Below are 60,948 nucleotides of genomic sequence, written 5' to 3' on the forward strand. Positions count from 1 at the left end.
ATTTTATTTTTACCTACAAAATCTAATTGTGCTGAGGGGGCTGCAGCACACCCTGATTTAAGCTACGTCCGCTGCTAAAAACAATAATACAGAGATGTAAACTTTTTAGAAATTCCAGTATAGCGAAGACTCGTGTGCTTGTTTTAGAGAAGAATCTGCTTTTTCTATTTTTATTTATATATTTTTAAACTCTACAGTAACCATGTAGTGTTTAAGCTAACAATGTATTTTCATTACAGCAAGTCGAATCGCTTCCCTCAGCCGCTCTGGGGGCACTTCGCTTAAACACACACAGGTTGAGGCTCAAAAAGAGAAGTGTGTGTGCAGAGGCGCATTCTGAACCCCAAAACAGCTTAACACTGTTTAAAACTTAAAAAACCCATCTAACATAATGATAACATTTCATCATCCATTATATCTCCCGCTCAATGTGCTTTCCAATGTTAAATCTCACCTTGTGACTCACTCGCCACATAGCAGCGATCTGATTGGTCGCTACTCAGTTAATTTGCATAAAGTTTGTCCAGAATAAGAGAGCAGAGAGAGAATGTGCATCAGCAATCTGATGTGTCAGTTATATGCATATCGCTGTTGTCGGAACAAAACTTCATATCTCCAAAATGTTAACTTTACAGGAGAAGGAAAAAACATAGTACACTTTCCATGTAAGTCAATGGAACCAGACTTTTTTCCACGTAATTTTGGGCCGTTTCTTTAAGTCCATTCATCATGAAATTTTGATGCAATATAAAGGGCAACAGGCATTTTCAAATTATGTCAAAAACTGAAAAACGACAAAAATGGAGATACGAGGTTTTGTTCCGACAGCACCAATATGTTGCTGTCTCTCGCCTCGTTATAAGACTGCACTATAATGAGGCGAGAGACAACAACATATTGCTGCTGTCGGAACAAAACCTCGTATCTCCATTTTTGTTTGATGTACAGTGCCAAAAACAATGAAATGACAAATAACTTGTACCAGAGTTTACGTCACATACATGCTGCTTAAAATGTCAGCACCCCCAACTTAAACAACTTCCCGCCTCCCTGCCTTCTGCTTTTTCCTGGTAGATGAGATTAAATTCTCCTCTAATATGTCCTGGTACCTGCCCTGTGATGGACAGGCGACCTGTTCAGTGTGTTTCCTGCCTTCTGCCCAATGACCGCTGGGGTGCCTGCGACGCAGAAGGATAAGCAACTTGGAAAATGCGTGTGTGTGTTCCTGGTACATCGCTCCATTCATGTTTCTTCCAATGACGTGTAATGCTTCAGTACTGTTTGAAGAAAAGCAGCCCCATGTCATGATACTCCCACCTTCATGCTTCACTGTGGTGTTCTTGAGATCGTGCAACCCTTCTTTCTCCACAGCATTGTTACCACAGACTTCTAGGTTTGTTTTGATGATTAGTTGTGGTTCTATGAACTTGAACCTGTTGTACTGACTGGGATATTTAAGGTCTGTGACTCTGTAATAATGTTGTTGCAGAGAAGTTTAGGAAGCTCATTCACCTTCACAATGACTGACACTTGTTGCATGCAATCTTCCCAACCAGTGGCGGCATTAATGTGTAGAACCTTTAAATATATCACTGCTGTTGGAACAAAACCTCTAAAATGGTAACTTTACAGGAGAAGGAAAAAGCATACTTTTACTTTTAATGTAAGTCAATGGAACCAGAATTTTTTCCAAGTAATTTCGGGCCATTTCCTTTGGTCCATTCATCATGAAATTTAAACACAATGTAAAGGACAACAGGCATTTTCAGATTATATCAAAAACTGAAAAACATAATCAATTCCATTTTTAAACATATCTCTGTTTATGCCAGTGAATGCAGCCTTTTTTGTTCATATGTGTAAGTACACAGCCAAAATATATTATGCATGTAAATTTAAGTGGACTGGAAATATATTAAATAACAAAATAAAAGGGTCTGAATACTTGTTTTCCTTCACTCTGTGTGCGACTGCTGGTTCTTATCACCACCAATGTGGAAGAGATCTAAGTCGGTAAAAACTGGTAAATAATGTAAAACATTAGCTCGTTTCCTGATTTCACATTGTCGGCACATAAACCACAAGCAATTCATGAAATGGGCCGTTGCTGGAAACACTAATTATCGTTCCAAGTCCAGGCTTAACAGATCTCCTTGGTATTCAGAGGAGAGACATAAGTTTGTTTCACTTATTGCACTCGGGAGAATTTATGCCAGTTGTGGCAGTTTCGGGGCAAAGGATGCAGCAATATTTCCAGCTGTCTTCTTAGCTGTAGGCTATTCCGTGAATCCCACACGGACTGACTATCCACATAAACAAGGTTTCCAATGTAAAAGCACAGTGACTTACTTTTCTGGGTAAAGTGGATCAGAATAATTGAGTTTCAACAGCTGGTTTGGTTTTTTATAGCAAAAACTCTAATATGCTAATATTTATATGTGACAAAACCTTAATTCTAGTATTTAGTGTGTTCACTCTGTCTTTATTACAGCTTCCATTCTTTTCAGGAGACTCACTTTCAGGTTTTCAAAGAAATTTCCAGGGATTTGCAATTGTGTTTGGGCATTAAAGGAACATCTAGGCAAGGCAGCAAGGATGGCTGCTGTGATGGGCATCACCACATGTACACAGGTACATTTTGACAAGTAGCTCCTTCTACAAAAGCAACTTCAGACTGTACACTGCAAAAAATGGTATCTTGTCAAGTAAAATGATCTTAAATCTAGTCGATATATCCAGTATTTACATAAGGCATTATCTCTGAGGTTGTTTTATGATTTATTTGTAGAAATTTAATTGTGTGAATAAAGCATAGGGCTGGTTGTAGCTGTTGGAGTTTGGGCAGTCAGCCCAGTTCTGAGATTTAAAGCTGTGGAGAAAATCAGAGTAAAAGTCGAAGAAATCACAGATTTGTGAAAGCTGAGTCCACAATTCTCAGAGAGGGGAGACTTTAAGAGGGACTAAACTGCAAAATGTGAACCTTTCATCAGCGCCAAGAGCAGAACTACGCTGGCAGCTACACATCCTTTCAGACCCATAAGCGCTGAGTTGTCTTCTCACAGTGGAAGGATGACTGTAGATGTTTTCAGATCTGAAGCGGCTTGATTTTCTCCTCTTTCTCAGAGATGGAAGTTTTGGTGGTCCAGGTCTTCCAGGTGGTTGTTAGGAACGCCGTTTTCTCTGAATCTTTTAAGAAATGTTTGAACTCCAGTTTTGGAAACTCTACTCATTTTCCTTTGACTTTCCTCTTCTTTACACAAGTGAATTTTCTTGATATCCAGTCTCCTCAGAAAAATAAATACCTCGTTTTGACTGGAAATAGTAAACGAAGGGTGGTCTCAGACTTCTCCGCAGCACCATACACGAAAAGCAGCAGATATCAGCACAGGCCCACAATTCCCATTCATTTTAACACTAATAAGCAAAGTGAGGAAGCTATCGTAGATCATTTCTGCTGACACTGCCACTGGTGATTAAGAATCACTCTCGCTCTCATCCACGTTTACGTTAAAGCAAAGTGGCCGTCAGCGGCCTCAGCCTCTATTCTCCTGACCCTGTCCACTACTCATTGGGACTATCACTGCTGCTTGCATCAGAGTGCTGTCCCAAGACTCTCTTGGGTATAAAATTTGTCCCAAATATTGCAATGTCTTTTCAGGATATGACCACACACTGCTCTTCGATGACAGTTGGAGGGAAGGCCTCACTGCCGCTGAGGAAGTCCATCTCTTCCTGCGCTGTGTTTTCACTGCTACTGGCAGTGGAACGTGAAAAGAAAAAATGTCTTCCGCCATGCATCAATGCTTTTTCCAGGCAGCATTATTCACCAGCAGTACTAAGATGGCCGGCAGCTGGGGAGGAAGGGCCACTGGTGATGATCCGTTGGGATAATGGGCTGAATCTAAGCACAATAGGAGCTCAGCCTTAGACTGGAGAACTGTGGATCTGAGGGAGCTGTAGTGTTAGTAGATCTTGGGCTGAATGGCAGGGAATCAGTTATGAAGGCCGAGGTTGATTTGCTCAATCTGAGATCAAACATCTGAGGAAGAAAGTCTATGGGGGTCGAATTTAGACAGGTAAAACTGCACAAATAGAAATGGTAAACTAATCAGTGGTGCCAGTTTTTCTAAATTTCTGCTTAATTTGATGGTTGATTTGTAAACAGAGCCATTCAGATTGGTTGAAGTGGTTCTAGAGAAATTTACCAAGCCAGAACTGGTGATTGGTGATGACAGGAACCAGGGGCCATATTATAGAAACTTCCTATCGTTAGTCCTAAGTCTGGGGTGTCCAAACTTCTTTCAAAGCAGGCCATACTGTGTCAAAATACCTGAGGGCCGAAATATTATTTACAAATGATCCAGTTTCCAAAATATCAGTGCATAGAATCGCAGCTTTCCATAAGCTACTGTGTTCCTATCACTGTGTAAAAGATGCACGAGGCTTCTTTTATTGTTGGATTGCTCAGAGCAATTTGGATCAGTAAGCACTTATAACAACTGATAAATTAAAAATAAATAATATATTTACAGTAACAATAAAACGTATTAATTACATTCCTGTTCAATTGTTTACTATAATTTGTAACAAAAATCTATAATTTTCAGTTGTGTTAGATTATGTTCTTTACATATCACATAAAAACAGCAACTGCATTCATAAACCACTTTATTAAACAAGGAGATTAAAACCAAGTTTTTGTTTTGTTTTCTATGTACTGAACCACTGAATTTGCTCTAATAAGAAGCTGGTACTGTGAGACTCTGGTAGCTGCAGTAGTTTCTCTGTCCTCTCCTGCACATTTATTGTAATATCCATGCTTTGTTTCATGTCTATTGGTATTAAATTCATTGTAGTCTTTTGACATTTGAGACTCACGCATTTGCTGAGGCTCTCGATGAAAAAGTATTCAAATTTTCATCTGGACAAAATCGCCGGTTAAGGTTATGCTTTATGGCTGTAGTTTTAACTAAATGACAGTCAGTAAATTCAGCTGCAGGTCTAGTCAGAGAAGAAAGGCTCTTAAACTCCAGCTAACTTCATTACCACAGTGCAGTATATTACACTGTAATTTTGCATTATTGCTGCCACCATCAGGTGAAAGGAAAAACAACCAATGTACTGGCTGGTGGGCCACTTAGAGCACAATCTTAAACAAAAGCCACCGGCCAATACCAATCTGTCATCCAGCCGACATTCGGTCCTAAGTGAAGATCTGACAAGCACATTCATATCACAGAAGCAACTTTTAGGACATATTTTTATCATACAGACATGTTTTTATCTTTTTACTTGCTAAAGTTTGATGAAAAGGGCAGAATTTCCCACTTGTGTGAATGGGGGTCCGAGTCTCTGTTGTCTGCTTAAAGGGAAAAATGAGTCCCCCCTCCCACTCGCCAAAAAGACATTACCATGTTCCCGGAAATATTTTGGCATGGCGGCTCTCGCTTTGTTTATCCTCTCTGGTTCTCATCGCCCAAGGCTTTCACCAGCCTGCAAGTCACTTCTCCTCATAATAAACAGCCACACATTCAGCTCGGCCTCCTCATGGTTCACCACCTCGCTGTAACATACAGCATAGAGAAAAACATCACTCTCACATTGTGAAACTGCTGAGAATGATCGTAACACCGTTATGCTAGTTAATTCTAGTGAACTTGTTATACTGCCTAACACAGCTGCCCAAAAAAGGTTCACAGAAAGTCGACTGCATGAAAAGTTATGGAATTACATGGGATACATTGCTTTAGTTTTATGATAGTTTTAAGGTTTGGGCCTAAAACATGTTTTAAAATCCATTTAAGGTGGAGGGGTACATGCAGGGCGTTGTAAGACAAAATAGTCCCCAAAGAAAGCCTATTTTATTATTATCCAAATTACATATATAAGCTCAGAAGGCCCGTGTAGGTTAACTGGTGGGTTTGGATAGTAAATAAAGTGCCTGTATTTGTTTTGTAGACACCACAGCGCCTGGTTCCCATCCCCACCACAGAGTTGGAGAGAAATAAGAGTCTATAAGTTTCTCCATGATGCACTATTTCACACCAAACCACTTTGACTGACTGCCTACATCCCACTGAATTATGCCGAAATCCCAAAAATTGGTGGGATTCCCCTTTAAGTGATAACTACACCTAGTTCCATGCATGCAGCTATTAAAAAGGGCCATTGGGTCCCTTCTGTGATCCCCTTAATCAGTTTAATAGTATAGTTAAATAACTGATTGACATATACGTGTCATTGGACAATTACTGAACCAGCACCGTAAGACGGAGTCAAAAGCGTGACGTTAGCCGCCTTCCACACCAGCAATACCTAAGGGCAAAGCAACGTGGGAAAACAAGTTTAAACCTGACACGGAACAAAAAATTGCATCAGCAAGGCAAGGAGTACGAAACAGAACGCTTCATAATTGCAGGTGAATTAGTCATTCCCGACCACCCCGCCCCCCCTCACTGCGCGCCTAGACCTTTATTCCCCCATAAAGCTTTTCATTTGCTCGCTGACAAAAGTACAGAGTCCTTGAGGAGCTGTGTGGGCAGACCGTTCACATCACCGCTCTGTGTGGGGCTCTCCCGCCCCACCATATAGTAGACATTTTGCACCTTTTCTGCATAGTGCAGGCTCTTACTATTCACTGCTGCACTAGTGTTGCCCTGCCTTGTGTACTGAATAGGAGTGTGACTCCCAAAAGGCTGCAGACGGCTTTACAATTCAGCTGAGCGTTTGTGGGTTATGTACGACGAAGTAGGCCGCCTTGAGAAATGTCAGACGCCTCCTACACTGAAACCTGAAACACTGTCAGTGTACAGTACTGTGCAAAAGTCAGAGACCGCCGTTCAGTCAAATGGCCATTAAGCACAAGTTATTCATTTTTCAGCATCAGGGAAAAAAAACAAGAAACATATTTAACAGAAAATAACACAGAAGTATAAATATAATATAAATATAACATCATTTTTTTTGTAAAACTCTGCAGGGATATGTTTCCAAGACTGCTACTGCATCCTTTAGTTAAGGATGGTCCCTGAATGTGTGTTTAATTAGAGGCATTTCATCAAAACATTACGTCAACACATTACAGTGGAAGGAATGTATGAAATATTAAAATATCTAAGATGAAGATGTGCTTCGAGCACAATAACATTGCCTTAAACCTCAGTAAAGCCATGTCCATTGCGGGTTTAGGATCAGTTGAACCTAAGATACAGCGCCATCTAGTGGCAGATGTATGATTTTTAAATTGCACCGCAGTTGGGTTTAGTTTAAACACAGCCCACAAAAGCTTCCGTGGCCCACAAGATTTTACCAACCAGATCATTTAAAGTGCAAACAGATATAATAAAATAGTCAGCGTAGCCTGTCAATTTTGCTTTTACAATATAATGCTAAACAACAAACACTAATAAATAACTGAACGTGAGTTACAGACATCCGAGCTGTATGGCTACATTCACACAGCAGGTAAAGTGGCCCAAATAGTCTTAGTGAAAGCTTTCATAAGGATTCAGCTCCTGAATGAGGTTGTGAAACTCTCCCGTGCTTCTTTTACTTTTCCTTAGTGTAAGAAGCCCACTTAATGTCAGTATGGCCATTTTGTGAGGAGCAAAGGAGACGTTTTTCACATTCTGGACATTCTGGCCATCTGTTTTTGTCTCGGCCCGATGCAGCTCGGTGCTCACTGCTGTATTTTCTTTGTTTCGGTTTTAACTTGGTTTTCTTGCTTTTCTCAGTCTGAGAGACGGTGACTATTTCACTTGTAGGTCGTCCAGCCTCGAGATCTTTCTTTTTGAAATACCCTGTTTGTTTTATGTTTGATGGATGAATGTCCTATACGAACAAAAACACTTTGACCTGCACTTAAAATGTAAACATAGCAAGCATTTTGCCTGAGGGCGAACTTCTTACAACACTTTTTTATTTAGTCATTATTAAAATAACGTTTGGTTAAACGTCTACATATTGCAAACAAATAAATAAATAAATAAATAAATGTGGTTAAAAAACAGCCCCCTGCAGTACCACTGCAGCCCACTGGGGGGCCGTGGCCTACAGCTTTGAAAACCACTGCACTAGACACAGAGTGCTCTTCAGCCTCTGGACGCCCCAAATGACCGCCATGCGAACGTGACATGCCTGTTGTTTATGTCCAGCCCCTCATACCGATGTGACACTTTGTTCTGTGTTTTTCTAATGCAAAGAATTTGTCCGAATCTGAAGTGCGCTGTCTGTACACCCAGGGCAGCTGTCCTTCATTAGACAAATGTCACCGCTCAGCACAGTCTTACAATGTTCCCAATTAGGATTTTGCATGAAAACATCTCTGGCTGAGGCCATTTTCATTTGCTCGCTGCTACCTTTTTCCGAGTATCGGAGAGAGAGAGAGTTTTTTACTCTGCAGAATGTTGATGAATATTATCTTGCCATTGGATTCAGGCTGGCGCTCGCCGAGGGCCCCCCTGCTGCTCTTCCCTGAAAGCTCATAACACTGTTTAGCATGCAGTCCACGACAAAGAGCCACCAAACCAAGCTAGTCATTCCGAGAATGTTCTCTGGGTGTAAAGCAAATAGGAGCTCGAAGATTTCCAGAATACTGTCCGGGGGGTTCTTGTATGGGTCACTCAGTACTTTTTAGCAGTCACTTGGTTTCAGCAGGTCATGAGTGCAGGAACAAAACCTTCTCCATTTTTGTCGGTTTTTATCTTTTAGACATATTTTGAATATTATAGCTGCCATTTACATTGTGATTTCATAGTGATGGGATCAATACAAATGGCCTAAAATTACTCAGTAAAAATCTTTTTACATTAACTTACATTGAAAGTTATGAATGTTATGAATATGAATATGAAGAATAGACTTTAAAAGATGCATTTCAGGCCAAAATCCGTCTCATAATTGTTGTAAAACAATGTCTTAGTCGTCAGGTGAAGTATTCTGACTTTGTGTGAGGGAGCTTTTTAGGGGCATTATATGTATGTTTCAGATGTCTGGTTCCTATCACCACCACTGTGAACAGTTCTAGCCCAGCAGGTTTCTCTAGAACGTATCATTTCACCCCAAACCACTCTGAACAACTTTGTTTACATCTTAATGACTGAATTATGCAGACTTTTTTAAAAATTTGGTGGAATTCCCCTTTAAACTGGAAGCCATAGAGGCTACTGCTGTACCACTGTACAATGGGATTAAGCATGTTTACAACAGATGTAGAAACACATACATTTTTCTTTTTTGGCCGCAGCGCTAAGCAAGTGTTCTCCACGTGATTTCAGGCTTTCCATCTTGAAGCCCTGCAGAACACAGTGTCCCGTTCTCAGCTCTTGACTTTCTCACCCCTGCTCAATGAAACATCTCAGTATACTGTCGGAAACAACGTCCATTAATCCACTTCAGACTCAAGTATCCCGTGGTAAAAAAAAACCTGTTTATCTTCATGCTAAGGAGAGCAAAGTAGAGCTTTTGCTAGCGCTAGCTTAGCAGGCCAATAGCTCAACACGCCAGAAAACATTCAATTCTGTTTAACCCGTCAGCACCAGACACTCGACTTCACTCGCTCCAGTTTCAGTCTTTATCCTCTGAACGTGCGGATATTGACCCTGAGTTGAAATGTTTTAGTCTGCTCGCTAAGCTAACGCTTGCCGCTGATGCTACTAGACCAAACAATAGCGTAGCAAATGGCTGAATACACACAAAAAAGGTTCACTGCCTCAGATTTAAGTCTTCGTCCTTGACAGTTTTGATAATGAACTGAACCATTATTGAACTGTGTTGTGAAGCTACTTTTTGGCCTGCTTGCTAAGCTAATGTTAGCCTCTGGAGCTAACAAGACAATAGTTTATAAAGCTGTAGCCATAGCTGATTGCTACTAGGACAGTTCTACACCATATTTAAGAGTCTGTCATATAGATGTAGAATATAAATTAGACACTGTCATCATTTTAAATACCACTATTAATTATTTGTTACAGCTAATTGCTAACTAGCCATGTTATAGTAATCTATTAGCAAGTTTTAGTATATTCACAAATGGAAATCTGATATATGGCAATATATGCATTTCAAATATATGAAATGCAGTAGCATATTTGGATTTCCCTTATATCCAGTTCATATTAGTCAAATATGGACATATATGTGACATGCATGCCAACTAATTTAAATTGGCCATTTTCAAAAATGGGACATATATTTCAGCTATATATCAGCTTATAAAACATATAAAAGATATTTAACAATATATGGTAGAAAACATTTATACATTGATGGCATATATTTAATATACTAGCTAGCTTCATGTTGCTATAATGCTATATACACCGATCAGGCATAACATTATGTCCTTGTTTCTGCGCTCATTGTCCATTTTATCAGCTCCACTTACTATATAGGTGCACTTTGTAGTTCTACAGTTACAGACTGTAGTCCGTCTGTCTCTCTCGCATACTTTGTTAGCCCCCTTTTACCCTGTTCTTCAGTGGTCAGGACCCCCATGGACCCTCACAGAGCAGGTACTGTTTGGGTGGTGGATCATTCTCAGCACTGCAGTGACACTGACGTGGTGGTGGTGTGTTAGTGTGTGTTGTGCTGCTGTGAGTGGATCAGACACAGCAGTGCTGCTGGAGTTTTTAAACACCTCAGTGTCACTGCTGGACTGAGAATAGTCCACCAACCAAAAATATCCAGCCAGCAGCGTCCTGTGGGCAGCGTCCTGTGACCACTGATGAAGGACTAGAGGATGACCAACACAAACTGGGCAGCAGCAGATGAGTTATCGTCTCTGACTTTACATCTACAAGGTGGACTGACAAGGTAGGAGTGTCTAATAGAGTGGACAGTGAGTGGACACAGTGTTTAAAAACTCCAGCAGCACTGCTGTGTCTGATCCACTCAGACCAGCACAACACACACTAACACACCACCAACATGTCAGTGTTGCTGCAGTGCTGAGAATGACCCACCACCCAAATAGTACTTGCTCTGTGAGGGTCCATGGGGGTCCTGACCAGTGAAGAACAGGGTAAAAGGGGGCTAACAAAGTATGCAGAGAAACAGATGGACTACAGTCTGTAACTGTAGAACTACAAAGTGCACCTATATAGTAAGTGGAGCTGATAAAATGGACAATGAGCGCAGAAACAAGGAGGTGATCATAATGTTATGCCTGATCGGTGTACGTTATATAAATGTTATATAATTCTGTAGTTATTATATAGGAGTCTTATGCAAAATGAGTATAATAGTTACATAACAAAAGTCAAAAAACATGCACATTTGAAGATATGCAATAAATACATCAACACATGAAATATATGAAAATATTGTTCCCTGACACATTTCAATATTTTAAAAGCAAACAACATTTGTTTATACAGGGACGTATGTGTCAGACATATATGTATGATCCATATATGTTTTGTATATGTGTCCAATATTTGATACTTTCGTATATGTACACAAAATACATGCACATATATTTTTAAATATTTCATATATGATATATTTATGACATTTGCTCATTCATGACATACAAAACCAAACTGCTACAAAGCGCCCCATGAAACTATTATTTTCAGATGTACTGAGAAAGCAACATATATAATCTATATAGTCGTGACACGCCATCCAAGAGAAGTTTACCATTTAAAAAACATGTTTTTGAGTGTAGGTGGTCTTCACCACAATATGATACCAAATATATAAAATATGACCATTACAAAGTGACCACAACAAATGGGAAAATACGGGTCAAGCCATGTCAAGTCATGACTCTGCAAGTGCTTGCTCACTTAAAGAGATAGGAATATTTGGCAATTTGGAAATTTTTAATCATGTCAAACACTGTCAGAGCATATGACTCGATGAGGTATAACTGGTCACATGCAAGTGGACAGGGGGACTGCCCAGTGAAATTCTCCGGACACTAAGGGGCTAGATGCGATGACAGAACTGGGGAAATCTTTTTTTGGGAAGAAAGCCGGAAGGACTGACCTCTGTGGGAATACCATGGGCTGTGAGTTTCCATCCTTCAGAGTTGGAGAGCGTCCAGGAAGCTGTTGGCAAGATCTAATCCAAGACTTTCCAGATGTGCAGACAGGAAAACAATCGAGTCCAAATGATTTCTCTTTTTCTAATTAAAGAAAGGAGTGCTAAAAATAGTGAAGAGATCGATAGACAGATAACACTGTCTGAAAACACTGTTTTCAATTCCCGTCAAACTCGAGAAGCAAGTTAATTATACCGATTCTGTTCCCTCCTCCTGAAGCGGAGTTGTCAATAGGCCTGTCATAATTATATGATCCCAGTCATTGTAGCTGGTTGCAGAGGCCATTTGGCTGTAGGAATGTCAATCGACTCAGATATATTTAATTAATATGATCAAATTTAAGACTCAGTCTAATTTGCCACCTGGTTTGTAAATTATACACATTTCCATCAAAATATATTGCATTGAAGTCACTGAAGGTGAAGAAAAAAATGCATAATTCAACTAAAGGACCTCCTCCAAAACAGGAGAAAAGGGTTAAACTGACCGTGATTATTTTCCACAATCGTCAGCTTCGTTTGTATGTTTATACTGCAACAAACAGAATATAAACTTGCCCGTTTTATCAGTTAGTTTGAGGCAAATACATGAACAGTTCTTTAAACTTCTGTCTGGTGCTGCAATTTGTCTGATTATCTTGGGTTCTAACTGCCAATATTTAATAGCCCCCAAACAAAGTGCGACATTCAGGGGGTCTGGGACCCCCCTAATTGACCTCTTGGAATTCCTGAATGTCTTATAATCAAAATTCTGATGGGAATTCATTCTCATAATTCTCAAGACAGAGCAGCTACATTAGACTTACAGATCAGAGAGACATCCTGCAGGTCTGTTTTTAGCTAACAAAAGCTTGCATCCTTAAGCAATCAAGTAAGCTGTTCTTCTGATTTCACTGCCATTATAAATGGCTTTTTGCAACATTTTGAGACATTAAAGGGGAGTTCCACCAATGTTTCAAAATTTCTGCATAATTATATTAAACTAACTTATTCGGGATGGTTTGGTGTGAAATGCTCTGTTCTAGAGACATTTACTGATTCAGAATTGTTCACAGTGGTGATGATAGGAACCAGGGGTCACAATATCCAGCTATATTTACTCTCCACAACTACCAGTCAGCTGACATGTGTCTTTGGAGTTTTATATGTAATGTTGACGGTAAGTTTTCTTTGGGGACTATTTTGCCTCACAGTGCCCTGCATGCACCCCTCCACCATAGAAATACATGCAAAAATATGTTTTAAATTTGTGCAGTAAATGTCTTCGCATTTGAAAGATGACTGACCAGTTTTAACACTGAACATCAGCCTTATGCTGCGTTCACATTTTGGGGTAGATGAGCGACGACAAACCGGGCATTCCATTGTTTCCAATGGAGCTACGAAGGAAAATTCTGCAATACTGCAAGCGACACAAAGTCTCAGGCATCAGGCAGCGTATCTAACCGTTTTATGTAATAACAATCTATGAGGGGGCATTAAAAGTTTGGGACATCTGGTTCCTGTCACCACCACTGACTCAACACTGAAGCATTTCACATCAATCCACTCTGAATGACCTTCCGTCTTAATGATTTAATTATGGAGACATTTTAAAATTTCCCATTTAATGCCTGATTAATGGTTACATGCACTCCACTAAGCACTCTTACATTTGCAAGCCTGTTAAGGTGCAACGTTGCACCGATTGCTGGCCTACTTTATTTGTTTGAGATTATATTCATACAGCCAACGCAGATGAGACCAAACATGCTTACATAAATGTTTTCATTCTGTTTATATGCTCAATAGCACAAAACTGAGTCATATGTGTTCATTTATAGTTATGAGGCCAAGGCATGTGGACCCACAAAGAAGAAAAAGGAAAAAAGATGGCACAAGGATGATGTCTCCAGCAGAGATATTCAACCGAGTGACCCAGTTATGGGCTGCAAATTGAGCTATCGGCTCAGGTTTGAAGAGACAATATGTGGGGCATTATCTGATGCGGTATGAAAGTGAAAGGCGATCTCATTACATCCAGTGTTGGGCTTGTATTATGCGCTGCGCCCTCTTCAGCTCACATAAGAGTTTCAGGTCAGCCGCTCCTCACAGCTAGCAGCATCTCAAATCCTGAGTACGGTTATACAATTCTGACCCAGATGTTGGGAAATCCATTATCCTCGTGTTGAACCTATAGCTGAGGATCAAATTTGTGCAGTAAATGTCTTCGCATTTGAAAGATGACTGACCAGATTTAACGCTGAACATCAGCCTTATGCTGCGTTCACATTTTGGGGTAGATGAGCGACGACAAACCGGGCATTCCATTGTTTCCAATGGAGCTACGAAGGAAAATTCTGCAATACTGCAAGCGGCAGCATTCCGCAGAGTGCAAAAGTGAGAGGAACGCTCTGTCAAGAGTTCCGTTTTCCCAACTTTTGCCGTCGACCGCAGCAGTGGAATAAACCGGATGTTGAGAGGCACAGACCCCAAACATGTCATTGTTGAATTCCAGATGAACCCAGTATTATACAATGCAGAAGCTCACCACTGATAATCATCCATTTTTGCTGGCACAGCAGTCACCATGCCAATTTTTGCAGTTGGCCATGCTATGAGGTGGTAATTATATATGTATATACCTAACACTACCTTATATATGTATATACCTAACACTACCTTCACCTGCCTGTGTAAAATGAGAGATAGAAAGAGAGACAGAGAGAGAGAGAATGAGAGAACGAGAGAAAGAAAGGCCTGGGTTCGATTCCCCGGCCGGGCAGCCAGGGTCCCATCTCCGTGTGGGTTCCCTCCCTAAAATTGCCCTTAGGTGTGAGTGTGAAAGTATATGTCTGTCTGCCCTGTGATGGACTGGCGACCTGTCCAGGGTGTATCCTGCCTTCCGCCCAATGACCGCTGGGATAGGCTCCAGCACCCCTGCAACCCAGAAGGATAAGCGGCTTTGAAAATGTGTGTGTGTGTGTGTGTGTGAGACGTCTACTGGAAATAATGTCATATTTCATTCTATTGAACACTGCATCACTGTATCACTGAAACTCTTACGTGAGCTGAAGAGGGCGCAGCGCATAATACAAGCCCAACACTGGATGTAATGAGCTACCTGAGCTTTGTCTCTTTATATAAAGCTTGGGGGGTGGTGATTGGTACAGGTGAAATATGATATATTATAGGTTTATATTATTTGTGTCCCGCCCGCTAGAGCACAATGACATCAATCAAAACTCAGAAGTCTTTGTAGAACCTTTTTGGAAATAGTTCTAAAGAGCACCAAAAACGCCTGCCATTGCAACAATAGCAGAACCCTTTTTGTTGCTATGTAGAACCATTTTCAAAAATACATTCTCTGACAACCTGAAGAACCATTTCACCACACAAAGAACCATTTAAGCATGCATGTGGTTCTATACAGAATTTGTGGCTCTAAATACAACCAATACCTTTACTAAAGAACCCTTAAAGAACCATGTTTTTTAAATGTGTACCAGGTCTTCCAGGTGGTTGCTAGGAATCCCATTTTCTCAGTATCTTTTAAACATTTGAAAAACTCCAGTTTTGGAAACTCCTGTTTTACCACTTCCTTTGACGTTTTTTCCGTCTTTATGCAAGTGGATTATCTTATACAGTGGTGTGAAAAAGTGTTTGCCCCCTTCCTGATTTCTTATTCTTTTGCATGTTTGTCACACTTAAATGTTTCAGATCACCAAACAAATTTAAATATTAGACAAAGATAACACAAGTAAACACAAAATGCAGTTTATAAATGAAGGTCTTTATTATTAAGGGAAAAAGAAATCCAAACCTACAGGGCCCTGTGTGAAAAACTGTGGTTTATCACATCTTTGGAAAGTTGAGTTCAATTTTCCTAGTCACACCCAGGCCTGATTACTGCCACACCTGTTCTCAATCAAGAGATAACTTAAATAGGACCTGCCTGACAAAGTGAAGTAGACCAAAAGATCCTCAAAAGCTAGACATCATGCTGCAATCCAAAGAAATTCAGGAACAAATAAGAAACAAAGTGATTGAGATCTATCAGTCTGGAAAGGGTTATAAAGCCATTTCTAAAGCTTTGGGACTCCAGAGAACCACAGTGAGAGACATTATCCACAAATGGTGAAAACATGGAACAGTGGTGAACCTTCCCAGGAGTGCCCGGCCGACCAAAATTACCCCAAGAGTGCAGCGACGACTCATCCAAGAGGTCACAAAAGACCCCACAACAACATCCAAAGAACTGCAGGCCTCACTTGCCTCAGTTAAGGTCAGTGTTCATGACTCCACCATAAGAAAGAGACTGGGCAAAAATGGCCTGCATGGCAGCGTTCCAAGATGAGAACTGCTGAGCAAAAAGAACATGCCAGAAAACATCTTGATGATCCCCAAGACTTTTGGGAGAATACTCTGTGGACTGACGAGACAAAAGTTGAACTTTTCGGAGGGTGTATGTCCCATTACATCTGGCATAGAAATAACCCAGCATTTCAGAAAAGGAACATCATACCAACAGTAAAATATGGTGGTGGTCGTGTGATGGTCTGGGGCTGTTTTGCTGCTTCAGGACCTGGAAGACTTGCTGTGGTAAATGGAACCATGAATTCTGCTGTCTACCAAAATGAGAATGAAGGAGAATGTCCGGCCATCTGTTCGTGACCTCAAGCTGAAGCGCACTTGGGTTCTGCAGCAGGACAACAATCCAAAACACACCAGCAAGTCCACCTCTGAATGGCTTAAGAAAAACAAAATTAAGACTTTGGAGTGGCCTAGTCAAAGTCCTGACCTGGATCCGATTGAGATGCTGTGGCATGACCTTTAAAAGGCGGTTCATGCTCGGAAACCCTCCAATGTGGCTGAATTACAACAATTCTGCAAAGATGAGTGGCCAAAATTCCTCCACAGTGCTGTAAAAGACTCACTGCCAGTTATCGCAAACGATTGATTGCAGTTATTGCTGCTAAGGGTGGCCCAACCAGTTATTAGGTTTAGGGGGTTATCACTTTTTCACACAGGGCCCTGTAGGTTTGGATTTCTTTTTCCCTTAATAATAAAGACCTTCATTTATAAACTGCATTTTGTGTTTACTTGTGTTATCTTTGTCTAATATTTAAATTTGTTTGGTGATCTGAAACATTTACGTGTGACAAACATGCAAAAGAATAAGAAATCAGGAAGGGGGTAAACACTTTTTCACACCACTGTATTTAATCTCCTCTGATATATCTCCTAAAAATGAATAACAAACCACTGCATATAATTAATTAATATGTAAAAATAGCCAGTAGCCTAAACATTTATTAAACTGCCTGTAAATTTTGTAGCCTGACTTCATTTAAAATTCTTCTGACTCTTCTTTCTGTAATTTGGAACAGCAAATAATTGAACATCCACTAATTCAAACAGCGATTTATGCTGTTATGTCAACATTTACCTGAAATCAGTGAAGTTGTGGTGAAGGCCTATTATTGGAACAATGACACAGTATGGAAAAGCAGTCTGCCGTTCTGTCTAACAGCTCGCATTGTTCTCTGGAGGTCCAGGCGTCCAAACAGGAAGGAATTCCCAGTCACAGGAATCTGGAGACCAAAGGAAGAGTCCTGTAGATGAATATGGCAGTCTGTAAATCAACCAATGCGTGGGCACAAGGACCTCCAAGGGTCAGTAAGCTAGAGCTAGGTGGACTGCGTCAAAATTAGTCTTTGCATCAAATGTGTTGATTTTATTTTAGTTCAGTATTAATGGTATTGTCTGATATTTATATCCTCCTTTCTGTAATGACCAGTGCTGTAGGACTAGAGTCTCGTCCCAAGATGTTTTTCTACTGACCCAATAGGACTTGTATTCAGGCTTGTCTCTGACTCTGTCCCTCTCTCATTTGAGCTTGATCTGGACTCAGTCTTGCTCTCATTTGAGCTCGATCTTGACTCGGCCTCGCTCTCATTTGAGCTCGATCTTGACTCTGCCTCGCTCTCATTTAGGCTCAATCTTGACTCTGTCTCGCTCTCATTCAGGCTAAATCTTGACTCTGTCTCTCTCTCATTTGAGCTCAATCTTGACTCTTTATTACTCTCATTTGGACTCGATCTTGACTCAGCCTCACTCTCATTTGTGCCTGATTTTGACTCGGCCTCGCTCTCATTTGTGCCTGATCTTGACTCTGTCTCGCTCTAATTTAGGCTCAGTCTTGACTCTGTCTCACTCATTTGAGCTCGATCTTGACTCTGTCTCGTTCTCATTTAGGCTCGAGTCAGTCTCGGTCTCATTTAGGCTCGATGTTGACTCTGTCTCGCTCTCGTTTGAGCTCAATCTTGACTCAGTCTCGCTCTCATTTAGGCTCGAGTCAGTCTCGGTCTCATTTAGGCTCGATGTTGACTCTGTCTCGCTCTCGTTTGAGCTCAATCTTGACTCTTGACTTGGTTTGGGCCACTTCATGTTCTGTCTTGACTCAATCTGAAGCTTTAATCAGGCCTAACATTTTAGCCTGAACTCAAATACAGCCTGAGAACTTTCTGTCAACCAAACCTGAGCCAGAAAAAAACTTTGGCCTGAATCTGACAAGATCAATATCTTCAAGTTTTGAGTTTAAACCTGACCTGAGCTCAAAACAATTCTGTCTGAAACTGACCCAAACTTCCCTACCATCACCCAAAGTGCCGAATAAAGCCGGAAAGGTAGTGCGAATTAAATCATTGTGTAGCAACAATAATAGTCGTCATTATTCACAAACAAGTGAAATAAAAATGTTAAACATTCAGTTGTCCAAAATGAAATTTAAATTCTGCTTTAACACATTTATTCATCAAGCAGTGCTTTCTAAAAACGACAACAACCTAAACATGTTTAGTCTGGATACACTTTCCATAGCATTATATTCTCACTCTGTGCAGTGCTGATATGGCTAATTTAGCATGTTAGCCTTCATCTGTTTAATGTCTCTACATTGCACAGTTTACATACTGTCACTTTTGTGCAAAAACTTTTCATCTCCACTTTTTTGCCTGTTTTTAAAACTCTAGTAACCCTTTGCATTGTGTTAAATTTTTATGATGAATGGACCAACAGAAATGGTCCAAAATTACTTTGAATAAATCATATTACATTAACTTCCATTATAAGTTAAGAACCTTTTTTCTTCTCCTGCAAAGTTACCATTTTTGGAGATACAAGGTTTTGTTTAATTATATGTTGCACATAAAATATAAAGCAATATTTTCAGCCAAACCAATTAAATATAAACAAACAGCTGAACTCTCCTGAATCGCCCGCTTTTCTGTAAGACTGGGCCTACATTCTGTAAACAAGACCAGTGAGTGACTCCAGATTAAAAACTGGTCAAATTTGGGAGGCGGGCTGTGAGAACTTAAACGCGCAAATTGAACCTGACCCGAGCTTGATATATATCTGGGAAATGACGTCTGAGTAAGTAGTCAGGTCCCGTTGGGTTCGGACACATATTTCAAGCTCTAAGTCATAGTCTAGGACTCGACGGAATGGTCTTGACTACAGCCCTAGTAATGACACAGCAGACCCTCCTGCTGTAAACTGGCCCGCAAATGCTCATCACTAAATTTATATAAGTGATTTGGGATATGGAAAGCTTTTTGGGTGTTTAACTAAAATCAATACTGCTTATATATACAGTAAATCAAGTCTGATGAAAGTGGCTTCTGTAAAATGACTCCATTAGTATCAACAATGACTGATAATCTGTTTTCAAGAATGTAAATCTGTGGCAACAGTGATAAAAACATGTTTACAACCGGACTGCAATGATGGCGGTCAAACAGTGAAGGCTCGACTGCCGCTGGCCTGTCGCTTAGACATGTTCTGTGACAGAGCGTCCCCAAAAACACTGACCTCTGCGACCTGTGTGAACAGAGCACTCTACTGTAGGCCCATCTTCATCTTGTATATGATAGTGTGGACCGAGGCTGCTATAACACCATCGTGAGACAGTACTGGAGTGGTACAAATTAAAACCACTCTGCATTGCTCACCCCCCCACCCCCCACCCCAAAAAGAGGCCCAAAGACAGTTTATGGACTACAGTACAACAACAAAAGTGGAGCAACAGGAAGAATTAAGAAGAGTGAAGAACCCATACAGCTCTCTCAAGGAGACGACAGCGTTCACAAGACTTCCCTCACACCGCCACTGCCTTGGTAGCGACGAAGTGCAATTTCCTCCTGGTAGCGTGGGCGACCTTCCTCCATCACTTCCTGCAACCCCTCACTGCCCTCCTTTACTCACACTGCGGTTCTTATGAACAGGGACCTCCTCAGACGGCGCCTTCCGGCTGTATGAAGCAGATCGATTTTTACGGGAAAGACAATTCTATAGTGATGAAGCCCTGAGAGCGGGGGGGGTTGTAGGTTCAAAAGCATAAAAATGTCAGATCAGTTGCAGCTCAGTCCATGAGTCACTCAGCGACATTTATCGCTGCGGCTCCTGTTTTGCTTCTGCAGTAGGCCCAAACTCAAAAGCCTGCAGCTATGAGAAATGACAGTGACCCCATACCAGATATCGGTACCAGACTGATATCAGCAGAAAATGCTGGATGGGATATTGGAGGGGAAAAAAGAACAAGTCTTTATATTCTGTAACAAATCTGTCATGAAAAAGCACACATACAGTATGTGACGTGGTGTTGTTTGCTGTCCATTTCGTCCCATAGGTGTAGGAGAGCATTTTGGTAGTTCGAGTAAGATAGTGGAAATCCTAGTTCAAAGTATAGTTGCAATACAAAATAAAACTTAGATGTGAGCTAATTGTGTAATTAGTTTACTAATGCAATGCAACCTAATACAAACTAATTGCGTTATGAGTTTACTAATGCAAACTAATGTAAACTAATTGCGTAATAAGTTTACCAGTGCAAACTAATGTAAACTAATTGCCTTATAAGTTTACCAGTGCAAACTAATGTAAACTAATTGCGTAATAAGTTTACTAATGCAAACTAATGTAAACTAATTGCCTAATAACTTTACCAGTGCAAACTAATGTAAACTAATTGCGTAATAAGTTTACTAATGCAAACTAATGTAAACTAATTGCCTAATAAGTTTACCAGTGCAAACTAATGTAAACTAATTGCGTAAAAAGTTTACTAATGCAAACTAATATAAACTAATTGCACAATAGGTTGGCTAATGTAAACTAACATAAACTAATTGTGTAATTAGTTTACTAATGTAAACTGAATTAAACAAATTGTGTGCTAAGTTTACTAATGTAAACTTACAAAAACTAATTGTGTAATTAGTTTACTAATGTAAACAAAAAAATTGTTTACATTAAACTAATTGTGTAATGAATTTACTAAGGCAAACTAATGTAAACTAATTGTCTAATAAGTTTACTAAACTTGCACCTAAAGTATGCTTAAAAGTAATCTTTAAGAAATTTAAAAAGAGATCCAATTTAGTCCCAAGAAGTACTTAAATAGTACAAATATACTAGTATATTAATGTTAGTATATTCACATGAGGTATATTTGGGGAAAAAATTTGAAATTTACATAATTTTACTCAATAAAATGAAGTACATTTTTTGTTAGGGTTTCCTGCTGCCCCCTTGGTACTGCCATTTGTCACAAACCACTGGTTTAAGCACTTGCACCACTCAGGGGTCCAGCTGGCAGTTTTAAGAAATATTTGTTCAGTCTTAGCTGATACTCCAGGTTTCAATATTGGTGTATATACATACAGTGTGAAGGGCAGCAGGCATTTTCAAATAATATAAAACTGAAAAATGACAAAAATGGACATGCAAGGTTTTGTTCCGACTGCAGTACAGCAGTCATTTCCAATACTTAAGAGCCTTAACCTGCGTCTTGAACTATTGAGTCATTCACTGGCAAAAGTGGCTGAGTAAGACAAAGTTATATATGCTTAAATCAGACCAAATCATACAGATAAATGCATTTATCATCACTTCCTGCCACGATTCCTCCCAATCTAACTCGACTACCAAATAACAGCAGCTTGATGGCTTTTGGTAACACTTATTTACCAATTTGAGAAGCCTGTCTCACTGCCAAACACATTTTCTGGCACCATTACCTGCATTTTCTGATTAACAACATTACACATTTTTTTTCTGCTGTATGAGGGAAAACCTGAATCTCCGAGGCAGAGTGGTGTACTGGAAATGAATCACAACCCACTGCTGGAGAAAGGAACGCCTCCCTCTTCCACAGCTGCTGGCTCCTATTGGCTGTGGGGAGCGACGTCCTTGAGTGGGCTCTTGTATAAATAGCACTGGGCTGCTTCGCTTCGGGCAGAATCAAAACTCTTTCACAGCGCTCAGCAGCTACCGATCCTAGTGCAACACAAAGCTGGAGATCTCTTATTGCGTGAACATGTGCAGAGGACTGGAATCACTGCCAATCACGTGTCTGGAGAGGTGAGATACATCTTGCTTGCTTTGTAGCTTCCTTGTTTTCTGGATATGGCTGGATTTTGTAGGAAATAGAGTACAAGTATTGGTTCCTAAGTCTAAATAGTGAGCTTAAACAGCATATTGGAAGCACAGCATGTGCTTGTTTGGCTAAGTTCCCTATGGGGACTTGGTCCTGTGAACAGCTGTATAACCAACGTTTTCCCTCCTCTCCTCCAGGGCCAAGGAGCTCAAGGCTCGATTTGGAAGTTTCCTCCTCAAGCAGGAGCTCAACATCATGGGTGTTTCAAACAAAGCCGACAAACTGAGGGTGGAGGAGGCACTTAAATGGAGAACGTCCTTTCAGAACCTCCTGGCTCATAAAGGTGAGTGTGCGGCGCAATATAAAGAGAAATTCTGAGCATGTTGTTGTTGTTGTTGTTATTGTTGTTGTTGTTGTTGTTGTTATTTGTTATGTATATGAGGAGATCTAACGCCCTCTCGTTCACTCTTGTGCAGACGGCTTATGTGCCTTCCGAGCATTCCTGGTGTCAGAATACAGCGAAGAAAACATTGCCTTCTATCTCGCCTGTGAGGACTACAAGAATACGAAGTCAGCCTCCAAGCTGTGCACCAAGGCCAAGAAGATCTATGAGGAGTTCATTGGCTGCGACGCACCAAGAGAGGTAAATATCCATATTAAATAGAACCTCTTAACCTAAGTGGGATTTCCACCAATTTTTAAGAATTATCAGAATAATTTAACCCTTGAGATGCAAACAGAGCCATTCGGAGCGGTTTGATGTGAAGTGGTTCATTGTAGAGACTCATTTCTTTGCAGTGGTGGTGATAGGAACCAGGGGTCCGCATGTCTAGAACACAAATATAGCCATTTTATTTATTAGCCAAACCTACCAGTGAACCAGTGAATGAAATGGTCATAAATCTGAAAAAAATACCATTTAATTGTATAACTTTTCTGTGAGGCAGTTTTAGAGGTGGACGTCTGGTTCCTATCACCACCACTGTGAACAGTTCTGATTCTAAGTTTCTCTAGAATGGAGCATTTTACACCAAACCACTCTGAATGACTTTGTTTACATCTTAACCATTTAATTATGTGGATTTTTTTTTCCCATTTAATGTCATTTTATGTAAATTTATTAGAATTAAAATGTATCTTCTTTGTCATCTCAGGTGAATCTCGACCACGAGACCAGAACCATCACCAAGAACAACGTGGAACAGCCCACCGTCTCCTGCTTTGAGCTGGCTCAGAGCAAGATCTACGCCCTGATGGAGAAAGACTGCTACCCTCGATTCCTCAAATCCACACTCTACCTGGACATCACCAGACAGCTGACACCATGAAGTCCAGTCCTGGGACTGAGCACAGGACTTTTCAGAGGGGACGCAAACCTCATACGGCTGGTCCGGACTGCACCACACGGCCTGCTTGAGGCCACGAGTTAGGAACTGATCAGGCCTCGGTGAAGGTCAGCTCCCTGCCCTGATAATATGTGAACTGAAGCTCAAGAGAGTCTGCTGGAACGCCGGTCAGGAGCTTGACCGCAGGAAGGGACGATGGGATTATTCTGTAGCACTGGAATAAAACTGTAAGGGCGCTACTCAAATTCGCCTTTTGCACAAACTACTAAACGTCTATTTTTCACATCCGTATTTATTGATAAATTTTATGGAAAGATGATATTTATTGAAAATATAGTTTTATGGAATTAGCATACTTGTTATTTATGACACTGTGATGTTTAAACGTCTGTTGGAATAAATTTTTGAACCATAATTTCTTGCGTCTGCTCACTGTTCACTTTATGATAAACACAGATCTCGCACTACTCACACTCTTAGACAAAAGGGTTTTTATATAGAACCAAAAATGGTTCTATGACCCTTTAAAGAACCATATACGACAGGTTGTCCATCAGTTAACAATGCAAAGATTATACACTGAAACGGTTCTGCACTCGAAGCCTTCATGGTTCTATACGTAACTATTGCCTTTACTAAAACACCACTGAAGAATCACTTTTTGTTTGGTTCTAGGCAAAAAAAGAGGTTCTTCAATGTCTTTAATAAGTGTAATAGTTATTTGTAGCACCAGTAAAAGAGCCTCTTGAAAGAAAGGGCTCTTTACAGTACTAAGAAAGTTCTATGACTTATACAACAGGTTTTCCATGATCGAGAACCATTTAATCATGAAAGAACCATGTATGCATTCAAATATTTCACGATTATGTACCCTTTACCTTTACTAAAGAACATTTGAAGAACCACTTTTTGTAAGGGTTCTAGGCCAAAAAAGGAGGTTCTCCAGTGTTTCTTTAAAAAAGGGCAATAGCTATTTAGAGCACATCACCACTCAAACAACCGTTTGAAAGTATGCTGGATCTTTGCAGAAAAGGTTCTTTATGGAACCTAGAAAGGTTCTACAAGAGGTTGTACAACCTGTATGCTGGTCCTTGTAGTAGCAAGAAAGGTTCTATGGGTTTTCCAACAGGTTTTCCATGATCGAGAGCCATTTAATCATGCAAAGAACCCTGTATGCATTCAAATGTTTCACAGTTTTGTAACCATTGCCCTGAAGAACCTCTTTTGATTTGGTTCTAGGCAAAAAAGGATGTGATAGCAATAGCTATTTATAGCACATCATCACTCAACGAACCATTTGAATGTATGCTGGCTCTTTGCAGAAAGGGTTCTTTATAGTACCAAGAAAGGTTCTACCAAAGGCTGTACATCCTGTATGCTCGTTCTTAGCAGATAGGGTTCTGTATAGCACCATGAAAAAGGTTCAACCATGTACAACAGGTTTTCCATCATCAAGAACCAGTTCATCATGCAACCATGGACCTGAGAAGCTGTTGCACAAGGTCCTCTTAAAAAAATGGTTCTCCCGAAAGGGTTAACACTGTTGTTACAAGTGAAAGAACCTTTTTATGGACACCATGTAGAACCCAGTTTGTACCATTGTGCAAACTGGCATGGACAGTTCGTCAGCCACCTTCTACCTCATTCCATTTCTGACCACAGGACCGCTGTTGAACGGATACTACTGAGTGGAGAACCATTCTCAGCACTGCTGTTCTGTGAAAGCCCTTCTTACGTCCTCATCTGCACAGACATACAAATATCGATGCTCGGCTGCATCACTACAAACAATAAAGCTTCCGTTATTCGCTCAGCCAGTTGACTCACTGACCCATTACTGCCTTTGTAAAGTCACTGAAGGCCATTCCTTTGTCTCACACACATTCTCTCGCTTTTACATCCCACTCAGGAAGAAAAATCGAACGTAGTCATCGTTAAAAACACGCTGCGCTTGCTTCTCCCATGCTGCCCTCCTAACAGCTCTAAGCTACAGCCAGTAAACTGCAGCCAATCCGCCACCGGGGAGATAATTAATCGTTTCTAGAATACCCCGCCAGCCGAGGTGTGCATTGTCTTTTTTTTTCCCGGTAATACAGCATGGAGTGCAGGCCAATCTCCATGGCGACAGCGCTGGCCCACTCATGCCCTCCCACTTCACTCCACGCCTCGGCACAGGTTTATTTGCCTCCCTGCTCAGACGAACCTGACGAGATTCAGAGCTCTGCAGTGAGTCATGCGCTCTGCCGCCTCTTTGGCCCCCACTGCAGTCGTTCCAGTGCTGATCCTGTGTGCTTTTTGGGGGTTTCAGGTGGGTTTCGGTTGGGTTTCTGGACGAAGAAGACTGGCCCTAGATCTGACTGCCCCTGAGGGGACACTGTCCACTGTAGTAGAACATTAAACGTTCTGGAAGGCCTTAGGTGGAGTTGTGATCCATCTCATAAATATGTAAATGGTGCTGTCAATATGCGCTCCGAGCACTGGGCGTGTTTACATGCACTTAATAATCCGATAACTGCAGAAAATCAGATTTGGTCAGTAATCCAATCAACGTGTTGACATGCACTTGAGTAATCAGATAATAGGAAAACTCCAGGTCTACATTAGTCAAGCAGTAATCAGATTTCATCTCTGCAGCTGGCCAGTAAACTCACAGAAGACGACGTGATGTAAACGTAACGTAAAACTCTTTTTCTTCCAAAACGTCGCGCCACTTTACGTGAAAATGTGAACATACATCATATAGAAGACGAAGAATATTTAAATCCTTCATTTCGTCAAGCACGTACTGGTTTCGGTCTTGCGGCGACGCTGCTTGCTTATTTCTGCTACCGCCATCTGTTTTCGCACATGTTCAGACTGAGAAATCTGAAAGAAATCAGAGTAAGAGTTCACATGCACTGAGAAATCTGATTACTGAGCTAAAATCCAGCCTCTTTATCAGATTTCTTGCTCGGATTTCTAGACCTTAGTCTGATCTAAGAAATCAGAGTTTGCTGTTCACATGACCAACTAAATAATCAGATAACTGCAGAAATCTGATTATGATCGGATTATTGAGTGCCTGTAAACGCATTCAACGTTGGCCAACTGAGAAGCGAAATTGCGAAATGTTCTCAAGTATCAGGATGTTAGATTAGTGCTATCTGTGCAACCTTAATCCAGATGTGGAGAACATGTGGAGATGATTACGTTGAGTGGAATCAGACTCTGCAGTTCCTCTCTCCACTTCTGTTCCAGTGAATCTGGGTAGACGATGACCGGAACAGTGCTGTGAACTGTGTGGAAGTGGGTGGATGTTTGGGATTTTTCCTATATTTTTAATCTACTAGGAAACTTCAATCACAATTCCAATGTGGCTGTAAATGATCAACCACATGTTTAAAGCAATGAAAATAAGCTCAAAAATTAGAACAAACCAGAAATAATAGATTTTTTTATGCATCTTTAAGTCTGTTCTCTAAATTAACCACCAAAAAACTATGTAAAATTCTTCTTTTTGGACTTTTACTTTGGCGATTTTAGTCATTTTGTGCATTAAAATGATTATCTATGCTAAAATTGCTTTAAATATAAATAAATATATTTCGATTCAGACAAATAGTTGTGTTATAATGGTTCTTTGTGTGGTGGAACGGTTCTTCGGATTGATAGAGAATGTGTCGTATATGGTTCTACAAAGAACCTTTTTGAAAATGGTTCTGAACAGCATCAAAAAGTGTTCTTCTATTGTTATGATGTCAAGCTTCACTCTTAAAAAAGATGGTTCTTTAAGAGTTCTTTAGAAAAGAGAATGGTTCTTTATAGAACTATGAACAGTTTAAGCAAGTTCAGTCAGTTTGACCTTAAATGCCTTTACAGTCGTCGATTTACTAACTAGATTTAATGTTTGCAGCTGGTTCTTGTAAGAATTTAAAGGGCCCAAATCTTAAAAAAAGATGGTTCTTCAAGGGTTCTTTAGTAAAGGCAATGGTTCTATTTGGAACCATGAGTTATATGCAAACATTTCATACTTAAACGGTTCTTTGCATGGTGGAACTGTTCTTCAGACTGATGGAGAATGTGTTGTATATGGTTTTGAAAAGGGTTCTTCTATTGTTATGATGTCAGGCTTGTAACAAAAACGAACCTTTTGGTGCTACTCAGAACCATTTTCCAAAAGGTTCTGAGTAGAACCTTATACAACACGTTATCCATCAATCTGAAGAACCTTTTTGAAAATGGTTCTGTATAGCACCAAAAGGTTCTTCTTTTGTTATAAGACTCTAGGTTAAAAAAAGATGGTTCTTCAAGGGTTCTTTAGAAAAGAAAATGGTTCTATACAGAACCATGAACACTTTAAAGAACGCTCTGCATGACTAAAGCGTTCTTTGCATCATGAAAGAGTGTACCTGAATGTGCTGTAGACGGTTCTATATAGAAGCTTTTTGAAGATGGTTCTATATAGTGCCCAAAAAGGGTTCTTCTATTGTTACAAGCTTGACATAAGAAAAGAAGAACCCTTTTGTGAGCCATATAGAACCATCTATAGCGCATTCTCCATCAGTAAGAAGAACACTTTAATGATGCAAAGAACCATTTAGTCACGCAGAGGGTTCTTAAAGGATGATGTCATATTAGACTATGTGTCCAAAAGTTTGTAGACAGCAGTTTGCTGCAGTAACAGCCTTTACTCTTCTGGGAAGGCTTTACACTAGATGTTGTAACATTGCTGTGATGATTTGATTGCATTCAGCCACAAGAGCTTTAGTGAGATCAGGTATTGATATTGGATGATCAGTTCTGGACATCACAATGCGTTCAGAAAAGCATGTTGTATTGAATTGGGACATAATTTATCATGATAACAGTACATATTGCCATATTACCCAGCCATAGGTGCAGCTGAACTTAGTAATTAGGAAGTGTCCACATACTTTTGGCCATATATAGAATGTATATGAAAATTGGCCCTCTAGTCCCATATCATTGCAATCCTACATACATACACACATCATCTAAACCGCTTATCCTTCTGGGTCGCGGTGGGGTGCTGGAGCCTATCCCAGCTGTCATTGGGCAGAAGGCAGGATACACCCTGGACAGGTCGCCAGTCCATCGCAGGGCAGACAGACAGACATACACAGTCACTCACACCTAGGGGCAATTCAGCATGTCCAATCGGCCTGACTGCATGTCTTTGGACTGTGGGAGGAAACCCACGCAGACATGGGGAGAACAGGCAAACTCCATACAGAAAGGACCCTGGTCGCCCGGCAATCGAACCCAGGCCATTCTTGCTGTGAGGCGACAGCGCTACCCACTGCGCCACCGTGCCGCCCTCATTGCAATCCTAATTATTTTTTTTTTTTTTTACATTTTTGCATTTTGCAGATGTTCTTATCCGCACTATTTAATCACATTTCAGAGGTTGGGAATCGTAGCATTTGGAGTCTTGCCAAGGACTCTTACTGGTATAGCATGGTATAGCATGATTACTTGAGCAGAAAACAGAACCCCAGCCTACTAAGTTGTGGGCAGCAGTCTGTATGAATCCTGAAAATAAGTCTGGGTCAATGGAATCATGGGAAGTTGCCCTGGGAAGCCCATGGTGTTGGCAAGAGAAGACAAGATGTACTGTCTGTGTGTCAGGGGCACTTCAGCTGCTCTGTAACACTGAGGAAATAAACTGGACGTTTTGGGTCCTCACCTTCAAGAATGGCTTGTCGTTCACTTAGCATTGACCATTCATCCCTCAGTGCTTTTAGTGCTCTAGTTTTCTAATTAGATTGACCCTCTTTCTAACTAAGGGAACAAGATAATTCTTCTCTCTCTCTCTCTCTCTCTCTCTCTCTCTCTCTCTCTCTCTCTCTCTCTCTCTCTCTCAAGAGAGTGGGGGGTTGTGGCTGGCTTAAAATGACTCAAGAGTGCAACGAAGAGCTGTTCTGATTTGAGGTCAGCAGGTAGACGGAAAAAGCAGCAATGAAATAACAGCTCTCTCTCAGCCCCCCGTAAAGTAATAGCACAGAAGAAGGAGCGAAGAGCGCGGTGTGTTCCGAGACAGTCTTTCCTCACTCGTCCCCAGGAGGTGCAAACAGTACAGCACCACGAACACATTAGATGTATTATTGCTTGTGTTTATTTATAGGGGGTCCAGGTCCGGTGGGATGACGCAGATTTGCGCTCTGACATCTCACAAGGTAGAGCCGCATGGGGCGCAGCAGGGTCACGACTGCAGCTCCAAAGCTGACAACATAATCAGAGATAAATACTTCAGGCTTATGATAAATACTTTATTACCTGACCACTTTATTAGAAACACCCACCTTGTACTACCACCTACTGGCTACTTTATTAGAAACACCTACATCGTACTTCCGCTCACTCTCCACTTTATTGGAAACACCTACCTTGTACTTCCACTCAGTGGCTACTTCATTAGAAACACCTCACTTGTACTTCTGCTCACTGGTCACTTTATTACAAACACGGACACTGTACGTCCACCCACTGGCCACTTTATTAGAAACACTGACCTTGTGCTTCCACTCAGTGGCCACTTTAGTAGAAACACCAAGCTTGTACTTCCACCTGCTGGACACTTTATTAAAAACATCTCCCTTGTACTTCCACTCTCTGGTCACTTTATTAGAAACACACTCCCCTTGTACTTCCACTCACTGGCCACTTTATTAGAAACACCTCACTTGTGCTTCCGCTCACTGGCCACTTTATTAGAAACACCTCACTTGTACTTCTACTCACTGATCACTCTATAAGAAACACCGACCTTGTACGTCCACCCACTGGCCACTTTATTAGAAACACCCCCCCCCCTCCCTTGTAATTCCACACACTTGTCACTTTACTGTAAACACCTCACTTGTACTTCTGCCCTACTGGCCACTTTATTAGAAACACCCACCTTATACTTCCCCTCACTGGCCACTTTAGTAGAAACACCAAGCTTGTACTTCCACTCACTGGCCACTTTATTAGAAACACACCCCTTGTACTTCTGCTCGCTGGCCACTTTATTGGAAACACACCCCTTGTACTTCTGCTCACTGCCCACTTTATTGGAAACACCTCCCTTGTACTTTCGCTCACTGGCCACTTTAGTAGAAACACCTACGTTGTACTTCCACTCACTGCCCTATTAAGTGTCCTAACCTGCACTCTGGGAATCTTGTTATTTCTGTTCTGAGCATAATTAGTCCTGTCAGATAAAAATAATACAGCATTTGCAAAAACAAATGGTCTAAAATCCATCTGCCCTCAGTCGAACCTCTACACAAACTCCTGACCTGTTTCATGAAACTGACCGTTTTCTCATTACTGGACCTGCATTTCTGCAAAGCTGCTTAGGGACAACGTTCATAGTAAAAAGGGACAATAAGACTGAAATGAGCTGAACTAATACAGTTCATACAGGCAAACTTAGGAATAGTGAGAGATAACTAGGACCGTTTGTGCTTCTGTATAGCTCCCCCTACTGGCTATGCCTCCACTCCTCTGATTAGCCTACTTATTATGACTAATGCTTGGTTATTCACACCTTGGGAGGCTTTTACTCCACTGCTGCAACAAATGATGGATCCTAGTTTTGGCTGTATTATATCAGAATAACAAATATACGAAATAAACTGCATGAAACAAAGTATAGTTCTGCAACACTGTATTCCTAGTTTACAATGGCAATAGACATATACACGTACATGTAGGCCTACAGTGCAATCACTGTTAATGAATGACTCAGTTAGTTAGTTAGTTAGTGAGTTGTAGTGCTCTGATCTCATCTAGAGACGTACAGGTAGCCAAAAGCACACAACATGTGCCATTTAGTGCTTCTGCAGTCTGAAATGAAGAGGCCTAATGATGCTCAGTGTACATGATCGTAACAATGTACCGATACACTAAAAGAACCAGAGGTTTAGATCAGTGACCTGCTGTCAGTGAGATTTCCATCTGATGTATTTTCATGCACTCCAGAGACAAAATAAGAGCTCTACAGTTTCACTGTGCTGCAACGTACAGTCTAGTAAGCATGACTGACTGGTTTCCAGTGTCAGAGGCCTCCTTGCAAAGAAAGTCAAAAAATGAACGCATGAATGAATGAATAACTAAGCAAATAAAAACCTGCCACATGGGTCTAAATCAGGACCTTCAGCCAAAGTGCTACGGAGATTAGCGTTTACCCTCATCTAATGCTCTGAATTCAGTTCATGAAGGCCTTGCTAATTAGATAATTAGCTGAATTGGGTGTGTTTAATAAGGCAGTGTGCTGAAGCCTGCAGTGTTTTGGCCTGTGAGGACTGGAGCTTGAATAATCCCATATAGACCATGACACTCTGTGTTTTTGCAGACATTATGTCCCATGCAGAACAGCCTTTGTTCTGTAATGTACCACCCACAACGGCAGCAACAACTACAGGTTAGAAATAGCCATTACAGTATGGCTAGGACCAAGTCATCTAAGCCACTTATCCTCCTGGGCCGCAGGAGCCCATCACAGCGGCCATTGGGCAGAAGGCAGGAAACAGCCTGGAGAGGCTGCCAGTCCATCACATACACATTCACACCTAGGGACAATGTAGTATCTCCAGTCGGCTTGACTGCATGTCTTTGGACTGTGGGAGGAAACCTTCACAGACACAGGGAGAACATGCAAACTCCACACAGGGGGGAACCTGGTCGCCCGGCCGGGGGAATCGAACCCAGGCCATTGTTGCTGTGAGGCGGCAGCGCTACCCACTGACGTCTATAAGAAAAATAATAACTAATGTTATTTCTATATGTTTTAACCTACCTCACACAATGTTAGCTAGTTCAGCTAATACATTTGGTTAAATCCATAAAGCATTAGTGTACCTTAAAGGGAAACTCCACTGATTTTTCTACATTTCTGCATAACTCAGTGGCTGCAATGTGAACAAAGTCTTTCAGAGTTGTTTGATGTGAAATGGTCCATTGTAGGGAAACATACTAAGATTTCCTTTCAGTGGTGGTGATAGGAACCAGCGGTCACCATGTCTGCACACAATATACAGCCATTTTATTTACTATCCAAAACCACCAGTGAACCTACACGTGTCTTCTGAGTTTATATATGTAATGTTGAGAAGGGTAAAATAGTGATAAATCTGAAAAAATAAGTTTTCTTCTGGGACTACTTTGCCCAACACCCTGCATGTATCCCTCCACCATGAAAAGACTTAAATAAATGCATTAACAAGCAGGCCAAAACTTTATCACATACTCTCATAAAACAATGTCTCACATATCAGGCAGCATATTCATAACCATTTTGTGTAATAACTTACTTACTGTAAGGGCGCTTTTAGAGGTTGTCGTCTGGTTCCTATCACCACCACTGTTAAAAATTCTGACTCTAAGTTTCTCTAGAACAGAGCACTTCACACCAAACCACTCTGAATGACTCTGTTTACATCTTAACCACTTAATTATGTAGAAATTCTGAAAAGTTGGTGGAGTTTCGCTTTAAAATAGAACATTTTATCCGTCTCTGTCCATTTCCTACCTACACGCATTACAAACAGCTACCACTAGGTGTCAGCTTTGCACGTATTATTATGTACAGTCCACAGCGAGGGCTCACACAAGCTTCCTGAACTCAGAGCAGCCTGCACCAACCGCGTTATTTTCCTCCACCCGTATTCCGTCCGTTTCTGCTTTCCTGCGCTATGATTGGCTAGCGTCCTGCGCTACGATACGCAAGTAGTTGCAAACCCCTTTCGAGTATGAGCCTCTAGCCAATCGTAGAGCTCGTCACGGAGTCCGGATAACCAATCGCAGCGCATTGGGGGCGGGACTTACCGGAATAGAGGCGTAAAAAATAACAAATACATTGCACATCTGCCTCCTCATTCACTGCTGACAAGACAGCTGCGTCTTTGGCGTTGGCTTCAGGAGCGTCATATTTTCTGATTTTATTGAAGCTAGTTGAACATTTATGAGACGTTTTCCTCTCAAGGCACCTCTCTGAAGTAACTTAGCCGAATTATATCGAGTTTATGAGGATTTTTCTGTGTGAAGAGTCACAATCCTTGGCCAACGACAGGGTTGCCTATGAAAACACCGGTTTGAGATTTGTTTTTCTGAGGTGACATGTCCCACTGAGGGCTTACGTTTATTGAAATTTACTCCAGGAGGTCACAGCTTCGAGATAAATCCACAAAATGCCTGAGAAAACGAAGTATAATCTCGTGGACGACACGCTGGACCCGAGGATGCCTGTGGACAACGACGACATCTTTCAGTATGGAATCACGTTCGAGGTGAAGGTGAGTGGCAGTGATGTGTTTAATGTGAACCTGTGAAAAAGCCTGTGTATGTGAGTAGAAGTGGGGATTCATGGGATGGTTTATTGTGTCATGTAGCCCAACTAACCTGTTGCTCTCTTTATTTCAGGACAGCTGGATGTACAAACACTGACCAGCCATAACATTAAAACCACCTCCTTGTTCCTGCGCTCATTGTCCATTTTATCAGCTCCACTGACCATATGGGAGCACAATTACAGACTGTAGTCCATCTGTTTCTCTGCATACTTTGTTAGCCCGTTCTTCAATGGTCAGGACCCCCACTGGACCACAGAGCAGGTATTACTTGGGTGGTGGATCATTAAACACTCACTGTCCACTCTATTAGACACTCCTACCTTGTTGGTCCACCTTGTAGATGTAAAGTCAGGGACAGTAGCTCATCTGCTGCTGCGCAGTTTGTGTTGGTCATCCTCTAGACCTTCATCAGTGGTCATATTTTTGGTTCTCAGTCCAGCGGTGACACTGAGGTGTTTAAAAACTCCAGCAGCACTGCTGTGTCTGATCCACTCAGACCAGCGCAACACACACTAACACACCACCACCACATCAGTGTCACTGCGGTGCTGGGAATGATCCACCACCCGAATAATACCTGCTCTGTGGTGGTCCTGTGGGGGTCCTGACCATTGAAGAACAGGGTAGCAAAGTATGCAGAGAAACAGATGGACTACAGTCTGTAACTGTAGAACTACAAAGCGCTCCTATACGGTCAGTGGAGCTGATAAAATGGACAATGAGTGTAGAAACAAGGATAAATGTTATGTTATGGTTTATAGGTGTGAAAGATGGAGACAAATTTGTGAATAACTTTCAATGTGTTTCCATTCAGTTTGTGGGCAGTTTGGACGTGGTTAGACCCAAAAGCAGGCTGGAGATCCTGGCAGCCATGAGGAGGATAAGGGTGAGTTGGAGCCATAGAATAAGACCATGTAAACATAAGACCATTAAATGAATGAATGTTCATAAATTCATGAATCATCAATCAAATGAATGCATAGGAGTCATTCACTCATACATTATACACTACATGGCCATTTGGACACTCATTCCTGAGTTCAGCTGTTACAGCGACTCATTTCTAACAGGTGTATAAAGCCAAGCACAAAGCCTTGCAGCTGTAGCAGTTGGCCATACAGTGTATAATGTCATTATAAAAATATCTCCAGAACTACAATAAATATTCAGTATCATGAAGTAATATTTATTTGTTATAACATTTAATAAGAAGTTAGTAAATATTAATTATTTTCTATAAAATAATTGTCTTTCATTATAAGACATCCCTATAAATCAATAGAACATCACTCTAATAGTTATTTGCAAGTAATATTCATTGGTTATAAATATCATTATAAAATAAGTTTTGTTTATAATAAATGTAAACATATAAACAACATGTGTGGACCAATGTGCTGCTGAAATGAAAAATGTAGCAGTTTGATCAAGAACAAAAGGCTAAAGGACGAACACCACCAATGACTCCACAGAACTGCACCATAATTTCAAAATTACATGCAGATAAAAACGAATCAAATTTAAAAAATCAGAAAAGACAAAGAACAGAAATTTCCGTTGGCTGGACAGAACAAACCAAGACGGAATAGACGACTGGATGCATCGTCAAGTCAAAGTACACCCTTAAAAAAGACGGCGTTTTAACGGTTCTTTAGAAAAGACAATGGTTCTATATAGAACCATGAACACTCAAAGAACCCTTTGGATGATTAAAGGGTTCTTTGCATTTTCAGATTGATGGAAAATGTGCACGAATGTGCTATAGACGTGTCTGTATAGAACCTTTTTGAAAAGGGTTCTATATAGCACCCAATAGGGTTCTTCTATTGTTACAAGTTTGACATCGTGACAATAGAAGATCCATTTTGGGTGCTATATAGAACCATTTTCGAAAATGTTCTATATAGAACCGTCTGCATCACATTTTCCATCAATCTGAAAAACTATTTCGTGATGCAAAAACCCTTTAATCATGCAAAGGGTTCTTTGAGTATTCATGGTTCTATATAGAACCATTGTCTTTTCTAAAGAACTCTTGAAGAACCATCCTTTTTAAGAGTGTACTCAAATAGCTAAGAGCAAATCGTTTTTAAAAATGTTTAATCTATAAAAATGGGAGACTTGGGGCAGCACCATACAAGGCCTGGTCACCTCTAAACCTCATCAGAGGTCATAGAATGGCTAAAAGCAAGTCATTTGAAGATCATAGGGCTCAAGAGCTGGAAGGGAGGCAGAGGAGGTCAGAGATGTAGCTCAGAGCCATGTACAGTGTTAAAATTGAGCTCTATATCTGGCTGATAACCAGCGCAAGGAAATAAGTACAGACGTAGTGTGGTGTTGTAAACAGAAGCGTTTGGATCATTGTATGGATGCATACAACTGGAACAAAAGTCATTTACACAATTTACAAGTGAAAAATCTCATTAAGGTTTACTAATTAATCGAGTCACCATGTAACTAATTAAACTGTTGGCCAGCACCACAGTCGGGGGGGCACATGGGGGGCACTGCCACCTCAGTGTGTTTGTCCTGCAGAGTGATTTACCCTTCAGACTGCACTCACAGGAGATATGTGGATGTCCTAGCTGAGCAAACAGTGTACATCTTTTGGTTAATATTGCCTGATATGAGCCGATTAGACCTTCCAAAGAGAAATGTGATTTACATCATTCATCATTAAACAGTGTCTGAAAAATTCAAACGATTAAAGCTTTTTGGATGTGTGAACGATGATGCTTGGTTGAATGATTAAACATTAATCTGAATGATTTCATTGATATTAAATTGACTTTTAGTAACATTTTTCAATTTAAGTGACCAGATTGTCATTCCTGCAATACTGTAAAGATTGAAGATAAATCTGTAAATAATGTTTTGGGGTTTTTTCCTAACTTTTCTTTTCAGGGTCTGTATATGGTTGTCAAACTAAGTACTATAAAGCTGATCATTAAAACATAGATTTTGCAAAGTATAGTATTTTGCAGTTTTAACACATTGGCAGCCATTGATTGTTTTTCTTTTTTACTTTTGCCACATTGTTACAGGTCACAAGGAGAACATTAAAGAGAACAGTTACAAAGTAATACAGACTCTTTTTCCCTATTAAAAAAGGGGACAAATGGTAAATATTGGTAATGAGAAACACATATGTGGACACATTATGGTGATGATAACTGGGGTAAAAATGCCCAAAAAAAACTTTTCTACATAGAGATCCAGCGGACCTACTGAATGTCATGAGTGTTGTTTATCTGTGCGATGCTTTTGACACTCACTATTTGTGGACATGTTTTGAGGCGGCTTCATGAAAATAAACCAACCAGTAGAAGTAAACGATGGAAGGGAAGTGAAATTTACCACAGTAAAAAAAGGCAAAACAAAACTTTACTTGGATCCATCAGTTATAAGTTAACACACTTGGCACTGTAATAATGTGATTTTTCTTTTGTGAGATAATGTGCAGTAGGCTATATGGTAAGACGTAAGACATTAGTCACATATACTATATGGACAAAAGTATTGGGACACACCTGATTACTGAATTCAGCCACACTCATTGCTAACAGGTGGATAAAATTAAGCACATAGCCTTGCAGTCTCGATAGACAAACACTGGCAGTAGAATAGGTTGTAATGATGAGCTCAGTGACTTCAAACATGGCACCGTCATAGGATGCCACCTCTGACACAAGTCAGTTTGATTTCAGTCCTGCTGGACCTGCCCCTGTCAACTGTAAGTGCTATTCTTGTGAAATGGAAGCATCTAGGAGCGACAACTGCTTAGCCACGAAGCAGCAGACCACACAAACTCACAGAGTGGGGCCGCCAAGTGGTGAAGAGCACAGTGCCTATCCTCTGTTTCTCTTTCTGTCAGTCTGATGGACGAGTCTGGGTTTGGCGAATGCCAGGAGAACATTACCTGCCTGACTGCATTGTGCCGGCTGTAAAGTTTGGTGGAGGAAGGATGATGATATGGGGTTGTTTTTCAGGGGTTGGCCTAGAACCCTTAGTTCCAGTGAAGGGAAATCTTAATGCTTCAACAGACCAAGATATTTTGGGCAATTTTGTGCTTCTAATTCTGTGGGAACAGTTTGGGGAAGACCCTTTTCTGTTCCAGCATGACTGAGCCCCAGTGCACAAAGCAGCTCCATAAAGGCATGGCTGGGTGAGTTTGGTGCGGAAGAACTTGTCTGGCCCTCACAGAGCCCTGACCTCAACCCCATCGAACATCTTTGGGATGAACTAGAATGGAGATTGCGAGCCAGGCCCTCTCGTCCAACATCAGTGTCTGACCACACAAATGCTCTTCTGGATGAATGGGCAAAAATTCCTACAGACACTCTCCAAATATTGTAGAAAGCTTCCCAGAAGAGTGGAAGCTGTTAGAGCTGCAAAGGGGAGACCAACTCCAGATTAATGCCTATGGATTTAGAATGGGATGTCAGAAAGCTCCTGTGGGTGTAATGTGTAGGTGTCCCGATACTTTTGTCCACATAGTGTATAATCATTCATGATGTTACCGAATTTCTTGTTACTGCACGTGTTTAATGTTCTAATGTAGGCCTGATTCCAAGTGGAACGAAGGTTGTATGTAGGTTTCACCGCACACTTACTTTGCTCTGCTTTAAGCTTTAGGTCAGCTGTAGCCAGTTTTCTCGCATCTCTGGCAGGAAACTTTTCCACAAAAGTAGAACAGTTTCTGAGGCTGAAGTCGCTTCTCATTCACCAGCTTCTTGTTTGAATTTTCCCCGTTCCACCTTAAATGGTGGCTGAGATGCCAGAATGTAGCTAACTACGTAGCTAACTGCTGCACCATTTAAGGTGGAACGTGAAAATTCAAACAAGTTGCTTTGCAACTTTTTAGTGTTTGACAGTTTCTCGTTGCAGAATAAACGTATCAGGAAACCAGCTGAAGTGATGATAAATGCAAATAAGTCCATTCGTCTCCAAATTATTGGTGTTCATCTTAAATCTTTCTCTTTGCCTTTTTGTTAGCCACTAGCTGGGCGAGACTGTTGTCTGTGTTGCTATGTGACCAGCAGTCTGCATGCCAACCTTCAGGGTAGAGATTAAAAATACGTTAACCAGCGTTTAAGACCATTTATTGTTAAACCTGTGTTGAACGATCAGCAGAGCTTTATTTTACTGTAAAGAAGGATTATTTTAGTTTACCTAAAAATCTAATTCTGCTGTGGAGCCGCAACAGGGCAGTGAAAGAGCCACATATGAGCCGCGTGTTGCTGACCCCTGCGCTAGACTGAAAGCCCCTGAACAAGTCAGTGTCAGTTCATTTTAGGACAAATTCTGGTGCAGTTTCTTTACAAAATGAACGCAGTGCAGACTGAAGACGTCTAAATGGCCCAAAAACAGAACCAACTGCCATCTCCTCTTTGCAGAACCTCTTTGGTCCGAGTTTCTGATGCTGTTTTGACACGTGCATGTGTTTTATCGTCTCTTCATAAGCTCTGAAGCGGTAATTGTAGAATGAATAGTTTGGGTTTTAAAACGAGGCTGAGGCACATTTATATATTACTCAATATGCACATTTGACTGCACACAAAAATTATATTATATATTAAGATGAAGCGGTTTCTCCATTCTGTGAAAGCAGTAAGCCGTTCAAGGCTATTAGAGGGATTTCATCCCGCTTTGTGGCTTATTGCTCTAATATCATAAGACAATTAAAACAAGACATAAATGAAACCAGTGAGCCCAGATAGAACAGAGAACAGCACGACTCAGAAAGATCACAGTTATTTCATTGTGCCAAAAAATCTGCCCGATCAGTTGTGACCTTTTACTCCTATGACTTTTGATTCAGTGCTAAATACGTCAGTGTGAACACAGAGCAAAGTAGAACTAAAATAAAACAGTGTATCCTTTTCTGCTTTGGTCCAGACCAAGGGAACCGAACTACAAGTATAAACACGCCCTTAAAGGACTGGAGTAGCCTGAAGAAGATCTAAAAATAAAGAGTTTTAACTAGTAAGTGTTCAGCTAGTTTCTTGTTCCTAGTGCTTATTTTACACATAGTAGGGTGAATCCTGAAGAATTCATTGCTATAGCATCCAAATCAATATCAGATAAAAAAAAATAATCCTGAGCTGTTGCTGAATTAGGGATAATCCTGGCTAAAAACAAATAGAATTGTGTTAAAATGATTAAGATAAACATGCATAAGCGGTGGAAGGATCATACACAAGGCCTGTAAGGTGCAAGGTGCAACAGACTTGTGTTGTTATGTGTTTTTGGGAAGTTTCTATGTGCTTGTCCTTTTAAAACACCACCACAATGCAATGCATTCTAGTTAGGGATGTAACGATATATCAAAACTCTATTTGATACGATACAGTGGCGTCTTAAAGTGATACATTTTTCAATACAGCAAAAACGATGGGTGTCTCGGGTTAATTTCACAGTGTAATATTTTAATGTTTGCATCATGCACACAGCTTATATACATGCACACTGACGATGCACATTTTTTAATAAATAAATAAATATTCTTTTCATTTCTGAGGTCAGGATTCAACTCTATTTTTTGTAATTGTATAATAAAAGGGTCTTATTCTAATTATGTACAAATAGAACTTTTTCAGTACCTGCTGTGCCACCCACTGACAAATAAACCCCAAATACTATAACCATAATATAAGCCCCGCCCCCTCCTTACCCCTTTACTCTGATGGGATGCCTAGTTTTGATGACCAGCAGTGGTTTCCATTAAAGATAGTGAACTGTTTTAATTTTGTTTTTGATATACATTGAAATGGTCACACCCGTTATGATAATACTGATCAACTTCAAATGAATGATTTGACATTTTCACCATTTTACACAGTAATACATGCATTGCTCTCTGACACATCAAATAATAGGGGTAACTTGTGGGGGGGGGAAGCCCTCCAGGGTAATACGATTATTGTGATGGATTTCTGTGCAGTATATACGTCTCTAAAATGTGTAGCTGGTCCACTGTTTTCATGTCCATCCACTGGAAAACGTTCTCTTCTCCTTGTCAGGTTCTTCTGAAACACTCCGCGGAGAAGACGACGGGTTCCTTGATCACTTATTTAATCCATAATTCTTTGCAGTTCTTTTATCACCACGGGAGCAGATCTTGAAGAACACATCCTCCAGCGCAGAGCTTTTCTTTCAGTGGCGCTGCTAAACAAGGCCTTCATCTTTGGACTTGCTCCAGGGCTCAGGTTTAGATTTATGACAGCAGCATTGCACCAGTTTCGCTCCGAGACCAAGCGCTCTCCTACTTCATAACAGGCATGTCTGGTTTTATCACATTTGAGGAATATGGAGAGAGTCGTTTCAGAGATGCTGCAAATAAATAATAAACTGTGATGCTGCTTCACTTGACAGGATGGCAAAAAACAAAAAGCATGTCCTTTTTGGAGAAAATTGACCCTGTATTTTGTCCTTTGGCTTTGCTTCTATGTGATTTGAAGCACTTGGGGGGAGACGTTGCTTTGGCCGCTCTTGCCGAAAGCTAGTGGGGGACATTAATGTTAATCAGCGACAGAGATGAAAGCGGCTGAGCTGCCGAGTCCCCTCAAGCCACCTCAGGCTCAACGAACTGCCGTGTTGTGATCTCTCTCTTCCATTTGTGGATTTCTTGTTTATTTCTTGTTCTTTGATTACGAGAGAGTTCGTGTCTTCTAGTGCGGTCAGCACGTCTCCCAAAAGCCACACTGAGTCTTATGGGTACATGTCATCTTTATTTTTCTGTTTGAAGTCTTGTCTTCTAGTCTAGTCCTCTAGCAGCAGTGATAGCAGCTGTAGTTTGGTGCATCTGCAATGTGCAGTGTAAGGATGTGTAAACCTTGTTCAGCGTTCAATATTTCAATGTTTTTCTCATTTCCAGTATGAGTTTAAGGTGAAAAACATCAAGAAGACCAAAGTCAGCCTTGTCATAGCAGTGGATGGGGTCAAAGTGGTGTTGCGGAAAAAGAAAAAGGTACAAGCCTTTGTATTCCCATACCTTACTGTCTCAAAGAAAAGTAAGAATATGTTTTTATTTAATTGCTAACTCATTTTAATGCTGAATGTTTGCAGAAAAATGCATACAGCTGGGATGAAGGTCAGGTAACACTGGCCCAAGACCCCATTTACAGGTAAGAAGTACTTTACTGATAATGCTGGCTAATCAATAATTTACTATGACTTTGGACAGTTACAACCTTGCAGACAGATTCTGAGACAACCTGTCTACTTGGGTTCAATTTGATCGAATTCGATTTTTATTTACACTTAAAAACAAAGGAATAAAAGGACAAAATCTCAGAATGGTTGTGCCAAGTGTTTACATTGCAACTGTGAGTAATTTGTGATATTTCAGCGCAGATTTGTTACAGAACTGTGTCAGATTCTTTCTTTTTTTCATCTGCTATCCAATCCAGCATTTTCTACTGATATCGGCCCAGTTCTGAGACTGAATATCAACTCAGTGCTTAACCAGACCTTCTTAAATCAGATCTTAGCCCTTTACTGCATGGCATTGTTGTTTGGCAGCAATAGCTTTCTTTTTATATATTTTTAATATTTTTGCCCGACTACCATGTAAAGGTTTTTTTATTATTTTGGGAAACTGAAGGTTTATGGTTGATTAAAGTGGTATGCAAAAGTGTGGACACTCATTGTCAAATTACACATTGGTGTATTTTTTAAGTCAAACAGTCAACACCAGCTAATATTCAGCGACACATATTATTCAAGTCTGGACATAGTGAGGGCCATTCTAAAAGCTTCATCTTTTGTTTCTGAAAGTAGTTCATGGTGGATTTTGAGGTGTGTTTTGGATCATTGTCTTGTTTTAAAATCCAGCATTTTTTCATCTTAAGTTTCTTCACTGAGGGTGGGACATTTAGGATTTGTTGATGTTTAGTAGAATCTTTTCCCCTCTCTTTCTCCACTACATTTCCTGTGCTATAAGCATAATAGATCCACCCTCAAGCTTGACAGTTGGCAAGGTGTTCTTTTGATCAAATGCTGCTCTTTTTTTCTCCAAACATACCTTCTGGTGGCCAAACAGTTCATTTTTGCTTCATCAGACCCCAGAATATGTTGCCAAATTGACTGTTTCTGGCTGCCTCTGGCTTATCTAGATGTTGTCTTGCGTAATTCAGATGTTGACTTTAGTGATAAGATCACAGTTGAGGTTACTTCTAATGACCCTTCCATGTAGATCTCAAATCTTTGTTCAACAACACTGCACAATGGAGCAGTATGTAGAAGATTTGGCTCCTCAGTACGGCGTGGAGCATGGTGCCTGAAGGTCTTTGGCAGTGATTTGGGGGTTTTGCATTGCAGATCTTGTATTGACTGCAGCAGTTCTCTTCATCCATTTCATAATGACATTTCAGCAGTGAAAACTATAAGCAGGAGATGTTTAGATGTCTTTTATTGTCGTCTCTTGCTTTGTAAGATTACATTATCCTTAGTTTCAGATCCTCAGTCAGCTGCTTAGATGGTCATTGAGTGTAAACATCTTGAAGTTTTAAAGGATCACAGAATTTATTATGCACTAATATTGAATTAAGGCCTAATAAGTCATATAGGCCTCAAAGGGGGCTAAATATTTATGCAGAGAAACAGATGGACTACAGTTTGTAATTGTAGGAATACAAAGTGCTCCTAGATGGTCAGTGGAGCTGATAAAATGGACGGTAGATGACAAGGACAAGGAGGTGTACTTAATAAAGTGGCCAGTCGGTTTATATTATTGTGCATCCCTAGTTGCTCTATGGCAACAAAATGCAACACATTTTTTTATATATTTCTTTTAATTATGCCTTTTTTAATGATGAATTTTTTTGTGTGTGGTTCATAATTGAGGCATAACGGATTTAAGCAGTTTTGGAGTGTGGCAAGCTAGACCTGTGATAAGACTCGTAAACCATATTGATAAGGCGCACAAAAGATACAATGTCTAATCTATCTCAGAAATCAGTCTCCCTTAGCAACAACTAACATTAGACAGATGGAGAAGATAATGTACAGTTGTACAGTCATATCTTTAATTTATGTGTATATATCAAAAAAGCCCTTCAAGTTGTGTTTCTGTGTTGTGGCCATATTTATATGTATATATATGTATATATACCTCATATCTCCAAGATGAAAACTTTACAGGAGACGGAAAAAACATGCTTTACTTTTAATGTAAGTCAATGGAACCAGATTTTTTTCCAAGTCATTTTGGGTCATTTCACTTCTTCTATTCATCATTAAATTTACATACAATGTAAAGGGTAACAGTAATAAATATATATATATATATATATATATATATATATACATACATACACACATATATAGATGTCTCGTTTTCTGCTTTGTATATAGACGCCTTCATTTTATTCTCTTCCCAGAGTGGATGATTTATTGTTAGTCAGGCTAGAAGCCCAAGTACACATTCTAAGTCACTTAATAGCCAATCATTCAGTAGACATGTCACCATATTTCATGGTCAATGGTGCTCTGTTTCATTTAGCATTGTGCTGATGTAATATATTTTCTTCCTTACAGAATATTCTACGTTTCCCATGATTCCCAAGACCTGAAAATATTCAGTTATATCGCAAGAGATAAGAAGAATAATGTGTTCCGCTGCAACGTCTTCAAATCCAAGAGAAAGGTCAGTTGGCACCCTTTTTTTGTTTAGATCTGTAACTGAAATGTGGTGTTGATGGGTTCATCCATACAAAATCAGCTGAAAGGGGTTTCCCAGTCATTTTGTATGGATATGGAACAGGCTGGCAGTGGTGACTGATTGGATTGGGATACTAATGAGTTTGGTAGAGGTTGGTTTAATCTCCTTTTTATTGACCGTGCCAAAGGCTCTATTGATTTTTGCACCTCTGTGTATGTCATGTATGTACAGTCAAAGGCTAAAGTGGTTCTGTCTTCTGTAGTTTTGAGAAATTGAGCAATTTTTCTTGCTCAATTATAAAATATTTTTAGATATTTTGTAAATTTATATTAATTTATGTTTTATTTTCTACTTTGCTTTTGATATTAAATGTGTGTACTTTTTGGCACTTTTAAAAAAAGACATGCTCATTAATTATATGGCACCTGAGTGATTTCGCTGATATAATGTTGTGGGACAACTGATGCTCAGGACAAAGAAACATCCTGATCATGCTGTTGGTATCCTGTGGTCTGTAAGAGTCTGTTTGGTAATGGACGTTGATTCAGAGCACCAAAGCCCATCTGCTCTGAAATGAACTAATCCATCACAGTGACAGCACTGTTATTGTAGAAAGGACTCACAAATGTAATTCACACTCTCTCTCTCTCTCTCTCTCTGTCTTCACTTCAATTCCCTTATGATAATTTTAGATCATCGACTAATTCACTTTTCAGTAATAATAGTTTTTAACAGAAACCTTGATTACCCCTGCTTGATGCATTTGTATTAGCTGTTGTTGCTCATAAATATTCATGCTTTTCCTTTTGTTTTATGTGCCAGAGTCAGGCTATGAGGATAGTGCGGACGATCGGCCAGGCGTTTGAGGTTTGCCATAAACAAAGCCTGGATTCTGTCGATGGTGAGTGCACACTTAGCGGTTTAATCGATTCATGTTTCTTCACTGTGAAGGTTCATGGAGAATGTAACGTTGTGAGAGACAAAGAGGGAAGATGCAAACAGACCAGAAACACCTGGGACTAATGAGAGAGCAGGGCTACAGACAACATACAGGTGAAACAGATAACAAGAAGGCAGGACTAGGGAGAAGACAAAGACCAAAGCAATGACAAAGGCACATGGCTGACATAAACAAAAGCACATGTAGCAAAAAAATAAAGGTTAAAACAGAGAACAGGGCAAGAAAGGATGTTACAGAGAACACGTGTCTTGTGTTTTCCCTGCTCTAATCCAACTAATCAGCTCATCAACAAGTAGAAGTCGAAAATGTGCTGGGCCACTTGCTTAAAACGTCTTAAAGGGGAACTAAAATTTCTGCATAATTAAATGGTTAACATGTCAAAAATAATTCAGAGTGCTTTGGTGTGAAATGCTCTGTTCTAGAGAAACTTACCAAGGTAGAGTTTACAGTGTTGGTGATAGGAACCAGGTGTCCAACTCTAAAAGCTCCCTCACAGAAGGTTACTACACAGAATGGTTATGAATATATTCGCTGGTATTAAAATATAGATTTTTTTTCTATTTACACACATTTCCCCGAAGACTTTTTCACGGCTCACTTAGGATAAAGGGAAAACTTAAAGAAGACAAGTAAACAAAACTGCCAAGTCACATGCACAGTACTGGTTGTTGTATCTACCATGCAAGAAAAAGTGCAATGTGATGTCTCTGTCATTTTGGCATATTTGGCATGTGATTCTGCAGAGTTTGCTTCTCGTTTCTGCATCACATCAAGCAAACTTTCTCCCCCCTACTCAAACAAACATGCCCATTCTCCCAGCCCTCATACTTTCACCATCACAGCTGCTGTTTCTCTGTCTCTGATGGACAGGACAGTCTAAAACAGTGATGTAATGTCACATTGCTAACACTATATTACTGTGTTAGTGACTGATTGAGTAGACACTACTTCACTGATGTTAACAGGCTGGGTGTATTAGATCATACTCTGTCCTCACTACAGCAAGTTGGGCATTTAGTTTGTTTAGACTCCAGTAATATTCACAGACAGGCTTAAAATCACTGATGAATTCAACATCCAAACTGTAAAGAATATGTCTAATGAGCTTCAAGGAAGAGAGCAGCTATGAAATGTTAATATTCACCACCATTAGCTTGATGCTTGTGTATCAGGCAAATCCCTGTTACTAGGCTTGCGGGGCTAACACCTAAACAAATGTTTCTTTCAAAGCGAATTACAGGGTCTCTGCAAGGTGTCTGTGTAATGACGTGCTTTGCAGGTCACGCTCATGATTTTGTGACTGTATCTGCTCTTTTAGCATAAACAAGCTTACAAAGTCAAACATATATATGGTCTCACTGTACTGAGCTCTGCAGCAGCCATTGTGGAGCTCTCGACTACCACACAAGGGTGCACTTCTTACCCCACCCTCTCTACTAAGACTGTCAGTGAGAGCTCTGGTCATTAGCAGACCAAAAAAAAGAATTAAATATGTCTCCACAGGCCACAGGGCTGGAGTTCTATGCAGTAGAGGACTTCAACAACACAATTAGACATCTACAGCTCTTTTGTTTGACCATGAAAATGATGGTGATGTGTATGCAAGAGGAATCTCAGTAGTGTGGCCCACCAAAATGCATCCCATGAATGCATTTCCGTCATGTAACTCGTCAAGTCGAGCTAATTTCTGTTCCTTTTGGCTACTGGGTTTGATTATGACTAACCAGCCTTGATTCTATAAAAATATTTTGTGGTTCTTCTGGGGATGCACCACGATGGCAACTGTGGTCAGATGCTGATACTGTAATTTTTCTTGTAAATATCTGCTGTAGCAGATACATAAACATGTATAAACTGTAGAAATTGTCACAAAATCCACCTGGATGAGCGTTATGCTGAAATATAACGTTTAATTTTTGTGAGGTTAAAAATTTGCTTTAATTTGGAACGTCAAGTACATTTGATGTAACCTCATTTAACTTGTTTAATATCTTAAATTTGAAGGCCGTAATTTCCTGTGAGCATACTGCTGCCAGTTTACAGAATAATACATGTTATTTACAGTGAAGTTGCCTTTTAAGCCTGTTTGATTCATTTGCATTAGCAGCTTGGTTAGTGAAGGGAGAGGAGGAAAGACGTGAGGAGGAGCAGACTCCACCCTCTGATATCAGCACAGAGGAGTCAGTCCAGAAGAAGGATGCAAAGGTATTGTGCAACTGTATTAGGTATATGCATTTCTGTGAGCGTTCATATGTCTACGTGCTACCTTGGAAAAACGTTGCCTCAGTTTTTGCACTGTTTGTGTTTGTTTATTTTATATTAACACTAGCAGTGAAACTGATTCAATAGGTGTGCTATCAAAGAGGAGGGCAAAGTGCATTAATACATGTGCAGTACACATACATTCAAAACACTTGATGATGTCAAAGATTTAGACTTATTGAACCGGCATGAAATCCAGAGGTCAGTCTTTATGTGGACACCACAGAAACATGACCACCACAGAAAACCTGAGCGAAGGTAGGCTGTCTGTAATAACAGTGGTAGCACCGCTAAGGCCCGAAATGGGACAAACTCAAATAAAAAGAGCATTACTTCATTAACAGGCTACTAGCGCTGCTCTGTAGGCGACGCTGCCAGTCTGCAGTGATAGCAGAGGAGGGTAAAGTTCAGCTCCTCACTGCTGGGCTTCAGTTACATTTAGGGCATCATATGTTTTCAAAGAGGGGGGGGTTTAATTATCACCCACCCCTAATTCTTCAGTGATGTGAAGCTGAAGTCAGGTATTCACCAGCTTCTGAAGCCTGAGGCGCCAGGATGTAAGTGCTGCACCATTTAAGGTGGAACAGGAAATTTAGCTAGCTAGCTACCGAGACATCAGCAAACTACTAGCGATTTTTTATTCTTGTTATGAAGAAAAAAAACATAATACCATGAAACTACATTAAACTAAGATAATATAATGGTTATCGTAATTTTTTACAGGGAAAATTCTCACATTTGTGTGTTTCTTTGGTCTCTTGCTCAGCCATCTTGCCAGTTTTTCTGTTTTTCTCATATCACTCTGTTTGGAGTGAGCCTCTGAAAAACCTCCAGTTGGAGGACCATGTAGCCCAAACACTTCACCCAACCCCTCTATCTCAACAAAATTCAGGACACCCTACCTCTAGAAGTGTACACGCAAAACGGAGGGGTAAGGGCTAAGTGGTAGGGGCGAGGGGTGAAATGGGATTGGGCCTAAATATGCATTAGCTGCTAAAAAGAGTGCTCGCTTGAAAAATTAACAAAATGTTAGTCTGTGCTCAGCAAAGTTACCTGAAATATACTAAGAATTTACCTGAATGATACTGAGGTAAATTGACTTTGCATTCAGACGCTGACCAATAGCACCGTCCTCTTTTTTCTGAAATGGGTTTGATGGTCAAGACTGTCTGGTATGATGCTGCTATTAAGTGTGCGCTTAGACTTCGCAGGTTTGGTTCGGTTGCTGGTGCGATTGCTCTGTTATTGTGGTTCATTAGATCAAGACACCCTGAGCAAGTTGGTCTCGGTTCACTTTAAAACAAACTCTGGTGCGGTTCGTTTGAGAAATGAATGCAGAACAGAACAAAGATGTCCAAACAGACCAAAGACCGAATGAAGCGTCTTCTTCTCCCGGCAGAACTTCCTTGATTCGTGAAAAAGACGAGTTTCTGATGTTGTTTTGACACGTGCATGTGTTCCGTCATCTCTTCGTAAGCTCTGAATTGGTAACTATAGAACGGATATACAGTATATAACAAATTTCTGTTTTAAAATGAGGCTGGGAAACATTTGATACTCGATATACACATTTGACTGCATACATAAATTCTACCATGTATTGAGGCACAGAGGTTTCTCCATTTTGTAAAAGCAGTAAGACACTTGAGGCTGTTTGAGGGATTTGATCCTGCTTTGCATCATGCAAAACCGCAGTAATGCAGGGAGTCTCATGGCTTATTGCTCTAATATCATAAAACATAAATAAAACCAGCGAACCCAGATAGAACAGAAAACAGCATAATTCAAAACGTTCGATGGACATTATCACGGTTATTATACGTCATAAAATTCGCCCAATCCGTTGTGACCTTCTACTCGTATGACTTTCGGTTCGATGTTGCATATCGCAGCTGTCAGAACAAAACCTCCTATCTCCATTTTTGCCGTTTTTCAGTTTTTGACAGAATTTGAAAATGCCTGTTGTCTTTTGAACTGTGTGTAAATTTCATGATGAATGGACCAAAAGAAATGGTCCATAATTACTTATAAAAAAGTCTGGTTCCATTGACTTACATTAAAAGTAAAGTATGTTTTTTCCTTCTCCTGTAAAGTTACCATTTTGGAGATGCAAGGTTTTGTTTCACCAACAACGATATGTTCGTTTGAACGCTAAGCAAACCAGAACTAAAATGCAACAGTGTATCATCAGTGTATCATCAAAGAACAGAACTACAAGTTATGAACACATAACACATAATGTGACCGTACTCCTTTAAATCAGAGCCTAAACAAGGAATTTATAATCTGTGTTTAATCCTTTCTTATAGCTCTCGGCAGTGGGATCAATAGCAAAAACATGTTCATGTCTGCTTGGATTCCTCACTTCTCTGCTGTTATGAAGGAACATATTGTAGACATCCCATGAGTTTTGAGTGAGTGTGTGACTCCGTTTTATGCAGCCTCCCACGTGTACTAGACCCTTATGTAAGGATAGACAGAAATAGAAAACAATAATAATTAGCTGCATTTTTTTATTTATTCATGTTTGTTTTGTGCATGGCAGGCTTTAAAATCATGGCTCAGGCATAATGTTTCAAAGATGTGTCCAGTATAAGTAGACCTGGATGATCTAGCCTTTCCGTGGCAGGTTCATGCTGCTCAGACTTATAAGCAGTATCAGTCAAGTCCTCCTGAAAAACAAAAAACACCACAAGCAAATGTTTTAAATCTCTCTTCCGCCAGAAAGTGATGAATAATACATTCTACGACATACATTTTGCATGTTTATCATTCCAGCAAGTCTATAATGAATAAAATATAAGAAACATCCCCACAGACTCCCTGTCACCGCCTCCTTGTAGCTGAGCTGTTGAGGTTTCAAGGAGTCTGAAAGAGACTTCACGATGAGGCTTTCATTTTTTTGTAATGTTTGTCAGAGTAGAAAAGTCTGTGATTTCCCTGCCCTGGAACAGACACAGATACTGAGCCACATTCGCAAAGAAAACGACGTTGCTTCTGCATGCTTCACTATTATTATTAGGGGTCCAAGCACAAAGTGCTGGAACCCTATTGTAATTGTATTGTAAATGATTTTTCTTCTTCTTCTTCTCCGCTAAAACGAATTGTGCAGTCCAAACCATAAGTCGTACAGACATGAAACTTGGTCAATAGGTAGTAATCACTCCCGCTACTCAGGCGCTCAAGCTCAGCCCAATTGGCCTGATGGTGGCGCTATAGCAAAGCTTCGTACATTAAGGGCTGGTGATTCTGTACTGTATGTCATACAGACAAAATTTTTTCTTCTCCTGATGGGGTATGTCATGGCCCACAAATCAGCTATTTTACCCATTTTAAAAATCTCAATACATTTCAAGATAATTTGCACATTATGCAAAATCACAAAAATTTTTGAGCACGAACTAGTCCCTGAATTTTCACATAATCTGCACAAATCTGTGGAATCCCAAGAAGCTGAACTTTAATAATGATCAAAACATGTTGGAATTTCATCACTCTGTGTCATCCAGGCCCCACCCAAAAAATAGAGGTAATAAGTAGACCGAAAAAAAAGAACACACATTTTGGAGTGAAGTCTGTCATACTATGAACATATGAAAGATAAGGTCCATTTACTGCAACATTTTAACATGCATGGCTGCATTTGAAAGCCTTAAAATTTTTCACTGACAAACACTCGCTCGCGGGTCAACGGCGCCCATATGGCCCCGGATGAGCCACGGCTTTGCATGCAAACCAGGCTCGTCTTGGTAGGCAGCTCTGGAGAAGCGCTGAGAATGGAAGCAGAAGGGCTGCATTGATATATATAGCTACATTCTACATTCATTTAAGGTGGAAGGGGAAGATTCGAACAAGCAGCTGGCGAATGAGGAGCTGACTTAAAAAGTCAAACATTAAGAGACAAATTACTAGAATCTATTCTATGTTTCCTGCTAGAGATGTGAGAAAAGCAGCTATAGCTGAGCTAAAGCTTAAAGCAGAGCAAGTGTTTTTGTTTATATTGTACTTTTAGCCTATACTTGTACATTAGCGCATACAGAGACATGTTTACAGCCAACATGGTGAAATGTTGTTTCAATAAAATGGACATGAAATGTTGTGGCTCCCAAGATGGTTTGATTTTTCAATTTCAATCCATATTCGTGTTTGTAATTAGAAGAAATATTTTATTATGATCTGAATATGTCTTGTTTTGCAAGAGGAAAAACTCCATTTTCACATTATTAGCTGCTGTTCTCCTATGGCGTTCAAAGGGCAGAACACTTACTCGTCTCTTGTCATCTCCAGGTCGTCCCTGAAGACCCTGTGTTAGAAATAGAGCCGTCCAGACTGGCGTCTCCTCTGTCTGAGCCCCTGACCGTGAGCCATCAGGTTCAGCTGCTGCAGAGACAGCTCCAGCAGCAGGAGCAGAAGAACCAGGCCGCGTCAGCACAGGCAGGACCACCATTTATACAGATACGCTCTGACGTGGCATTTAAGCCTTTCTTTATCTACTGCTTGTCCCTGTTCTTGAGGTCCTGTTGTAGCTTTTGGACTGACTGATGGATCCAAAAAGCTGCACTGATTTAGACATTCAAAAGTTTGGAATCACCATCCAGAATTAAAAATCACTGTTTTCAGTAAAACAAAACAGTTCAGGGTGCCCCAGTCAAATGACATTTTCTTGGTTTTCTAGGTGAAAATTGACAGTTAACACATCCTCTACAGAGAACACAATTTAGTGCACAGTTACTGATTAGTTACAACAGGAAATGTGGCCTGTGCAAAAGTTACAGGACATTTAATATTTGTTATTTGATATTTTTACCAATATGTTAAATGCAGCAAATAAATAAAACAGAAAAGTACCATATTTAATTGTGTTTTTTATGTGGAGGATGTGTTCTCTTATTTTCACTTTCACAAAAAAAAAATCTCTCTCTCTCTCTCTCTCTCTCTCTATATATATATATATATATATAATATATAAATAAATATAATTATGCTTCATATTTCAAAAGCAATGATCAAAACTTGATAAATGACTATAAATAGATTGTATATTGCAGTATGCAGTATATCGTTTATCATTAAAAGGGGAATTCCACCATCTTTCGAACTTTCTGCATAATTTAATTGTTGAGACGTAAACAAAGAGTCAGAGTAGTTTAATGTGAAATGGTTCATTGTAGAGAATTGTAGAGATTTCTCTACAGGAATGTTTCAGGGACCTGGGTTCCAGTGTCTACACCACAAATATAGCCAATTTATTTATCCAAAACCACCAGTACCAGTAGAGTTTTAGATGTAATGTTGATGATGGTAAAATCCTGGAAAATCTGAAAGAAAACAAGTTTTATCTGGGGACTATTTTGCCTTACAACACCCTGCATGTACCTCTCGGATTATAAAAAAAGTTTTAGGTAAAAATCTGATCTCAAAAGTATCGTAAAAACAACGCCTCAGTCAGCAACATGCATTTCACATCGAACCACTCTGAATGACTTTATTTACCTCTGAACAATGTAATTATGCAGAAATTTTGAAAGATTAGTGGAATTCCCCTTTAATGAAAATGTGAAATATTGAAAAAGGCATCTAAAATATTAATGTGCGTCTGGTTTATTCTGTATTGATCCACAGTGTATATATTAGTATTGGATAAAAGGATTTTAAATGTTGTTGATGGCCTTTCTGCATGGTTGCTTTATGTCTGTTATCAGGCAGTGCTGCTCCAGCAGCAGCTCAGTGTGGAGTCGCGGGCGAGGGCGGAGGCGCAGGCTCGGGTGGAGCAGCTCCTGCAGCAGAACAGCGAGCTCCTGCAGCATCTCTCCCTGCTGGTCAAACACATCCAAGAGCTGGAGCTCCGCACTCACTCCACCTCCTCCAGTGAGCTCTCTTGTTTTCTCAGCTTCCTTTAGAGCAGAGAAATATGAATTCAGCTTTATATCACAGTATTGTCAGTCTGTATTCAATAAGGTTATGACAAAACAATACCAAAATACCACACCAAAAAACTGATCATACATAAAAGATACAATAGTAGTACAATAATAATGATAATAATCATTTCATGTTCAATTTGTCTTGAGGACAGGACTGTTAGTTGTTCACCATTTTTGGACTAATCACAGTAGGTATAGTATAGTAAATCCATATACACAACACACACCAATACAAGAATATACTGGTATTCACTTTTCTGCCAGTATACAGTACTGATCAGTCAGAGCCACCCTTTATTTATTTCATTTCCAGTCAAAACAGTCATTAAGTACAAGTTATTAGTTTTTCAGTGTCAGAAGAAAAGAAGAGAAAACATATAATAGACAGAGAAGTTAGACAAATACCTGAACAAGTAAATAAAATATAATTTTTTTCAGTATTTCATTTCATTTTCAGTATTTTCATTTTTAGGCCCAATCCCATTTCACCCCTTGCCCCTACCACTTAGCCCGTTTTGATGTGTAGGGATAGGGTGTCCCAATTGTTGTTGAGATGGAGGGGTTGGGTGAAGTGTTAGGACTACATGGCCCTCCAAACTGAGGTTTTTCAGAGGCACAGTTCAAACAGAGGTTATGAGAAAAAAAACAGCAAGATGGCTGAACAAGAGACCAAAGAATTCTCTGTTAAATTACGATAACCACTGTATTGTCTTAGTTTAATGTTGTTTCAATGTATTATGGTCCTTTTCCTCATAATAAGCATAAAAAATCACTAGAAGTGTGCTGATATCTCAGTAGCTTGGCAGCTAAACTTCTGGTTCCACCTTAAATAGTCCAGCTGCACCATTTAAGGTGGGACTAAATAATTGGAACGATAAGCTGGCGAATATCTGACTTCAGCTTCATATCACTGAAGAATTAGTGGTGGGCGATAATAAATATTTGTCTTATCCCCTTCTTTGAAAGCATATGATGCCCTAAATGTAACTAAAGCCCAGCAGTGAGGAGCTGAATTTTACCCTCCTTTGCTATCACTGCAGACAGCTTCCATTCTTTTCAGGAGACTCTCTTTCAGTTTTATAAAGAAATCTGCAGGGAGATTTGCCACACCTTGAAAGTTCAATCTTGGTTGGTTACATTTTCTGCTTCTCATCCAAATAATCCCAAACACATTCAGTGATGAAGAGGTCTGGACTCTGGGGTGGTCATTGCATTGTCCTGAGAACAAGTGGGTTATTTTACATCTAATCTCCTGAATATCCTGAAAAAATGAATGATTTGTACTTAATGGCTCTTTGGACTGGAAACTGAATAAATGAAATGCGGTCTCTGAGGTCTTTTGCACAGTACTGTATCTCCCACTCCTTCTTTTCTTCTGTTGATCTCATTTCTTCATCACAGAGCTGGCATCCAGTTGCATTCCTAAATGTAACTTTGTGTGGATAACTGGAGAAACACAACATATGTAATTGCAAGGTAGTAAAGCACTAAATACTTACAGAAACATGTTGTGGCCCATATTCCAGTAATTAGTGTTGGTTTATGGCACTAAACTTAGGCCAGAACTCTCAGACTGCAATATAATGCCTAAATGTCTTTATGCTTCATCTGAGACTCCAAGGTTTCTAACATAGTGTCGCAAATTACAGGACTTACTTTCTGCTCTAAGGGAATGAAATCAGATTCTCTCCTTTCTGTAGGAGTGTGTGTGTGTGTGTGTATATATATATATACACGTACTATACATATATATATATATATATGTGTGTGTGTGTGTGTGTGTGTGTGTGTGTGTGTATATGTATATGTTATAGATATGTAGTTAGTGCTTGTAGAACACTGACCCACTCCATGTTTCATTATAAAGAGAGCAAAATTTAACTGGAGCCCTATTTAACTGGATTTAGTGCCAAATATTGAATAAAAATCATTGTGTTCACAGTTTCTGATAGTACTTTTTTAAAATGTAGCACTACTGGTTCTTTTTTCTGTGTTCCAACTGATCAGATGTCCGAAAAAATAAATATTGTGAAATATTGTGTATCATGAAAATTTCTTGAAGTCGCAAAATTATATTTTTGCCATATCATCCACATCAAATATATGTATATATACATATATATATATATATATATATATATATATATATATATATATATGTATATATATATGTATATATATATATATATATATATATATATATATATATATATATATATATAGTCAGTGGTTCCAGCTCCTCTGTGATTGTAGCCTCTTGTTCATGCAGCTTGTGGATTCTTGTTATAGTGGAGGCTCTTGAGGGGAACTGGAGCTTTCCACTCTACTGTTGCTTTTGTTAGTTTGCTGCTTGTTGATTTATCCATGGCTCTCCCATATAGTCTACCAAAGGTATTGCTTTAAAAGCCATTTAAGAACTGTATTTAAATGAGAGGGCTGCAATCATGGATTCTGTTATAGCAACATACAGCATGTTGCAGCTTCTGCACTACTATGAATGGTTAGAAGGATCAAACTAGGAAAATCCGTTAGTGCTGTTTAAAAATCTAGCTAATTGTGTTAACACGATTTTAATGTTGACAGCCCTATAATAACACCTAGTTACATAATGAATTACATTTAGATTATGTAACTAATAGTAGTTTGCAATATGTATCAACAGGTTAGAGTCTGAATTTCTGACTTTTATCCATTTTGCTTCAGTCTGTATAGATGTTTTTTTTTTCTTCAAAACAAGTCTGTATACACAACATCAAATTCAAATCATGAAAAATACCTCCACTTCTACGTACAAACAAAACTGTGGTATGGATTAAAGCTTAGAATCTAGACTTGAGACAGAATTTCTCTGCTTCTTTTAATGAGCTAGCAGAAATAATATTTTAGAGGAGGTGTTTCAGGGCATATACGCCAAGAGTCACCAAGGAGGGTTAAATTGTTTCACGCATTGAGATGCTCAGAAACTGACCTAAATAATGCAATGTAAATGAACGTAAATGGATGTAAATTTGTGGAATATCGCTGACTGATCTCTCTCCTGCAGTGGGATCTCAGGACAGCCTGCTGGAGATCGCACTGAGGGCCAACATTTCGCCCGACCCGCCCCGGCCTTCCTCTCCACAGGGCACGGTTCCCCGAGAGCCTGGCCTGGCCAAACTGGATTCTTCATTCTGCTTCTTCCCAGGGCCTCCAGCGCAGGAGAAGAAAAAAGAGCAGGACCGAGACTCGGGCCAGGGTCAGGACGAAGATCAGCTGGCTGAAGGGTCTCCCACAGAAGTCCAATTCTTCAGTCCTTTGGAGACCCCTGGGTTCAGAGAGTCTGGCATCGCGTCCGGCTACGAGTCCAACACTGACGAGAGCGATGATCGAGACAGCTGGGGTCAGTAAGAGATGAGGAAAAAGCTAGACGAACATTATAAACTCTGGTGGCCCTCCTGTTATCTTTGGAACATAAGGCACCATGCTTGTTCATCATAGACTGCAACAAAAAATGCAATGGCCACCACAGAGCAAGCTCTGACTTTCCTAATGGATGATTATTTTAAAATGTCAATGATTACAATCCTACTGTCAAAATGATGAATATACTAATCTACAATGGCCATATATCTACTGTACTAGCACTGTGTGAACAAATGCAGGATTTCTTGGAAATATACCGCTTTACTGTAAACATGCACGCTGGACATTATGCTTTAATTGGCTTAAACTGCATCTGTATGATGTGGCTGAAAAAAAAAAGATTGATAAATGTAGCATACAGCGCTTTGTAAAAGTCAGAGACCATCCTTCATTACTTTAATTTCCAGTCAATTTAAGTATGTTTAATAATAATAAAACATTTGTTCAGGAGAAATTTCTGAGGATGTTAGATGAAAGATAATCTTACATGAGGAAGAGTCAAGGCAAAAGAGAGGAAGTGAAAAAAATCAGACGTTTCCTAAACTGGAGTTCAAATGATTACAAGCTACAGAGAAAATACAACTCCTAACAACCACCTGGAAGACCTGGTAGACCACCAAAACTGTCCCCATCAGATAAACAGCACTTAAAGCTTGCATCGTTAAGAGAAAGTGGACACATTAAGTACTGAAAAACATTATATTGTTAGTTAATTGATGCTTCTGTGTCATTTACTGTTAAATATAGTTTAACAGTAAATGACAATTTAACAGTTTTTTTTTCGCTGATGCTGAAAAATAAATAACTTAACGGCAATTTTGACCAGAAGGTAAAAACCTGAAGAATGGTCTCTCATTTTTGCACAGTACTGTATTTACCGAATATGTCCAGCCTGCCCTAAAAAGGTCTACAAAGAAAATGAATTAATATCACCATGTCTGAAAAAAGCTATTTAAAACCTTGATTTTAAGCCAGCTTGCTACCATGGGGAAGATTCCCAGTATTAATATTAATCAAAGCTGCGCTACACTTGATCTTAGGCCAGCTGTAGCTTCCCTTTCAGGAGCTGAGGAAATTCTCACTGTAACAGCGACAAACAGTGACTGCAGAGCAGGAAATATCTGGATTGCTTTACTTTAGGTGTTGTGTGTTTTCATCTTCTAGCTCCCTCCTACTTCTTGTTTTCTTATACTACATGCCAGTTGCCCCTGAGACGAAATAACCAGCAAGGTCTACTCTTATTTATTTTCAAATTGAGAGTGGGCAGTGACCAGAGGTGGGTAAACTAGCCAGAATGTATACTCAAGTAAAAGCATTGTTACTTTGGTAGACTAACTAAAACTTTTACTTAACTATGAGTAAAAGTACAGAAAGCATCTTAAGTAGACGTATAAAAGGAGTTCTAGAACTGCAGTGCAGCTACTTGGTACAAGCTCCAGTACCAAAAGTTGAGACAGTATGTGAAATGCTGATAACAACAAAAGGGATTAGCAAGTTGACCTGTATTAAACTGAAAACAGTACAAGACAGGATATTTGATGTTTTACCTTATGAACTTTTTTTGTATATATGCCTGAAACACCTTCCAAAATAGTTGGGACAGGAGCGTTTTCCACTGTGTTATTTTTTTCTTTTAACAACAATTAATAGTCATTTGACAACTAAAGACAACAAATAGATCGGTTTTGAAAACCCAGGGGCCTTCATTGTTATACTTAGTGCTTCATAATGCTCCTCCCATTTTCACTGAGAGACATGTGGACTGCAGGCAGGCTAGTCCAGCACCCAAACTCATCAGGTGCAGATGTGGCTTACCGCTGCCATGTTAAAATAAGCATCCCTGAAAAAAGACGTCATTTACAAGGCAGCTTATGTTGCTCCAAAATGTGTATACCTCTTTCATTGTTAATAGTGCTTCACAAACATCTCCAGGCCATACCCTGGCTTTTGAACTTTACACTGGTAACAATCTGGACAGTCCTTTCCTTCTTTGGCTGGAGAACACAACGTCTATTAGTTCTACAAGCTGAAAGGTACCTCATCAGACCACTGTACATTAGTCCATTGATGAGCCTGAGCCCAGAGAAGTCGGCAGCGTTTCTGGGCACTGATGACATATGGCTTCCATTGGGCATAGTACAATCTTAACTTGCATTTGTGGATGCAGCGACGAACTGTTTGTTGACAGCAGTTTGTCAAAGTGCTGTGATATCTCAGAAGAATGCATTTTTCATGTAGTGTGTCTGAGGGATTTAAGGTCACAGGCATTCAGTTGTGGTTTTCAGCCTTTTCCTTTATGCACACAGATTTCTCTGGATTCACTATATTTGTGAGATTATGCTCACGCTGGAGAGAGAGACAGATTTTCAGGAGTCTGTGCTCCTCTCTTCATTAGCCACAGCTGTGTTAAATCAGGGGGTGTGGTCACAGCAGCTCCATCTCTCCACTGCCACAGGTGAAATATCTAAAATCCTAAAATCCTTGCAACCATTTGTTGAGGAACATTGTTCTTAAGCTGCTTGATTACTCGCTGGCGAGCCTCGACTCATCCTTGCTCATAAAGGACTCTGCCTTTGCTGGATGCTCTTTCATACCCAAGCATGATTGCACACATTTAAGATGTGTACATTTCACAAATTTTCTACCATTCAGTCACCCCTGTCTCAAATTCTTTAAGAACTTGTTACAGATATTAATCTCAGAATGAGCGTATCTTTACAAAAAACACAAGATAAAAAATTCAATATCTTGTCTTTGTGCTGTTTTTGTTTAAATACAGGTCAAAGTGGGTTTACAAACTGCTCTGTTTTTATTTGCATTTTTGGAATTGAGGGTTTGTACTAGATGTGTGCGATCCTACGGATTCCTGCAGTTCCCGCCACTTAATCTTACAGCATGGGTCTAATTTTCAGTGTTGCACACGGGAGCGGGCGGGAAACCAGCCCACTGCAGGCGGGAGCGGGTCGAAGCATACATAAAGAGAAATCCTGCAAACGAATGAATAGCCTAAAGTAGAACGATACCTAATTCATATATATGAACAATATAAAATGATAACAGTAAAACAGTTAAAAATAAACAAAGTCATTCTATGAAGTTGCACACAAATTCTCGTAGCTTACAGAGCTGAAGCCTGCAGTCCGACAGCCACAGCTGCCCAGCAAAACACCAGAAAACTGCTCTGAGGTTTAATTCCTGCTTTGTGTTTACTGGGAATGGTGAAGTTACTTCACAGTCAGCCTGATGACCAAGACGTCCGTGTTATTTCAGCAGAGGATAATGTTATTATGAATAGACTGTGTCAGATATTGGATGTTAGTTCACCTTGATGGAAATATGCGGGCGGGAGGGGGAATAATGATTCCAATTTTCTGCGGGAGCAGGCGGGAGCGGGATGAAATCTTGCGGGAGCGGGTGGGAGCAGGACCAAAAAACAGTAGACCATACAGACCTCTAGTTTGTACATCCAGTATAGGAACTGAAGTTTGTTAGAGCTGTTCTGCTCTTTTTGATGGACTCTTAGTCTTAAATCAAATAAAAAAAACTTCAGTTAAAGGTGTGATTAATCACAAAGCAAATGGCTAAAAT

The 60,948-nt window shown here is 40.1% G+C and overlaps 2 protein-coding genes across 2 annotated transcripts; both read left to right on the forward strand.

Moving 5' to 3' along the window:
* The first annotated feature begins 22,331 nt into the window (after nucleotides 1–22,331).
* On the forward strand, nucleotides 22,332–24,226 carry rgs5b (regulator of G protein signaling 5b). Its single transcript, XM_036596596.1, has 4 exons — nucleotides 22,332–22,449; nucleotides 22,663–22,808; nucleotides 22,942–23,108; nucleotides 23,620–24,226. The coding sequence occupies exons 1-4, from the start codon at nucleotides 22,406–22,408 to the stop codon at nucleotides 23,791–23,793; spliced, it is 531 nt and encodes a 176-aa protein (XP_036452489.1). The 5' UTR covers nucleotides 22,332–22,405; the 3' UTR covers nucleotides 23,794–24,226.
* A 9,709-nt stretch (nucleotides 24,227–33,935) lies between these two features.
* On the forward strand, nucleotides 33,936–57,345 carry nos1apb (nitric oxide synthase 1 (neuronal) adaptor protein b). Its single transcript, XM_036597109.1, has 10 exons — nucleotides 33,936–34,091; nucleotides 34,963–35,034; nucleotides 42,025–42,117; nucleotides 42,216–42,274; nucleotides 44,688–44,796; nucleotides 45,634–45,712; nucleotides 47,880–47,977; nucleotides 52,322–52,468; nucleotides 53,737–53,902; nucleotides 57,002–57,345. The coding sequence occupies exons 1-10, from the start codon at nucleotides 33,987–33,989 to the stop codon at nucleotides 57,343–57,345; spliced, it is 1,272 nt and encodes a 423-aa protein (XP_036453002.1). The 5' UTR covers nucleotides 33,936–33,986.
* Nucleotides 57,346–60,948: the final 3,603 nt, after the last annotated feature.

Source organism: Colossoma macropomum, unplaced genomic scaffold (genome assembly GCF_904425465.1).
Source record: "Colossoma macropomum unplaced genomic scaffold, Colossoma_macropomum, whole genome shotgun sequence".
In the NCBI taxonomy this organism is placed as follows: Eukaryota; Metazoa; Chordata; class Actinopteri; order Characiformes; family Serrasalmidae; genus Colossoma; species Colossoma macropomum.

What these genes read in the sequence shown, in the direction of transcription:
- rgs5b (XM_036596596.1), top strand. Translation starts at nt 22,406, where the DNA reads ATGTGCAGAGGACTGGAATCACTGCCAATCACGTGTCTGGAGAG. An exon ending in GAACCTCCTGGCTCATAAAG is followed by an intron (nt 22,809 to 22,941) that starts GTGAGTGTGCGG and finishes ACTCTTGTGCAG; the next exon opens with ACGGCTTATGTGCCTTCCGA. An exon ending in GCTGCGACGCACCAAGAGAG is followed by an intron (nt 23,109 to 23,619) that starts GTAAATATCCAT and finishes TTGTCATCTCAG; the next exon opens with GTGAATCTCGACCACGAGAC.
- nos1apb (XM_036597109.1), top strand. Translation starts at nt 33,987, where the DNA reads ATGCCTGAGAAAACGAAGTATAATCTCGTGGACGACACGCTGGACCCG. An exon ending in TGTTGCGGAAAAAGAAAAAG is followed by an intron (nt 42,118 to 42,215) that starts GTACAAGCCTTT and finishes GAATGTTTGCAG; the next exon opens with AAAAATGCATACAGCTGGGA. An exon ending in TCCAGAAGAAGGATGCAAAG is followed by an intron (nt 47,978 to 52,321) that starts GTATTGTGCAAC and finishes TGTCATCTCCAG; the next exon opens with GTCGTCCCTGAAGACCCTGT.